The sequence below is a fragment of the Aquila chrysaetos genome, chromosome 2 (genome assembly GCF_900496995.4).
Source record: "Aquila chrysaetos chrysaetos chromosome 2, bAquChr1.4, whole genome shotgun sequence".
Lineage (NCBI taxonomy): Eukaryota > Metazoa > Chordata > Aves > Accipitriformes > Accipitridae > Aquila > Aquila chrysaetos.
The window spans coordinates 21,312,087-21,384,175 of NC_044005.1; the positions used below are offsets into that span (position 1 = coordinate 21,312,087).

At 38.7% G+C, this 72,089-nt stretch overlaps 1 long non-coding RNA gene across 1 annotated transcript; it reads right to left on the reverse strand.

Annotated features, from left to right (window-relative positions):
- Nucleotides 1-20,464: 20,464 nt before the first annotated feature.
- Nucleotides 20,465-35,162, reverse strand: LOC121232592. Its single transcript, XR_005931366.1, has 3 exons — nt 35,062-35,162; nt 32,322-32,323; nt 20,465-20,475 (listed from the first exon to the last, which is right to left on the reverse strand). It is a non-coding gene; the product is annotated as an uncharacterized LOC121232592 (long non-coding RNA).
- Between the last annotated feature and the right edge of the window lie 36,927 nt (nt 35,163-72,089).

The window sequence follows — 72,089 nt, forward strand, 5'->3', positions numbered from 1 at the left end:
ATTGCTGTGCTCTGCAGAGGTTTAAGGTAGCTGTAAAAAATTGTATAACCACGTTTAAGTTGGGTGAAACTTATGTGTACATACATAAAAATAAACAAACAAGCATATATATAAACACATGCTCCCCCCCCAATTTTCCCCCATTGAATCCCAACCCTAACTATGAAATGTCATGCTAGACCTTTTCTTTCTTCTGCTGCAGCACTATTTTTATCTCTTTCAAGACTCTCTAGCCTTAGAGCTGTCAATTCCTAGCTTCTGAAGCTGCTAGATTTCCTTTTTCCCTATCACGTCCCATATCCTGGCTGCGTTCTGTTGCCTTCTCTTCTTCCAGAACAGTAATCACAACTGTGTTACTGTTCCAGCTGAAATACAAAGAAATGAAGCTCTACAAATGAAAATTGTCTCACTTCTTTCTTTAGACATTGTTGCTGCATAGCAATTGTGAAACATTTGTCAGGTTACTATAGAGAGATCTGGTAGTGACTTTCTATAAATATAAGTGGATGACAAATATCCTTAGTGCTATCCATTATTTATCCTCTTTCAAATCTTACAATAGGCAAATGCCAGTTTTATTGTTACAACTTCAAAGGAGAGGTGGAGGGCAGTCATCTCCTTGTTACTCTCTTGATAGCTCCAAACCATAACATCACATCCTGCAAGCTATCTGTCAATCCTAAAACCTGAGTATGCAGAGGGTTTGATTAGTCCACCATTATCCTTTCTTAGGGGTTTAAATGATAATATTTTTTTACATTACTCCGATGTCATTCATTATGAATTCAGTGTGACTTATGTCAGTCATATATGTTTATTTTCATTAACTTGTTTAATATATGTTGATGGAAGAAGTAGACTTGGGAATATTCCATTAATATTTTATCTCTGGAGAAGTTATTTCAGAAACCAGTGTGACAGTGAAAATAATTACTAGCTTTTCTTCGGTATATCAAAAACTCTAGGTATTTGGTCGAAGAACACAAGCTTTGGCTGAATGTGTTGGGGAAGAGGAACATTTTCCTTTGAAATGTGATGCATTGGTGATTGTCAGTGCATGTGGTTTGATGAACTGTTCCTCCATAACTTCAGTGCTAATGTTCTTCAAACTTTGGAATGAGCCCTAAACAGAAATAGTAAGCATTTATAGGTAACGGTATCATCTTCCAGAGCATTTTGTGAAAATAATGTGCAGATTCACACTGGTTAACTTTATTGCCCTCATGTAGGAAGCCAATATAGCCTGTATTTATAGTCCCTGCCATCTGGACAGGTAAAATTGGGCAGGATAGATTTGCCAGAAGTACAAATAAACAGTTGTGGACTAAGTGAGCGGGTGCTGTGGTGTGTGTTTGAACAACAGTACTGGGGCATGGCAGTCCCCATGGATGAGCCCATGCTTTGGTACTCCTGCCCTTAGCCACTGTCAGGCTTTCCAGGCAGCACATGCAGCATCATCCAGCTCTGGGGTCTCACTGGTGACTGGATTTTTAAGAAGGTATGCTTTTGTAGCACCAGCTGTTACCCTGCCTATAGTAAATGAACTATCTGTATATATAAGTACATATACGTTCTAAAGTTTATCTGTGGTAGCAGAGAGACACAATTCAGCCCTTTGTGTGGTACTTTTCTAAAACAAATCTGTGGTGCAGTTTCTCAGAGTCATACTTCTGCATCTGGCACTGTGGAGTAAGTGACAGGTACTGGTCATCTTTGGCAGTGTTTTTTCTATAACTTTTTAGAAACTTCTGAGAAGTAGAGGCCATTGCAGGAACAGTTTGTACTGTTTACTTAGAAAACAGTGCAATCCCCCCAAATGACCAAAATCCCAGGCTACTCTGGCTAATTTACCCTGCTTCTTCATCAACAGCTAAAGAGATGTCTCAGTTCATACTGATACTGAGGTTATCTAAGTTAGATTTAAATGACCTAATTCAGCTGTAGGAAGAAGGGTAATTTAATGGATGGTGAACTGTGAACCCCATAATTCTGTAATTAGACTGCTACCAGTAACTGAGTTAGCTCAAGAGATTGTACAAAACATGGAAGTCTACATTATAATGTATATAATGAGTGTCTCAAAGACCACAGAGCTCTGGACTTTCAGTAAAGCCCATTTTTCCCTACTACACTATGCTGACCAGCTAGGTAGAAGTTTTGAATTGTGCATTCTTTGTTGCTTTTTTAGTTTATTTTTTTCATGGATATGTGACTTTTAGTGATTAAACTTCCTGTGTATGTGAATATGAACAGGCAAATCTGTTTCTCTTGAGTTACCAAATTTACGCTTTCAAAAATTATTGAACCCACTGAATAATTTCAGCAGAAGTTGGCAGAAGTAGGTGTCTCAAAAAAATTTATGTGTGCATACAAGGCTTGTGAAAATAGACAGCCAGGTAGAGAAGGCCGATCAAAAAAATGTGTGAGTGAAGTAGGTATTATAAGATGCCAAACAATCTATCCATGTAGATTTCTTGTATGCTCTGTGTTGGGAATGGCTTCAGCTGGAAATTATGTTTTCTTAAACACCAAAATCTATCAACCACAAGACTTTAGGAAACCACATGTAAGTAATTTTGTTGCTTACAGAAAAATGTGGGGTTTTGTAACACCTTTGAAGTCTGTGGGATTTAAAATCTTCTTATTGGTGTATTTAGATTTCTACAGTATTTGTTATTTCAGGATTTAAGAGCAAAATTTCACTAAACATTAAATGTATTAGTTTCAAGTCTTAAACTTTGACGTATATATTTATATACAAAGGTTAGAACATCCTCCTCATCAAAAGCTGGATAATGACCTGGTCAAAATGAAAAACTTGTACTGATATATGGTAGCAGAAGAGGCTATGGTTAAGTTTATGGTTATATGATCAGATCTTTAGGAATACCTGAAAGAATTATCTAAGGGTTTACACATTTCAGAAGTGCCTACAAGCCCTCTTTTTAAAGATGAGTGATGGACTAGTTGTGCTTTTGGGAGGTAATGTTATGTCATTAGTTGTTACATCCAAATATTGGAAGCATTTAAATCAGCTTTATTTTAACTCATTGCATACAATTTGGGTATGTGAATGAGGTCAAACACAAGTGACTATAAGTATTTGAAAAGACACAACTGTCAAGGAAGGAGAAATATAAGCTTGAAAATATAAATCTGTGGCTGAAATTTCACAAGGGAAAGTGCAGATGTGCTATTATGAAGCCATGAGTTGTAGTAGACAATGGGATGTCTGTCAAAGGGAGTGTAGTAAATCTTGTCATGGGCTACATATCAATCTGTGTTGCCTGAAGTGCTGATTGACACATTGCAGGGAACAAATTGGAACTATTCTGTGTTAAGAATTAATATAATTCTCTATGGGAATAGCATCAAGTAAAGAAAGTCTATGACAATATTTTAAATAAGTATTTATTAGTAATATTATATATATGGGGTAATATTTATATATATATATATATATATGTGGTAAAATAGATCTTGAGATATGCTAAGGCAAAAAACCCCCCCAAACCCCCTCAAAACCTAGGCAAGCTCTTGCCTGTCTCTGTGTGGTAAGCAGTTTTGGAGTGGGAAAGGATTTAGCACCTCTAAATTTCTGAAATAAGTAAATGATTCCTTGAGGTATTCTACTAAAGAAAGAAAAGAATGTTCTGTTCCTTTTAGAGACAAAGAAATACAAAATATACCTCTAGCCAGAACTGAAGGTAATTTCATAAGGTATGGCTTTCTTACCTAAGCTTAGATATAAGGTATCATTTTGCTTTGCTTAATGTTCCACAGGAAGATGAAATCTCTCAACTGCTCCTGTCCTTCCCAGGTGCTACACTCTCCAGATACTCTCCTAAGAGAGTGTCATGGAAATTGCTACAGCCCCTGGAACGATATCTTTAAACAGTAAAGTCTTGTTGCAGGTTTGAACTTGTTTGAGGTTTTGTTAGGTTTGCAGTTGAAAGGTTAGTAACAGTTCACCTAAGGTCTTCCAGCCGTATCCCCCATCAGTGCTACAATCAGTAGTATATTTAGTCATCTACCCCTTCTTAATGTTGATCAAAATCATCTGTAATTTAGGAGTAATTGATATCTGCACTGTTGCTTGAATAATAGTATTTGAGTTTTCCTGGTACTTTAAATACTTAAAAACTTTTCAAAATTTGAGTGTATGATACATACATATGGCCCACTGCTTCAAGGTTCAGAAAATGGACATGGAAAAAAAGCTCCTATTTGTACTTTTCTGGCCTCCTCAGGAAGTTTATTTTGTTTAGGTTGTTACATTTTGAGATTTTTTAGATGGTCAGAATTTTCTTTTGTTTTCTGAATGTGACACAAAGGTGTCTACAAATGTCCTGTGATATAAGTAGGTGAAAGAAGCAATGATTACGGTAACAATAGCTTGATTAAGGGTAGCAATGGAGAGGAGCAAATTTACTGGGGGAAGTGTATGAAAGGGAACTATTGAATAAGGAAAAAGATGTGGCTAAGTTATACCTACAATGTCTGTCAGAGTAGTTATGTCTCAGAACTTGGTCATAATTGCGATCTATTAGACCAATAATCCTGCAAGACTCAGCAAGGCAGTGTTATTAAAACACTGGCCCAGAGGACAGTGCTGTAGTGTTCCTATGAGAAGCTACAGGAGGCAGCTTAGTAAAGCTACCCCCTGTGGGGTATATAAAAATTTGGTTTCTGTAAATGGCCATGTCTAATTGGATTTAAAATTAAAATGCTGCTGCTTCACTGGACTTGAAACTGTGCCTAGGGATCAGGAAAAATGTGGACAGAAAGAAAAGCTTGGCTGCTTGCTTACTTTCTATAGTCTGCTTTTCTCTTCTGTATGTTCCAAAGTACTGTGTGATCTCTCACCTGAATTATGGTGATTGACGTCCATCTGAAGTGCAGATGGACCATCCTGCCAATCCTGAAATCTTTGAAATATGAAATTGCAGATTAAGTTTTTCCCAAATCAGTGTTGCATCTCGACATAACTGTTTCTTAACTCAAAGGGTAGTGCAAAGTTTGAGGCTTTCCTTTTGACATATCTTAGAAACCCTTGGTAGCCTTGGTGCAAATGAACTTGATTTGATTTTCGTTACATACAAAAGGACTGGATACCAAATGCCTGTGTCTTCATGCCCTGGAGGGGTCAGCTGCAACAAAACAGAAAACAGTTATGACTGAAAATGGGAACGGCAATTGGTAAATGTTCATTTTACTAAATGCCCAAAAAGCCACAGCAGAGTGTGAGTCACACTGATTAGAAAGTGACTCTGAGGGGACATGACGTTATTATGAATAATAAATGTATATAACAAATGGATGAAAGAGGAATTTAATAATGTAAATAAAAAACTGGAAATTGCAGAGAACTGATAAGGGAAGGAGAGAAGGTGAATTTTATAGTCAGCAGAATTAAGGAAAATACAAGGATTAAATATACAAAGAACAAGATAAATACTGACAATTTTATCAGTATGTTGCTGGATGGCAATAGTGGAATTGATCATATGAATGCAGAAAAGGCAGACATGTTCAATAAATATTTGTATTTGGGGAAGAGGGGGGAAGGAACTAGATGATGTAATAAGTTTTGCTTTCCAGCAGTAATTAAGGAGATTAAGTAACAGCTACTAAAGTAGACATTCTTAAATCAGCAGGTCCCAATAACTTCCTTATTACAACCTGGCAGAACTGCACTCTCTGGCAGTTTGACAATTAAGCCCTTTTTTCCAGTCACTTGATACTTTTTCATCTTTTCATGCACTATTGCAGATACTGAGTAACCACTCAGCAGTTCTCTAGACATTGTACATAGCCGATTTAAATCTCCCATTAGTAATACAACATCATTCCTTCATATGTTGTTTAGCACATCTCATACTGAGCTGTAAAATTCACCTTTCTCCTCATCCATCACACTTTCTTTGAGCTATAAAATTGTATGATAGTAGTCTTTGCATCTGGGGTAGAAAAATGTGCAACTGTTTGTTTGTTTTTTTTTCATTTACTGTGTTTAATTGTACTACTATTTTTGCTGAGACCTCTACTAAGAATAACGTCTGAGAATGAAAGGGAGATCCAGTAGTTATCATCTTGCTGTCCACCTGGCTTTATGGTCTACTAATGTTTCGGGTCTGTATTTATCATGGCAGTCAGCTACAAGTTTGTAGAAATTTTGCTCAACCTATTTATGCTCCAAAATAAAAGGCAAGATTTATTGCTAAGAAAATAGAGTTTTGGTGTCAGTATTGTTGCTGCTATGAATGTTATCCTTCATAGTCTCTACGTACAACTTTGAGCATTGTTATTTCTTTCTCCCTAACAGGTTAATGGTAGTACATTATTATGATATTAAGACATCTAGTGTAATATTGTTACCTGTGCCCTCAGTGTAGTCAGGGCTCAGGCATATTTCTGACTACCGTGGAACTTGTTTGGGACTCTTCCTGGCAAGTATCAACCACTGGAAGCCCCTCTTTAGATAAGATTTCTTTGTTTGTTCAAAATAGCCTGTTAAGCCAAGCATAACATGCCATATTAGCTTTTCAAAATCAGAAGGAAGAACACTTGATTGCTAGATCCTGGAAAATCTTACAATACCTCAAAGAAATGGCATTTGCTGTTTAACAATACCTTGAAAGTATTCTTAACATAAGTCTGCCTTTGGGTATTGTAAATAACTGGCAACAAAGTTATTACAAAGTTTATGGAAACAGATGAGTAGAAGTGAAAGGAAAATTAAAATAATTTCTCACACTCCTTGCGGTCAAGCTGAGAAGCTATTAGCTTGATCATAGCAAGCTGGTTTGTGTAGTTCTTGTGCAACTGTATTTCTGCATCCTGGATTCACTGAAAAGTGGATCTAGTAGCTTCTGCTTCCTTTTCATATCCCAAACATAAATATGTTCTTAGAAATATTTCAGATGGAAATGATTTTTCTTCCTCGTTTTTTTCTCCATCTCTCTGACTTTCCCTCTCCTGTCCCCTGCTGCCCCATTTTCTTAATCATTAATTCCTCCAGAAGGAAGTTTTGGGCTTATTTCCACCAGACCTCCGGCTGCTCTCTACTGTTTAAATATCCATGTACCTTGTATATGATCTCTCTCCTGCTGAGGTGATAAAACAGAATCAGACGATGACTTCTGCAATACATCCCTAAACTCTAGACTGACTTGTAGTCACTGAGAGGCATAGTGCTTTTTTGGGCCAGGCTGTGAAATATGAAATCATAGTCACATATTTGAGATTAATTTCTGCTGCACGTTACTGACTGTTGCTGAGATTAGATGTGGAGGTAGTCAGTTTAGAGGAGGAGAGGAAGGTGAATTATCCATAAGCTCTATTGTATAACCCTTACAACAGCCTTTACTATGCTTCTCTAGTTATCAGTGTGGTGGAAGGTATGTAATTTTTTAATAGGGTTTTGTGACTGGCTGTTCTCTCACCTATTCATTTACTCTGGTTTAGGGCTGTCACCTAGAGTAAGATGATACTGTGACAGTATTAGTGATAGAGTTAGTTACCTAATAAAGAGAAAATCAATAACAAAGTATAACAGTGTAAACCAGAAGTACTAGAGCTAGAACTTGGACAAATTCAGTTTGGAAATAAGACAGAGGGTGGGTAGGTTAGTTACCTACTGAAAAAGTGTAGTTCCATAATTTTAAAAAATTCTTTTTTTTAAGTAGTGTTTTAATTCAGAGAGGAATTAACTCTGGCCTGTGCTTGAGTGGAGGTCAGACTAGATGATATTCATGTTCAGCCTCACCTATGAAAACACTTCAGGGTCTCTATTTCCTTGAATGATGCTGCTTACTAGGTTGTTTTCATGAACAGATTCCTTCTGCTTGCTAGAGAGACAAGCATCTTGCATGTTTTCTGCAGCCTTTAAATTTTTAAATGACTTTCATCTGCTTCAGCTAAATGTTGGTATGCATGAAGTATTGCCTCCAAACAATGTATGTATTTTCCTTTATGCTAGCTACTGTGGATAACAGGACTTCAGTCAGATATATTCAAATAAAAGTGGCATCTTGTTCTGTGTCTAATGAAGTATCTGTTCCCTTCATCTCTGTCTGGATGCTTTTTCCCCCTTCCCTATCCTGTTTTTTTCCTTCTGTCACATGAAAATGTTTCTCAAAATAGTCCTTCCTGTCTTCCTGGAAACTAGACTTGCATTCTTGGTGGGATGCAGATAAACAGATTTGCATTGGTCTTTTTTTAAACAGTATTGCCACAATGAGACCAGGAATTCTGAAATTGTTTAGCAGTAGAATGAGAAAATACAAGCATTAAATATATCCACTTTTTGTTAATGCAAATACCTCTCCAGTATTTATTCACATAGTGAATCCTTCCTCCTTTATAGAATGAATAGAGAAGGACTTTTTGCTTTTGTTTGCACTGCAGATCTGTTGTGCAAATGAGATCTGTCATGCGCTCTGTATTAGTTCTGTGTACATGATACCCACTGTTGCAGAAAGCTTATTAGCAGGAAGGGCAAAAGAATACAAACCATGCTTTAAATCATACGTGTGGAGTGAGGAGCACCAGAAATAATAGTTTTATCCATGCTGTAAACTTTATTTTAAATATCCAGTGTTTTCTAAGGATAATACAGGATATGCCACAGAACCCATTTTTGTCACATTAGATTCTAGAGATGATGTTAAAGAGATATCATAGTCCACTTGGTATCACAGCTGCTTTAAAGATGGATTCAGTAACATAATTTAGATTCAGACAGCTCTAGGTGAGAATATTTTATCTCTCTGCATTGGTAGTATCTTGAATGGAATTTGGTTTTTTATATCAGGCATTTTATATGGTAATATTTAGTATGTTAAGTGTGTTTCAACTGTGTCTTAAGAAGCGCAGCTGACGTTTACTGCATGTTCTCTTATTTTTGGTGTTTTAGAGTGAAGGAATGGCCTAAAGCTCTTAGTGCCATCTGTGGTGCTAAAGAGATGGGTTTCAGATTTCTGTTATTGAGACAAGGGGAGTCAAAAGAATCTCAGTAGATATAATAAAGGGGGATGAAAGATGATGTTTAGCATCTACATTGTTGAAATTAGCTGAGGCAGAGACAGTCCTTGATAAGAAGAGCTGGCCCCAAGAACCAGCCAATGAGGCAGAGACAGTTCCTGATAAGAAGCAGGAGCTGGCCCCAAGAGCCAGCCAAGACTGCTCTTGCAGCTTGGGTGAATACCAAGAAACCACTGAGCCTGCGCAAGAAAAGAGATTACTAGCGGTGATGAAGAGGAGTCGTCTATCTTCATCTCTGAGACCACCAGACAACCACCATAAGGACGCACTGCACAAGCGCAGTTGAGAGGAGACTATGGAAATGACCTCTCGGAGCTAATTTTAATATGAAGCGGGGATAGGTCATGCATATGTATAGGCGTATTGTGAATATGTAACACTTGATTGTATAAATTTAAAGCAAGCTGCCGAGTCAGGCGCGCATGACTTTGGTGGGACTACCCCCCCCGTGCTGCCCAGTGCTGAATGAACATACCTACTTTACAATCTCACTGATTGTGGAGTCTGTTTCTGCACGTCATTATGGTTGTGATTTCTACATACCCCATTTTGTAGACATGGATAGTTCAACATAATCTCTAATATGTTGTGATTATTGAATCACAAGGTGGTTAAGTTACAAATAACCGGTGACCTGTCTTTTTCTGCCAGTATGGGATTGAAATGGTAAAAGGTATTGCTACCAGACATAGGAGCAGGAGAGCTTACTGTCAGCAGGGATTCAAAGTGACTAATTATAGACATATGGTTTTAACCAAAGGAGACTGTAGTGTGAGTGCCCTTCCAAAGGCTTTCCTCTGCTCACTAAGGTTGTCTCTGTCTTGCTTGATTTCAGCTATTCATTTATGAATTAATTCCATCAAGACACTGGTAGCTGTGTGGGTTGTTGAACCTGTGTTGATGAATACATGAAACTGTGCATCATCACTTGCACTTGAACCTTCAATGTCTAACAGATTCACCCAGTTTAACTTAAATTGCCTGGTCAGAAAGTGGAATCAAGGTTAGTGTGCTCTCTCATCCATCTTTTCATGTCCATATTGCTCTTAATAATCTGGCTATAACAGCTGCTGGCATCCACAGCGAACTTGGAACATCTACACATCCTTTCTGTTCTTGCTGTGGATTATGTTGAGACATTTCTAGTAAAGGGCCATTCATAAGGGATGATGCTATAGGGCAGATGGACTACAAAGAAACAACTATGCTCTTGGGCACATACTAAGCTTTCTTCTAAGGTCATCTCAAGATGGTGCTTGAATGCAGGATTGCATCTGTACACTGTGCATACAAGACAAGTTTAGCTTTGGTTGCAAAGGCTAAAATTGATCTTTTTCCTTTTTGAGAGGCACTTTAATGAAAAAAAAAATCCATTCAGACAGCCATTAGAGAAGGAATTAGGGCATCAAGACATACTCTTGGGACACAGAGAGACTCACTCTGGAAGATTAGATGTGCTTCATGGACTTTTTGTCAGGCTGTGTGGCTGTGTCATCAGACCCACATTTATATGCAGGACTCTAGTTCAATCTGGCCAATTATATCAGCTGGATCTGGACTTTGGGGGAAAGAAAGGAAGGAGGATGTTGCATCCCTCTTCCACCCTTTATCTCTGCTTTACTCTCACTCCTGTGTTGCCTGCAGTATGCCTTGCTTCTCAACAATGAATCTGACTGTGACACCAGTTGATGCAGGTTATTAGAGGGTTGAAATTTTGGAGGACCCATATGCCTGGAACAGCATTTGAAAGTACTGTCCAAATGCACATTTGCAATTTTCCACCATTTTTGTAGCTTTGCCCACTCATGTGCACACGGCAAAACAAAAAGATTAATGCTGTTGGATTACCCTGGTATTATTATTTATTCCTTAAAGAATAGTTTTAATTTTAGAAATAATTGTATGAGAAGAAAGAAAATGTATGGAAAATTGGGTAAAAAAGAAATTATAAATAAGTCCTCTTTTGGAATAACCTGGAGAAGAGGTGCTACATTATTATTGTAGTTCTGCTTTTGTATCCTCCAGGACACAAAAGAAAAAGCATCTCTTATGGACAAAGAACACTCTGCACTCAATATATTTAGCAAGTATTTTTCTGAAGTGGAAAACCTGAGCTTTGTGCAAGTAAAGCTAGTAGAAACCCTATGTAACTGCAGCCTAATATACATATTTTAAATTGTCACTACAGAATGTAAATGTGAGCTGGGCACCATTTTATGGTATTAACATTTCAGCTTCTGATATTTTAAAAAACTTTTTTTTTTTCCTGGCTAATTTTAACTTTTGTTAAACTTTAACTATTTAGATTGAAAGTTGGTGTGCTGAATTTTTGCCTCAGCCTTTTTTATTCCCCCCCCCTCCAAACCACAAAAAAACCCAAACCCCCCAAACTTTAATCAAACCAATTTTGATGTTTGAGAAAATGAACTTAAAGAATAATACTTTGTCTATATTAGAAGATTTCTGACCTATAAAAAGCTCCTGTACCTCCTCACTTGAGCTCAGTATTACCACAGTTATACTACAGTGGGAGTTTGTGCTCCCCCCTCTTCATGGCACTAGCATGTATTTCCCATGGCTCTGCCAAGTAGACTCAGATGTGTCTTGGAGGCTCTTTATTTTAGTTCAGTGTGCCATGTCAAGGTGTGCATGTTGGGTTACACTGTCTCCCGTGATGGTTAACTATCTTTGCATTTCATGTTTCAGCAGCTGAAGCCATGGGAGCTGAGTTAGTATTTACTGTGCAAGGGAAGTTTTTTTGGAACATGCTTGTCCATGGCAATAGAAATGATGTATTGGGTCTGGCTGAGATGGAGTTAATAGTCCCCATAGCAGCCCTCATAGAACTGTGCTCTGCATTAGTAGCTAGAGAGGTGTTGATAACACACCAGTGTTTTGGCTACTGCTGAGCAGCGCTGGCACAGCATCAAGGCTGTCTCCCCAACATTTTTGCCCCCTCCCTCAATGGCAGGCTGGGGCAGGGCAAGATCTTGGGAGGGGACATAACCAGGACAGCTGACGTAAACTAACCAAACAGATATTCCGTACCATATGACGTCAGCTCAGATATAAAAGCTAAGTAAAGGGAGGCGGAAGGGAAGGCATTTTTGTCTTCCGGAGCAACCACCACGCGTACTGAAGCCCTGCTTCCCAGGAAGTGGCCAGACATCGCCTGCTGATGGGAAGTAGAGAATAATATCATTTGTTTTTCTTTGCTTTCGCGCGCGACCTTTGCTTTCATTTTATTAAACTGTCCTCATCTTGACCCACGAGCCTTTTGTTATATTTTCTCCCCTCTGTCCAGCTAAGAAGGGGGAGTGATAGAGCGGCTTTGGTGGGCACCTGGCACCCAGCCAGGGTCAACCCACCACAGTGAGAATGGGGTTTTCACAGAATCCTGACTCAACCGAAGACTTTTTTTTGACAGAATAACATTTATCTGGTGTCCTGCATGATGCGTTGGTGGGAAAGCCACGAACCTAGGAAGGTCAGCCTGCAGGCTTTGTGACCTAGGCTATGGAGCTCACTTGCGGTAGCCTACCAGGCAAACCACTGAGGAGGTCCTGGGACAGTTCTGGTTACAAACCTCAGTCCTCTGGCTAGCTGCCTTGGCCAGGTCTGGCGGTTCACTTGTTTGTTAAGTTGCTCTGTGAGCCAGTTCCTGTGTTAGGCTGTGCCCACATCACTTGTTGATGTGGAATGATGGATGGGATCTGGAGAGCCAAACTGGTAGTGACGAGGGCCCGATGCCTCCTTTATATATTTCAGTGGTTTTGTGTTGGATTGTTCCTGCCTGGGTGCATTGTACCGAAAGCCCTTTAGCAGTTGGAGTGCATTAGCTATGCTGCTGGAAATTGTTTTTTGGGTTTACTGTCATCTCAAATGAGTACAGTTTGAGTGTCGGGACCTCTTCTTGATGCAAATAAAGGTGCTAACTACAGGGGATTCATTTCAGAAAGATAACTATGGATTTGAACAAAAAAGCTAATGCTTGTGTACCCTAGGACCGCCTAATGTACATTCCAGAAGGAAGTCTCCAATGCAATACTGTTTCACTAACAACATTCTCTAGAAGCTGAACCATGTTGGATTAAGTTCTCAAATTAAAGAAAAATAGCCTAAGGTAAAGAGAAAGCATGGGAAATATTGTGTCCAAACAACTTTGAAAAGTTATAAACAACTGCAAAGAAGGTCTTAAAATAGAAAGAATTAGACAGACCTCTCTGTTTTGCTAACAACAATACGTATCATGATGTCTGGTTTAATATTAAAAATATTTATAGGTGTCTGGTACAGAGGTTGGGTTTTTTTATGTTTTAAGCTCCTACTAAATGTGAGGAATTTTCTAAAATCCCGGTTTAGATTGGTAAAAGCCAATGACTGCCTGTTTCTCCTAACCTGCCACAATGTTCACTGCCATTCAGGAGCAGGCTTTCTGGCAGACATTTTTTGCTGTGCTATTATACATGCAACTCCTCTTTGTTTTGAACACTTTCAGCTCTGCCTACAAAGTGATATACTAAGAATGGCCAATTCTCAACAATTACAATTTCAGTGCCTTTTCTACTGCCACAAAGAAATCTTTCAGAAAGCCATTGTTTGGATGCCTGGTTCTTGATCTGAAACACTGCAATCATGTTTCCTCTCCTATTAGTACATCAAGTCTTTATATGTTTATTCTTAGAAAAATACTAGTATGTAATATCGTGTATATGTATCATTTTGTTATGCTTCATATTTGTTAGAGAAATAAAAATGGACTTCTAATGAAAATCCTTTTGTGGATATAAATAGAATTATTAAAAATTTTATTTTTAAGCAAGTCAATATTTCAAATCTCATCTTCCCCATCCCTTCACCTAATTTGCCACTTAGCCTGAAACTTTCACTCTGGTTGAAACAGGCAGGTTCTGATTTATATCTGGCAGGGAGCTGGCCCACTTCCAGCATCTTTATCTTTGTACAACATAAAGAAATCTTTGTCTCGTACTGCGACAAACCACTGATTTTCCTCAGGAGTGCCAAGGCGATCCCAGCAGCTTGCTTTATGCTTTCTCAAACTACTTATTCATGTATCTTTCTCCAGACCTGAAGACTCATAGTGCAGTGGAGAACAAAAGACAGGTGTTGCTGTACTTTATCCAGCCACAAACTTCTTCCCCCTGGCATTGTTCCTGTGCTGCTCTGTGCTCTGACTTTCAAACCAGGCGTGTTCAGTAGCACAATGCACAAGGCAAAGTAAATGTCTAATTTGATTTTGTAAGGAAGAGAGGTCTCTTTTTTGTATTGTCTTTGAACTAGGCCAACTGCAGTGTTCAGAAACTAGCAAACAAGGAGAGTCCTTTGTAGCGGTATTTTTTAAAAAGAGGTCATCGGCAGCCTGGCATCACTCCGTGCCTCTTACATATGGAAGTGCTAGTTCTACTTTGCTTTAAGAGAATGATGGCTCCCCCTGCCCAAATGCAGCAGCACTAATGCCTTGCTGGAGATCTTGGATGCTGCCTCTAACCCTGGAAAGTGTATGCAATCTTTTTTTGCTTGATTTGTTTTATGATTTATGTTCCAAGGCAGTATGTGATACCAAAACCAGAGATACCCAGAACTACTGGGCTGTATTTAAACAATCATATTTCTATACCAGTTCTAATAGTACCTACAGGTCTTAAGAAAATATCATATCACAGAAAGTATAGTCCAGACCCCAGTCTGGGCAGTTTCCCATTTGGACCATATGAAACAAGACGTGTTTCAGAAACAGAAAATATCTTATAAGAAGCAGGTCTCAGATGGACTAGAACATGAGCTGGATCATCTTTTTGTTACTAATTTGCAAGGTCGAGTTATCAGTGCTTGTTATAGTGGTTTTTAACTGCTTCCGTTGTGGTGTGTCATTTTCTTTTCTCCTTCAGGATTAAAACTACAGATATTGACACTTTTGAAGTGAAAGTAGGTACATAAGAGTGATCTTAAAATATAACTTGAATCTAGTAAATGATGTTTTTGAAAAGATTTCTGTTTTGTGGTGCAAGAAAAGAATATGCTCTAGTTACTCTAAGGCTGGACTAAGAACCTCGCTATTTACATTCATGCTAAGTTTAAAAACTGCCCTTTAGAAACTCCCACTCAGTTGATACTGGGGACAGCTAAACTTTCTCTCATCAACATAAAATTTTCCTAGGTGCCTAACCCTGTGCTGCTGGGCATACCCAGAGTAGTAAGTTCCTGGGTCCTACCGAAGCCTGACTGGGATTCAGAGATCAGATATTCTGCCTACGTTTTCTGGAGTACTTGATGTGGTAGAGTTCTCCATGTACCCTATGGCAAGCTTCAGGTCTGCATAGAAATCTGCTGAAATTACAAGGAAGGGAGATTGAAGAGGACCTGGGGATAGAAGAGGTCTAAATAGAGCTAGGTATGAATCGGGGCAATTGCAGATCTTGCCTTATAACTTAGACTAGGTGCATTATTGCGAAGCACAGAAGCATGCCCAGTCTAGCTTATGTCTTTGACACATTTTCCAATTTAACCTGTTACAGGGATACTATTTTTGCTGTCTGTGAGCCCAAAATTTCTATAGTGAAGAAATTATCAACTGTCTGACTTAAGCAGTTCTAAATACTGATGCTGCTGCTGTCTGGTGACTCTTGTGATTATGGTCCCTGTTCCCTTCCATCTTGTGCAACTGCAACGCAACAAGCCAATTGACTAATATCCTCCCTTCTTAATAGGAATCAATTCATATGCAACCATGCTTTGTTTATTGTCATTTTAGTCTGTGTAACTACAAATGATATTATTGGTCCTAAAATTCTCACTTCTCTATGCTAGTGCATCAATACTTAAATATTTTTTTTTCCTTGCTCATTTATTAGACAGTGGCAGAACATACTAAAATGCTCCATCAAAAAAAGGAAAGAATGACTATTAGCCTGCAGTTATGTTTCTAAATTCTCAATGTGAAACAAAGAAAATCAAAGAAAATTATTATTTGTTAATAAGAAAGTTATTAAAAACTTGACATAATTAGTTTGCCTTTCAGAATGTCTTGCTGTGTGTTGTCTTGTATGTTTCAGCAGCTTTTCATAAGTTAGAACCAACTCTCACTGCATGCAAGTATTAAAGAAGTTTTAATGGTCTGGATAATTTACAGAAGAAAATTAATTAAAGAAACCATTTTCCTGGTGGCTATCAATCTCATGGCTCTCCAAGCCCAAGCTATACTTTCCTTCTCCTTTCCAGCATACTAATGTGCTACCAATTTACAGGAGAGTAATTGCATTTTCATGCCCATGGCTTTTCAGGCATTCCGTTTTAGAAAGCTGAATAGCTATTTTTATTGATAAGGCAAGAAGTTAGAAGCATCTCAAAAAATCCTCCTGTTGACCTTTTCTTGTCCCCCCTTCTCCTAAACTGTCTAACTAAAGAGCTGCTAGAAGTGTATTTTCTAACAAATTAAGTACTGTGACATCATTAGGCCTTTGAGTTTAGTGGCCCTGAGTTTTAATTAAATGTCAAACAAATACCATTCAATTCTGCCAACAAAAACAGAGTGTTATTTGCAGAAAACCTTGGCATGTCACCACTTTACCTTGCTTGCTTTCTCTCTGCCTAGTGATACGCAGTGACATGCCACAAAATAATTCCACTGAGTATATTAAAACCAAAACAGTTATTGTGTTGTGCATCTTGATACCTTGTGGGTATCATAAGGTGACTCAGAAGCTTTTTATCCTGGTATTATTTAGTTAAAACTGATTTTTTAATGGTATCTACCATCATAACTCTTTGCTGCTGTATAATCTATCTCCTTTCAGGGAGATTTTTAATGTGGCTTCCAAGCCACATGACATATATAGAGCCTCCCAAATAAATGAATGGAAATGATTCCTGTCTTACCATGCTTTGAGCACCGTGTTAGATAGTTGCCCCTTGTAAAACTTGTTCTGTCCTGATGTAGCTGGTGTTGCCCGTTGCTGGACGTTATTACTTCTTGGACTGGAAGCACTTCTGATACGAGAGACTGTCAACTTGTGTGTTTATTATGTGGGTAGCAATCAGTGCAGGCACTCTCTAGGAGGAGATCTGAAACAGGTTTGTCCTGGCAATTGGAGAAGAGAAAACTGTGTTCAGGAAAACTTGATTTCCTGTCAAGTAATGAGCAGCTCTCATGGAGTCCCTGCTGTTCATTAACATGCAGTAGATCCAGAATCAGGCACTGACCTAACCTGACTGTTTAGATCTCCACTTTTCTTTCTTTCCTTTGTGTTCACTTTGGTAATGTTTTTTTTTTTTCTCATATGGAATAATACTGTGTTGCTTTTTGGCATCACCTGAGGACACTGTCTTTTACCTGTCTGGCTCAACAGTGTTGCATTAGAATCATGGCCTAATGGAAACCATATAAGCTTAGCAGAGCTTAAAAATTACTTGGGGTCAGTTATGTCTCACTTGATCAATTGTGCTAATTTCTGAAGGCCAGTTAACGGATATATTTGATTCCTGTATTTCATTGCTTGGTTAATCTGTACAAAATGAGATGCAGAAAAGGCAATTTTTTCCAATAATTATTGAAAGCATGCTTCAGCTCTCAGTCGCTCTGGTATACTGATATTAATTTTAGTGCATTTACTCCCAAATTATGCCAGTCTAATTAAGATTTATGTTATATTCTAATAGTACCTAGATTTCACGTATCCCTTCTCTTCTGTATATCTCTAAGCACATTAAAACAGATGAGCTTCCTTGTTCCCTAAATTTTGGTTTAAAATTCTAGTTTTCCAGGGCTTTTGCTATCAAAGGGTTAGCTGGGATCCTCCTCTCCCCTCCTGGATATAGGTACCATATCCATGTACCTCAACTCTGGGAATCTTCACTGTACAAAATCCTCTAAGAAGACAATGACAATGCTGAAGGGTAAAAGATTGGCTGCAGCAGGTAAATAAATAAACTAAGTCCCAAAAAGGAACTAGTTGAAAGGGAGAAGGAAATTAATGGCCAGTGGGGAAAATGACAGAGCTGCATCTACTGTGACTGGCAAAGATGCTAATCGCTTTGTCCTTTTGGGTTAAGTTTCTGCTTCCTTAGGAACCTGTTCCATTACTGTGAGAAGGATCTCTGAACTTCTGGAGTTCATTGGTCTAGTTCAACCATGTTTCTCAGAGGGGTAGGGATCTTAGTGCCATGAATTTCCAAGACTTGTTATAGCAGCAGGTGGCTGGGCAGAGAAGGAAGGCCATACTCATACATTCGTATCACAGGCTTTCCTATTTTCTCACTTTTTTCTTGGTGGTGCTGTTCCTTTCACCATTGACACTGTAGAGGCTGTGCAGGCTGGGTGGCTGGTCCACTTACCCACTCAGCCAAAGTACTTTGTGCAGTAGTTCCGTTGGTTTTATTTGGGTTTTGCTTTTTTTTCATCTCCCTTTTATTGGCTGGAAGTCTTCTGAGAAGAGGGTTGGAGGTTTTGGTTTTGTTTGTGTTTTTTTGTTTGGTTTGTTTTTGGTTTTGTTTTTGGTTTTGTGATGGTCCATAGAGACTGTAGTTTGGGGAAACTGTAAATGAAGATCATCACCTTTTTCTACAGACAGGGGAGAGGAGGCCCAGTGAAAGGAAGCCCAAGATACAGATGTATGTTACAGAGACATTTCCCCAAAGCCACTTCTGGCAATAGCCATTCTCCTAAAGGAGTGTTGTACAGGACTGGAAGGTCATAGCTCCAGGCTTCATCTTCTGGCCTGTACACGCAACCAGGTGGCCCTGCACTGCAAAATATGTGCTACAGGATAGGAAAGGAAGTATCTTGCCCTCTTGTTTTAATCTCTGTAAACATGGTGGATTTCATGACTGAAAAGCTGTATCTGAGCACAACGTAATTAACTCTCAAAAGAAGGGCTAATAAGCTGAATAAATGCATGCTTTCTTGGTCTGGGGCACAAAACAAGCACCGTTGGTATCAAATTACTATTAAAAAAACCAACACCCTACCAAAACATTACTCTGTCAGGTTTGAAGTACTGTTTCATTATTTTGGGCACTTTGAAGTGGAAATGACCAAAAAAGTAATTGTCTCAGAGGCCCAGAGGAGAATTGGAGCAAACATTGTGCAGTTGCTCTACTTCAGAGTGCATGAGTTCTGGGGAGTTGGACATGAGCCAGCTCACACCAGCTGGCCTACAGCCAGCCTTCTCCTGCTGCTGCCATTCAAACAGTGTGAATAGACATGGACTGCCTCTCTCCTGCATGGATTAATCCCAAAGGGACACAGAGTACTGATTGCGTATGAATTTACTAACTTTGTTTTGGAAAGCATTGACTACCATATTTATAAATACGTGTGTGTATAGGCATATCCGGGATTTAAAGAGATGCTTATGTGACTGCACAGTGTCCTTTCCCCAGTGGCTACTCTTCCATATAATAGGTGGGACAAGCTCAAAAGGTAAATCACATTTTCAACAAGCTTCTCAAAGACCTGCATCGTCTTGATTCTCATTATAATTCACTTACCACAGACGGGCTGAATTGGAAAACTCGTAACAAAACATATTGACATTTCAAGCCTTTTTCACCCATGTTATTTACAGTTTCTTGCCTTGCTGAGTTTTATTGAAACTCTTATTTTGCTCTTTTGTTGAGCATCTGAAAACTACTGGGCTGAAAAATACGCTATCTTTGCTCTCTGTAATTAGCTCCTAAATGATTTCAATTCCCAATGAAATATTTTTTACATATGGAAAAAAAAATTATTAAAAATTTAATAGAAGCTTTGTAAGTACATTCCCCTTTGCAAAATCAGGAAGAGAATTATGCATAAAAGCTTTGAAATATAGTTTTCCCCTTAAAAATGAAGGATAAACCTTATATAAAGAGTAACTACAACCTGTTCATTTGATACAGTTTTCTATGGCTAACACAATTACAAGTCACAAATGTTAGATAATAAATGTTTAATGGAGGGCTGGCAAGAATGGTTCATTTGGTGGACTGGAAATATATGTGCTACTGGTTTTTGCTATGTTCCACTTTAATCTAGCTCAATCTGAACCAATTCGATACTGAATATTGCTCCCGTTTTAGGGCCAGGGTTACAGGCTGGTTTCAGTTTGCTATCTAGCAGACAGCTTTATGTGTTTACAAAGCCACCACTACACTTTGCACAATTGTTAGCAATGTTGGTAGAAAAACAGAAGGAGAAAAAGACTGTAAATAGTCCTTTAAGCCTGGTATTTCTTCCAGTTTAGGTCTGACACAGGCTCTGAAAAAGATTGTATGTTGGCACTGTCAGTATTAAACATGGGGGATGAATAGAAGTTTTTTCTCTCTGAAATCCAACATAGTTAACTCTGAGAGTAATGTAAGTATGATGATAAAATTTGTGACTAAATAGAAGGAGCCAAATAATAATTCAATACAACGTTCCTGAGATTAACCCTGAGACAAGTCAAAATAATACATGCATTAAAAAAAATAACCCCCCAAACTACTGATGTAGCTGCAGTTTAAATAACTTTCCTCTAATTTAAGGACCCTTGCTATAGAAACAAAATGTCAACCAAACCATGTGGCTGTAATTTTAAGCAGTTTTTATGTAGCACCATATTTTTCTTACATGTCCATGTTTACTCTTTACTGTCCCAAGCTGTTATCTGCAAAATGTCATAGTGGATAGAGATAAATGATAAGTAACTTTGTTTTCTGAGAGATTTATAGCATTTTTATAGTGCCAGTAATCATAAATTGCACTGAAGTTAACAGCTAACACTTGTTCAGACTGACGTTAATACAAACGTGGAGACTGTGCTACTGTACAAAAAAGTCTACTTTGAAAATGGTATTGAAAAGCCGTTAGATGTGAGAAAGAATCCGGTTGACTAATAATAGCTTGGGCTGTGATGCAGTGTTGACTGAATTTGCCTAGGAAGGGTTCCTCAGTGATGTGACTGTTGGGCTAGATGCAAGATTAGTGCCTTCCTAGGAACTTGGTCCTTAAGCGGGGTCCTGAGTCTGAGTGCTGAGCAGAGCTTGGATCCTGACTTAGAATTCCAGGGCTCAGGGTCCTCTCTAGCAATAATTTGTTATTTATGTCAGAGTAATGCCCGGAGCATTGCAAACTTAATGTTGGGCCCAACACCGCCTGTCAGTGTACAAGCGTATAATAAAACAAATTGATGCATGCTCATGAAAGGTTTAAAAAAAGTCCCTTGCACCTGGAATTGCAAATGAAAGGGAACATACTCACAGGAATATTGCATTTGCATTTGAGTGGTAGTTCACTGAAGCCCTAAGTGAAAGCCGGCCATCAAACAGGTCATTTTAAGTCTTGCTGTTGGCTTTATGGGGCCTGCGACTTCACTGCAGAATTTTTTCAGGAGTACGATGCTAAATATAGATTTTTCACAGATGAAACCTTGAGAGAGCTTTTGGGGTTTTTATTTCTTTTTCTTTGGGGAGCAGGCTTGGGGGTTGGTTTAATTGATGAAAAATGTTGGTAGTAAAATGGAAGATTTTACCTGTGGAAATATTTCATGACCTATCAGCAGATGATAGTCCACAATGCTTTCTGCAAGCTAGTCTCAAATAAGTTATACCTGTCCAAATAATAGCCCTTTTTAAGGGTGTTTTTTTCATCGTGTTGAATATGAATTCTCCCTTCTGTAACTCTCACAAACCACTTAATGTTTTGTGGGTTTGTTTTTTTGAACAAGTGAAGAACTTTCAGCACCTTTTTTTTTTTGTTGCCTCTCACTACATTTCATAATCCCTTTCTTTAACAAAAGAAAGATAAAGTCCCCAAATGACCAGTAAGTAGCAAGTCACTTGCAGAACTGTTTGAATTACAAATTACTGTGATAGTTAACCATTGAGCAGGGTTTTTTAAGCAGCAGCTATGTATTTTGTCACTGGCAGCCATTTTCACTTCAACACATGGATTGTATAATTTCTTAGCTGAGATAATCTGCCAGACTTTTATTTATTACATTATTTGATAGATAGGATGGTGTTCTGGTTAAGCTACTAGTTTGGCATGAAGAAGGTTGAAGTTCAATCCTAAATTTGCCATATAGTGTATGACCTGGGCAGACCACTTAATTTTGATGCCCATTAGATTCCTTGTTCCTGAGTGTTCTCTAAGCACAGGGTTTTTTTGTCTGCTGTGTGCATAAACTTCCACAGCAGAAAGGAATCCTCACCAAAAATAATTTTAGTGTATGAGTGTGTAAGCTCAGTAACAAAATACTTTGAACTACTATTTTGGTAGGCATGGCACAAAAGGGAAGATGTGTGTGTAAGCTGGCTAGGCTAACTGATATCCCTCCACTGTATAATAATATTTTCTTTGCATTGCTCCAAGAGGTGGGTTTTTTTCTGTAATAAAAAATACCTTTCTAGCATTAGGGTGAAGTCTTACCTAATGCTAGTAAATTTATTATTTATGTTTTTATTTTATAATTTATTTTTCTGTGGACAAGATTTTATCAGCTTCTACTGATTTTGTTTTAGATCTTAACAGATGGATTTTCAAACTCCCATTTTAAGGGTTTAAGCTCTAGCTGAAGTATCTTTCTTGTAAGATGTTAAGAGCTGGAGGCCCTGTCAATGTATCTATCCACTTTGTACTAAACTGTAAGTGCCTTCCTCATTTTCCATGGCTATCCATGCATTTGGGTGCTTTGTTCAAGACTAAAGTAAACAATAAAATTGTGTGCTGCTGACTTGTGATGTTTTTAGCTCCTTCATAGCAGTAGGAAAATGCTTCCATTCTGCTTTTGCAGACTACGTGTTTTCCCCAGTAAGTAGTTTATTGATCTCTAAAGGTGTTTGTTTTGCTGTATATTTTAAACACGTGCTTTTATGCAAGGATTTGTTGCTTGTCCATTACTGTTGCTGGGAATCTGAATGCAGGTTGTGTTCTCTTGCACTTTTTAGTGGTAATATGCAATGTTTTTATATGGCTGCATGTTAATCCAGTCAACTCAACTGTGCAGATGAATTGTAGCTTGATGCTGGTACTCTGACAGCCGTTTGAAAAACCTTCACTGCTGCCTTTGTGCTGGGGATAGTGATTTGTAAATGATGATTAAATATCTAAAGTCACATCCTATGGTGTCTGGGGGTTCACTAGTCTACCAAGCACAGATTTCATTGCTGTTTCTTTCTAGAAAGTTGAAAAGTAAACAGTAACTTAGAAATATACCTCTGCCTCCCAGTGAGCTAGATCTGAGTCAAACTGCTTCTGTCAATGCTGGCTGCTTTAGTAGGCTGCAGTGATTGCTTCAGATACTATTTCCTCTCATTCCACGACTGTTCTTTCAGTGTAAGGGGGAGTGATCCTTTCCTTTCTGATACTACCTTGTGTTATACTTCAGGTCTGAGTGGACACTGGTCTGAGTGGACACCCGAGTGTGTGGACACGTGGTGCACAGTGACAGACTGTCATACAGTTCTCAGCCATGATCGTTTCCAGAAGAACTCTTTCCATCTCTTGCTGGGATCATTAGGCTGAGGTGAGACCATGTCTTCCACTGGCACAGTCAGAAATACTTGCGTTTTCATTTGAGGAAATAGTTGCACTTTTGCTAGCGGCATACCTCATAACATCCATAGCATTGTTCCTTTAATTTATATTAGTATTACTTGAGAGTGATTCTGCTGTGCTCAGCTGCTCATTTTCCTAGAAAAGAAGGGTGAAATTAACAGCTTTGTTTATATCACGTCAGATGATTAAAATTTTTTCTGCAGTATGGGTACTTAAGAGTGTCAAAGGGTCTTTATGTTTGAGTTACTGTCCAGTATTTGTTGCATCTGCTTAATCTTGGCAGATCTCCCTCAAAATCTATGTTGAGTCTTGAGTAAATGAAATGTGGAAAAGTCATCTCAATAACAAAGTGTATGTAAAAATACTTGGAATTGCATGCTAGGGGCAGCAGGAATACTATCTGAAATGAACATGATATAATGGACACATTGCATTGGTTCAGTATGTATGGTATGTCATTCATCCTCAGGCTCTTAGAAGTGATAAAAAAAAGTCTCTTAGATGCTCTGGACAAGATTCAAAGGTAGTGAGCTAAATTGACTAAATTCTTTGTAAACTTCTGCCTTCACTAGCTTGAACTTTGTCACAGGTTCTTATGTACTCTACAACAATGTTTAAGAGTCAGATATTGTTTAATTTATACACATCAGCGCTGAAAGAAGAAAAATCATTTTAGTCTAAAAATGTTAGTTCAAGTGTTAGGAGTTATTGAGAAAGGAATAAAGAAAGAAAAATGTATTGGTCTGCAGTCCTCCTATGTTTTCAGAAATGTGTATAGTATTCATCTCCTTATTTGAAGAAAAAAGAAATGAGAAAGTTATGGAGAAGGGAAACAAGAATGATCAAAGACGTTAAATGATCTCTGTTTAAGGATCAATTAAATAAACTAGTGTGCCTCAGGCTCAGAAGGAAATGATTGAGGGGACATAAAGGCTTATAAAATCCAGAGCAACTGGGAATGATTGTTCTCTCTCTCTTCCAGTACAAATATCTATTATTATCAGTTGAAACTAGCAGACAGTAGGGTTAAAAAAAAAAAAAAAAAGAAAAAAAAGTGTAAGATAATATGCAGTTCCTGCTACATGGAGAGGTAATTATTTGCCAGCAGGGACTATGGATGCTAAAATATGACGTACATCTAAAAGTGACTGGGCAGATTTGTGGAAGAAAAAGCTGTTAAGGTCTGTTTAGGAAAAGGAAGGCAGCTCTACCTCGAGAAATCCTTGTGCTACATATCTCTAGAACTGAAAAGTATTCTGAGGAAGGATGACATAATGCTTGGTTTGTTGCCTGTGTGTCTGTTACTGGTCAACTTTTTCCTTTAGGGACATTTACCCAGCTTTTCAGTTTGTTAAATCACACTTTTGTCCCATGTGGAAGCATGGAAGTAAGGAACACAAAGTACATCTGTGTATGTTGGAGGAAAAAAAAAGACTCTGAAAGTACTTTTTTCTATGCTTTATTTCATTACTGGCAAAATGCATATATATTTTCCATAATAATCTCAACAGCTGACCACAACTATCTGTGACTTGTCCTTTTCTAACAGGTAGCGGATCACTTTCTGTGTGCAAACATAGAGCTTATTAATCTTTGTGTACAACTTTCTTTCAGCAGATGTTAAATCAGCAATACTGTTGTTCAGTATAAGCACAGACAGAATATATGCTGATACTCAGCAAAAGTTACTTTCACATTGGACTGGGTATTTGCTTTATGGCACATCAAATTTAGAGGGGTATTCTACTTGGCATCAGTCAGGCACTGTGGAAATGCTAACTAGTGTATTAATGCAGTAAGGTGGCCATTTTTCAGAAGGAAGAAATGTCCTAATACAGAAAGATGTACATAACACTAGAGATATAGGTGATCACAGCTCTACCTATCTACTTGTATTTAAGCACATGCTTTGTGGTTGGCTGACTAACAAATGAATTCAGCTGAAACTGCAGGAAAACTTCAGGTAGGCAGAATATAATTTAGCCCTTTGTCTATCCACAAAGCAGCTCTGGATCTTCAATGACCGCAAGTGTTCAGGGTTTTGATTTGACATCTCATATGGATATTTAGTTTATCATTAACCACATGATCTGTCTAATATTCAAACATAATTAATTAGCATGATAAATAGAGTGGTGATTTTTAATTTCTTTGGCCTGCTGAATGTGTGACTTGTTCAAATGCACTAAGGAAAAAAAATATCCCATAGTGCATAATAGAGAAGCAATTAAGCATATTAAAGCAAAAGAGACTTGTTTATATTCTCTATGGAGTGGCTCTCATCCTAGTGGTAAGAATTTTTTTGTCTACTTGTAAAGTAAAAGTAGCAGTTAGAGCAATATTCTGGTGCTGGTTTCACAAAACTTGTGTTTTTTAAATCAGTGCTAATCTGTTCTGATTGATTTGCCCAACTGGACTGACTGCCACAGAAATATTGTACCTTTTTTAATGGTGAAAAAAACAAAAAAACCTTTTTCCAGGTAAAATAAACTGCAATTAAAAAATACCTGCTGTCACAATATTTTACTTATAATCAAATTTATTACTATATATCTCCTAGTGGAAAACCTTCCAAAACTTAGAGAAGCAAACAACAAGGAAAACATACAGAAGCCTTTCACAACACCTGTCATCCTAATGAGAGGTGCTGTGAACTTTTAGTAAATTAAACATTTTTTATTTTTTTTTAACGTAAGGAGAGAGTGCAAGCTGCCAAAGCTCTGATAGGTTTCACAAATATCTTTTGATATGTGTTGACATCTCACCAGCAGGGTGAATTGGGAAAAAAAAAATCATTAAACAATGGGGTTAAGGCAACCAAAATGACACACAATTACAAGAAGGTAAATGCTAGCTGAGATCAATCAGGTTGCAGGCTATCCTCAGTGCAGCTGACACAGCCTTGTGTTTCATGGGCAAAGTGATTATTGTCGAATGGCCTTTCTGACTACAAGGGTTTGGCTTCCTTCATCAAGTGCTCCTTCAAAAAGGGAAGGACCTTCTGTGCTAGGAAGTGCAATTTGTTGGCATCACAATAATGATGGCTTTTGTACCTGCAGGATGAAATTAGGTGGGAAATATAGGAATCTGTGCTGCTTTTTTTCTTCTGATCTACTTTACGGGAAAAAAAAAAAAAAAAAAAAAAAAGGAGCATTTTTCTGCTGATAGGATCTACCTGGTCATTTCAGTCAGCTTGAGGTACAAAGTTTTGGGTGCCAGCTCCCTCCCCTCTGTGCTATACAATTGTTTTCCGTTATTTTTAGACCTGTTTTCATACCAAGTCAGAGCCAGTATTTGATTAATGGAAGGCTTAATAAAGAGCTAGGTTCAGGGTCCCTTGCTTTTCCCATGTACAAACTTGATGGAGACTCATGCTGTTAATAAACTTTATGTATTGGAACCTCTCTTCTGTAGCCTTGAGATGGGATATTTCTTATGGATGTTTCTTCTCCAAAATCTCTCATAATAGTAGACCCCTGCTCTATAGACCCTATTACATCTAAATTTTTGTGAATTTCCTCTCTAGGATTATGTGCAACCATCTTTCCTGGCTCTTTTCAGGCATCCCTCTTTGAAGGACCTTTTGGAAGTATCCCTCTTATCTTTCCCTATCACTACTCTCAGGGAAAGGAGTGAACTGTTATTTCTTCCTAGATCTCAAAAGGAAAGACATAAGGAGCTTTAGACTGTAGAAAATGCAGCTACTCATAAAGAAATGGAAGTTCAGTTCAGGATAGGTTTTTCTTACCAGTATGAACTCTCTCAATCTTTTGTATACCTGCTGTGAATGCCTATTGTTTTGAATATTATGATAATTCACAGCCATTATGAGGTTTAACCCTTTGGATTGTAGATATTCATAAGCACAAGCTGAGTGTTTCAACATGTGTAACAACATAGTTTAGAAGAAATTGAATTTGTCTTTTACCATGCCTTTATCTTTGACCATTGCAAAGAGAACACTTAAAAAAAAAAAAGGTAACATTTAGAAATACAAATCTGATGATAAAGCAGTAAAAAAGATAACAAGAATGTACTGAATTACATATAAATCAGTGGATATATCTTATATATGTCTGGGTCACTTTAGACGATGATTTTTAATCTTTCTATTCATAAGAATTCTTGTTCACACTTCTATTATTTTTTTTCCTTTCACATATTCCTTCCTTATTTAATTATTCTTTTCTGGCAGAATAGCTCCTGAGACCATGTCTGTCTGATATTTTCTTAAACCTTGGCACTCAAAAGTGACCTCTCAGATTTCAGTCACTTACAGTGAGCAACACAAAATGAAAAAAGAAACCCTATGAAAAAAAGAAACCCTGAATTTGTTTCTGAGAGCTCTGTGGATATCATGTATCAGAGGTTGATGCAATCTGAAATGTCCCAGGGACCATGGAAAGTTGGGATTTCTGAGAGAAACACCAATTCAATCTGAACTTGAATATTGGTAATGACTCCCTTCTAATAAAGCTTTTACTGTAATAGAATGATATTCAGGGTTAGAATAATACAAAAATACCTTTAATGTTGAACACAGTTGAGTCTGGCAGCTAAAAAATAAATCTAGTGTTTTAGAGTCTGATTCTGTTTTCATCTAATGTTAGTGTAATCAGCAACTAAAGCTGTGTGAGGAAAGATGCAAATCCAAATATGTGTCTTTGTTCTCTGCAGACTTCAGGAAAATTTATTTTTTCCAAGGGATTTCCAGTTTTCCTATGTATCTTCGGCTTCTTCATTGTACATTTTGCACTGTCTTCCTTGGCTTTAGTCATTCTGATGCCCTAAGCTTCTGAGGGCTGAGAACTGTCTCTCACAAATGGGTTCTTATGTCTGCTAGTATTAGAGGTGGGAAACAGGCAAGGGAGAGACATATGCAACTTCTGTTGCACTTTATTTGGGCTCTTACCAAGAAAATAAATGTCATTTCTCTCCTCTCCTGAACTGTCAAGTATCTTCTCCATGTGGAAGTTCCCATGTATAGCGCTCAGCCTCCAGTCAATCAACAGATTAGCTTGTGGAACCTATTTTCAAATTTTTGGGTCATGTTTTGGGTCTCCCTTTTGCTTTTTCATCCTCCTTAGTGTCTGGACATCCTAGCTAGGTAGCAACTAGGTTCTATCAGACAGTTCTATCAAGTTCACATTCTTGTGAATTCCTAGGAGAGGGATTTAGCTAGGCAACTCCCAGATAAAGAGGAGATATGCTAGATATCTCCTGATGTGCTGAATATCTACTACTAGGTATGCCTGCTAGATATGCCACAGTGTTGAGACTGTGAAGGTTGAGTGTGAGAATTGGAGGCATGGACAGTAAGTAGTTGGAGAGGTGTAGAGCATCTTGTAGACCTGCACTTAAAACACTGTCTGCAGGATTTCAGTGTTGCATTACTCCTGATTGGTGATTTGGAGCCTATCAAGAGGATATAGGTGTCATTATTCATGATGCAGATGTCTCTCAATTGCTATTAAGATTGCTATCACTGGTGAGAAGGTCATGCTTGTGTGTCCCCTCTTCAAATAGTCTAGAGTTGTGAAAAAAGAAAGGTATCCAATGGTTTATTGATAAACCGAATTCAGTGATTCAAGATGTTCTATATAATGGAGGAATTCCTTTCTTTGTTGATATAGGCAGGGGTCCTCAAAGATGGGCATTGAAGGGAATATGAATTTACAGCCACCACAGAACTAGACAGTGGGTCATGCAAACTTGCTGAGGGCATGGGAATTGTCTGTGGTACTTATCACTTTGGGATACTTACTGTTCAGAATAATGATAATAATTACCTCATTTTCAACCTGATCTTCTAGTGGTGTGTAAGAACTGGGAGCAGCCAATGATGTCCACTTGAGGAAATGCCTTGTAGCAAGAGTGCTTCTGCTGGAAGAAGAGTACCAGATTGTAGTGCATGTTTTGAAAGATATATTCTTTATTCAGAGAACACTTTCACTCTCTATTTCTTATCCCAGATCTGGACACTAAAATGGCTCAACAATAGCTTCTAATCTACTTTCTCCAGAACAGTACCTTCCATAAAAGAAGATTTGGTGGATCTTATGTTGGATGCTGCAACCTAGTTGGATATCCACAGGAATTCAGGATGGCTGTAATTTCCTCCATTGTTGAAGATGGATTTTGAGTTGCTCAGACCACTTCCTTCTAGTTCATCTAATCCTTTCTCAGGAGTGCATATGCCCAAATGAAATTCCTCACTGAACTTGTCCCACAAGTGGGGTCATTTACCTGGTGTGCAAAATGCCAATATACACACAGAGCAGAGGTATTTTATTCCAATTCATGTTTGCACAAAGATGGGGGCTAGGTGGTAATCCACAAAGCTAGCACACCTCATGCCTAAATGGGCAAGCAATTTATACAGTTCAGTTATACATATTCAATTTCCAAAGTTCTTCCCCAAAACTATTACTGGTAGTCACTTACCTAGCACAGTTTCTATTGGGTTAAAGTTTCCCCGCTTCAGATTAAAGGTACAGTGTTCTTTTATTCTACAGCGCATGCTCAAGGGCAGGGGGGTAAGTGTTTTGGTCTTGAATTGAGTCGGTGGTCGTGATCTCCCCCTGCCGCCTTTATCTTTCTTCCAGTTATCAAAGATTTTTCCTGACTTCATGCCTATTAGCAATTTTTCAACTTCTCCTTGCCACCTGGGGTAGGATGTTCCCTTCTTATCCATCTTTTAGTAGCAAGGCATGCCTTGTGTACACAAAGCATATCCTATTTCACAAGACCTTTGTGGTCTTCTTAAGTAAATCACTCCTTAAGTACATCAATCCTTAAGTACATCACTTCTCAAGTACATCTTTTCTTAAGTATATCAAACTCAGTAGCAACAACAGAAAGTAGCATGATTGGGAATACGTATGCAAGAAGGTGGGGCACAGGGGTATGTGAGTTAGCTAGAGTGATGTAGTATGCTCCTGCAAAAAAACCCCCCAAAAACTAAGAAGGAATAAGGGTGGACAAACTTGTGTGCAATTTGTGATATGCACATTTCAGTAGAAACACAGGTATTCACGTGGTACAGATATAGCCTGTAAGGTTTTCTTTCATCAATATCTTCCCATTAACAGGTTCTCAAAATCTGTCAGTGAGTTGGTATTTAATCCATTTTAATAGATATTCTGTTAACTCCACATAACATAAGTTTTAAAAATCAAGATTCTTGTGATGTTAAATCAAATGGCTTGCAGAAATCTGCCTATCAACAAAGTGGATATTAACAATCAAATCAGTAATCCTGATTCAGTAATTCTTTGTTCAGTAATCCTTAAAAGCCACCAGTGTTTGATTTGGTTTATTTCTATGAGGCAACACTAACTGATATTCATTGCTTACTAATATTCTTACACCTTTTAAGAATGGCACTCCTCCAGTTCTCTGGAACTGCCTCAGTTTTCCAGGATTCCTTAAAATAAAATGTTGCTGATATACAAAACTCCTTACCTACAACCATTATATCTACTGGTGAGAAATTATTCAAAACTCTTGATTTTTGCATTCTTTCTGAAAAAAAAATCCTTATTTTTATGTTTAAAATGCTTCCTATCAAGTACAGTTACAGATAATAACCTTTTTGTCCTGTCCATGACAGCATATGAGCTGGATACAGACTCCTACTTTGCTCCAAATACAAAAGGCAACTAGCTAACGCACACACTTTGGCTGTTCCTGAATTTTTGAAATTGTTACCTTTTACACCAAGCAGTTGACCTACACATGGCCAAGATAGACTTTTTTGTTCTTAATTGTTTAAAAAATGTCTTTTGATATTTCAGATTTGTTGAGGACTGCTAATTCAATGATTTCTTTGACCTCCTTTATTAGTCACATGGGTTTATTTTTATCTGTATTGTCCATCATTAACCCGTTTTTCCTGATTCTCTGTGAAGTAACTTTTTTTTTTTTTTTGATTCTTTGCTTCTCTATCTGGTTTTGCTCAGCAAAGCTGCTTGGCTGCAATAACTTCTTCTGTTTGTTTGAAAGACATGATTTCACAGTTTTTCCAGGAATGGCTTCAGATGGTAGTCTCCAGGTTTCATTAACAATTCCCTTCATAGCTTCCTTACCAGTTATGTTGACAATTGATTTAAGCTAAAGGGGACAAAATCAAATTGTGAAATATCAAAATCCTCCATAAAATGCATTTCTCTTTCTCAACAAAGGTCTAGCATGAAAACAAGATTTTATTGGAAAACAGATGCATCATAATCTTAGGCACAATCTTGGAGATAAGTTAAAGAGTAATGGAGCTGTTGTAGTTCATTCCCAGTTCAGTCTCTTACAACAATGCTTAACTTTCAAATGAGTGGCTTTCTTCAGAAGTCTGTGCTTCTAAGTAATTTGTGTTTTCAGAAATCCTAGCATGGCACATAGTGATGTCTTGATACTGGGAATCTGAATTTCTAACTTGAGTAACAGGGAATTATTGTTTTATAGGATTAGTTCTTCAGGGAATTTTATTTAGTGTTGTAGAAACAGAAATATCTTTCCTTCATGATTCATTATGAAAGCTGTAAATAAGGTAGCTAACATCATGTCAAAAGCAGCTGATTATCTCTCTTACTAATTATTATTGTCTTAAAAATATGCATATTCTATAGCACCTGCTTAAATTAGGTTGTAGAAGAATACTTGTCATTTTTATGGATCCAGAAGCAGGGTTCAGCAGTTTTCTTGTTAAATTACAAAGGGCACATCAGCTTTCTTGGTCCCTAGATACAACTGAAATAAGGAATTCAAAGAAAGGCTTGACAAAATAAAAAGTAAAAAATAAGTATGATAATGTAGTGTTAGATACAATATGCTGTATTTCTAGATAATCAAGTAAATAGAATATAAACAAACTAATAACAGAAACCACAAATGTTACAGTTTAAAGAAGGTGGTGTCACTCTGCTGCTGGAATTTCCTGTGACTGTTTCACAAAGAGCAATCAGTTGAATATTGTTGCTTCTGTTACAGGCTGTCTCTCCCATACTACTGGAGAGACGAAGAGGTGCATGTGAGAGACTGAAAGAGTTAATGTCTCAAACACTGTGGTGGGGCAAATTCTGTTTAATGACTAACTCTGCGTAACAAGGAACTCTCCCTAGCAAGGAACCCCAGGTGAAAAGAAGCCCATCAGCAACAGGAGGGGAGGGCGGGCAGAGGGTGCACAGCTCCCAGTTCTGATAATGCCGCTCTGATATGCTGAGCAGGACAGCTCACCATGCAGGGAAGGGGCAGTTACTCCCCAGATGACCCCCAAGCCCAAAGGCTCACAAAGCCCTCATAACACCTAATTAGCCTAATGCCCACCCGAAGGAGGGGCAAGGATGATAAAAGGACACAAACTGAAGCCCCAGGTGCACAAGCCCACTGGAACTGGGCCCCTCCGCTGGCTGAACCAGTGCTGGACCCAGGACCAGTGAAATCTTTCTCTTTTCTCTCTCTCTCTCTCTTTCTCTTTTTTCCTGTAATCCCTACACCTCATGCCTTTAGACATAAACCGTTGACCAAGTCTGGGACTAAGAGCGGATCCAGCCACCCCATGCCCCTCTCTGAGAAGGAGTCTAGAAAGCAAGGGGGTCTGCTCTGAACCTCGTGACCCGATGGGAGGGCTCTCCTTATTGTCTTCCCTCAATTGATTCCCAGATAAGCAAGGCCTGTAGTATACGTTTGGTGGTGTATGGTTAGCACATGTTACACCATTTACTGACACAGTGTCATGCCAATTTTTGTTGAGCACACCAATTTTTGTGGTGAGCATGCCAATTCTTGTTGTGAGCAAATAAAAATTGAGTTTTGTGAGTTAAAGGATCCCTGGTGTCATTTCACCTTAATCCTGACCCTGGAATGGGCAAACCTGAGTCATCATCCTGAGAAATTGGGACATGACAGTGGGAGAAGTGTGTATGGAACTCTCTTTTCTATGGCTAGAGGGGAAATGTTACAATGCAAAAGAGCCAGGCTTGTCAGAAGATGGTCTGAAATATTTGTGTACAAAATAATAACTTCTAGTCCTTTTATGTTCAGAAAATTCTACTTCTCAGAGAGGGCAGAAATTATGTATGCCATCCAGACTCCCTGAACTGGTGTCTCCTCTTTGACTCCTCCTTTTTCTGTATACACTCCACTTGCAAGCAATGTTCAATCACACCTCTCTTCCTTTTCCTTCCCCTAATGACATACCTGATTGTTTCAAACTTTCTGCTTCCACAGTCTCCTTTTGTAGCTTAGACAGTTAACAGTAGAAATGCTTGATTCCAGAAATTATTTTTATATTCCATTTTGAAGGTGATGAAGCAATGTTCTTCAAACTTCATCCTATTTCTCAAAGAAACCTAGTCTCTCTGCATCTGAGAGCATAACTTTCCCTATGGCATTAGGATTTGTTAGAAGTTTTCTGTGTGAAGGGAATACTCCTAGTGTAGAATGAACACCAAGACTTTGAGTTTAGCCTGGGAAAATGGTAAAAACTAGCATAATGCACAGTGTGATGACCTGGTCTAACCAGCAGGTAGCAATAAAAGAGCAGGCATTATGAGTTAATGAAAGCTGCTCCTTGTAAAAGTGCTTGTACCAAAGTTAACTGAGATGCAATAGTCTCCTAGCATCTGGTTGTAATATTTCATCTTTGTAGTCAAGGCCATCATCTCACAAACCTGTTCCTTTCAAGTTAAGAGTTCTTGTCTGGGCTTCCATCCTATCTGTTCTACTAGTGATTCTTTGGCATCCATTTACTGTCACCTTGCACTATATTTATGCTTTATCCTATGTTGTCCCATACACACTGACTATCTAGATTTACAAGCAACTGTTGAACTAGACTGGTCTTTTTTGTGTCTTTTGATGTTGCATCAGTAGCTGCACAAGGAACAGAACTGCATTGTATCATGATCTAGGACCAGCCCTTTTTAAAAAAGCAACTTACCTTTCCCTGTTAATGCCTTTGACTCTCTGAACTGTGGTCTTGTTACCGAAATCCGGACTAAAACTCCTTAACAACAATGAGAAGTTGAGAAGCAGGCACTCCTTTATTGCAGCGCTGGGCACACGGGGGATCGCTTCACCTATCATGTGCACCTGTCTAGTCTAACTGTGCAGGTTAAATACACACCTGTTATACATATTCACTAAATTTCTGGAAAATGTTATACATAATCATTAACTTTCTTATAAATCATTAGCATATGTAAATGTGTCTTCACGCAGGTGCAGTGAAGGTCTCTGGTGGTCTTCAGGAGCCCTCTGGTGGTCTTCAATGGTCTTCCATAGTCTTCCTCATTTGTCCGCTTCTTGACCTCTCTTAGGTGATTCTGTGCAGTACAATTCTCACCTTCATCTATATTAGTTTACATAAAAATGCATACTATGTCTATTCTTAAATTTAACCTTTCTAATAATCAGTCCTTCAGTCACACCATCTTACTAATATTCTTATTTTAAAACAATCATTGGTTAATCTCACTTAACTGTACTGATTGGAATCCTCGATAATTAGATTGAGGTGGGAAGGGTAAAGGGTTTCCAAGCAACAAACTGGTGTCCATAACGGTTTCCTTAGTTTCTTAAAACAAAACACTACAAATCAACAAATCTTTGTCAAAGTTTCTGTGGTTAACTGATTTTAGACAATACTTGAATTCTTATGGTTACACATAGTACATTTTCTAAAGTTCCTATGACTACATTTCAAACTTAACACTCCCATACCTATGCTTCACAATTTTCTACTTCTTAATCAAACCAAACTCTTTTATATAATCAAATTTTAACTTCTTTATCAAAATATTTGTAAGTCTTATCTGTCCTTCATAGAAAACTACATTTTTCCAATTTCAGACTTGCCTATTTATATTGATTTTTTTTTTTTTTGTGGTAATGCGTGTTTCTCCTGCTTACTACTTAGTTGCGCATCCAAAAATTTCAAAGTGCTTTGAAGAGTTATATAAATACAGTTGTGTTTTATACAGAGACAATAAGACTGATATTTGCAGACTTAAATATCTAATAAGGGGCACAAAATCTATGGGGTCCATACCAAACTTTTTAAATAGTTGATATAACTATCAAAGATTTTGCTGGGAATTTGCCTGAGGCGAGTTCTATGCGTAGGCCTTGACACAGTATAGTCACATAATGATGTTTTTCAGCCATGTGCATCATGTATTGTCTGCTGGCTGTTTTTAATTTGAGGTTTCAATTGTGTGATTTATGTTATGCAATACAAGGCTATCTCAGCATTCTGGTTGCTTTGCAGTATATGGTAGCATTTCAATGCTAACATAAAAAGAGGCAAAACCCAAAAATGTTCTCATCAGCTTTGCTGAAATGCAGCATTATGCCCATGTTTTCCCAAGTAATGAAACTTGAATTTTTGCTGGCAGGGAAATGCAGTAACTTACTATTTGTCCATGATTATCAAAATGAGATACCACTCAGAAAATGTAAATGCTTTTTTCATTTCTTACATAATAAATCACTTGTCCTATAGTCCTTCAGTGTGCTGCACAGCATTTCCTTCATCTTTGTGATGATAAGCTGCTTGATAGAACAGAAACCCAGACAGCGATGAGAAAATCACCTGGAGCATCCTGTCTGCTTCACTGTTTATTCTTACTTAGCATAAAAATTGTTTGCTGTCTATGGCTTTGGCACCCAGACGTGTTACAGCTGCTAATCCTAAGCAAGTTCACAGGAAAAACACTCAGCCACTGATGTTCCTATAGTGGCGTTAGTTCACAGCCTCGTGTTGGGGGCCATCTGCTACAGAACTGGAAGGTGAACATTGAGAGGTTGGCATGGGGCTTCTTAGAAGTTTCCAGAACTCATAGACAGAGGTGTCATGGGTATAGATCAAATAGCAGTGTGATTTCCTATAAAATCAGTTATTAAAACTGGTGGAGACTGTACGGGATGGGATGGTCATGGGATCTATTGCTCATAATATTAGTATTAATCATTATTGCAGGGACAAACTGGAGAAGAGAAAGTTCTTCCAGTTCTCTACTTGCTGTATTTCTGGCTGAGGTGGTTCTTCACAAGACAAGAAAGTTAACAATTTAAGGCTTTTGCTGAACAACCAGTCAAGAGAACTCAGCTGCCAGAAATTCCATTCATCCCCTGCTCCCCCAGCTCAGACAAACAAAATCTGGGTTGTGTGAACCTGCATAGCTAGGAATTACTTCTCTTATAAATCTTGAATGGGATTTTGATTCTTTCCTGAGAATGACCTGTTTTCTGCCCAGGAAGGTCCTGACTGTGCAATGCATGGCAAGAGTGTGCCACAAACAAATGAACTCCGGGCACACAGAAAGAGACATCTTGTACGGCCAGGGTTTATTTTTAAAGCTGAAAGAGTAACATAGTGTAAAAAAATCTTTATCTTTTCCAAAAAGCATCTTCCTTGTTCAAAGCAAAATAACCGTCATTAATGAGCTGGAAGGCACCTAGTCAGGAAAAAATCAGGAAAGAACTCAGAAGTCAGTATTACCTTCCTATGAGGTGGCAGAAAAACAAGCTTCTGTGAGCGTGCAGAGCAAGCTAAACCACAAGGCTGTTACAGTACATGGTAGTGAAGATAAATTATCTAATAGCCTCTTGGACTACTTTATTTATAGGGACATAATATCTGTTATCTATGCTTCTTATCCTTCATGCATGGAAATGAACAAACAGTTTTGTTTTAGTTAGATGTTTACTTCAGGAAAGAAACCAAAACATAAATCAATAATGGGCCAAAGGAGATCATGACTGCATCAGTTTCTTCTTCATTTGCATGATATTTTTCTGCTGTATGGCATTTCAGGGGGAGGATTTTTTACTGGATCAGGAGTCCCACTGCAATCTGTAAGTTATTGCTTAGTGTCTGTGGCACAATCTAATCCTCCCTGCTTATGAGGTTTTGTTTTAGGAAATACACATGAAATTCTTTTTCAGCAAAACTTAACATCTGAAGCAGAAACATCAGTGGTATCACTTAATCGTTGAAAAACTTACACAGGTTTCTAAATTTTAAATGTATGGTAGTCTCAATTACCTTAAAGTCAGTAAGCCTGATGACTTCATTAGGACTGCTCCCATATTCCTATATTTAAGAATGGACATAAATCTCTATGGGATTAGGGCCTATTTTTGTTCCTGTATTCTGTATGTGTAGTGTTTAATTGCATTATGAAATAAATGAATGTTTTAGCCATCAGTAAGGTTTTTGTTTCTTAACTAAGGTAGCTGTTGCTGTGCAGAGAAGATAATTGTTACAAGAAAAAAACCCAATCTATTTTAAACATGTTAAAGAAAAGAAAGATTCTGTAATATTTTTTGAATATTAGAGGAGGATGAAAAATATCTCCCCCCAAAATTGGTTATGTAGGTGGATGTTTACCATAGTGCTCAATTAGTGCTCTTGCTATTTTTTCTTCTATTTTATTCCCTTTTTCTTCTTTTTAGCCAGTTTTGTTCTGGATTTTTCATAATTAGATATTGTACTGAACAAAATACTGGATTAACTCACCTTGCATCTTTGAGAGATGTTTGAGATAACCATACACACTGAGTTTCTATCATGAACTCTTTTCTGTAGACTGAACCGCTCATCCAAAAACTGGGAATTTCAAAATCTTACATTAGAACCAAATGTTTTCCCAAGCTCAGTTGCCAAATCAATTGCAGATTGTATTGTCCATGTGCTGCATAGGCTGTGAATAGGGGATGGAGGGGATTGAAAAATACCCCAGATTCAGGTGTTAAGTCAAGCAGTTATTCCTGAAAAAGATCACAGGTTTTGAGAGACAAAATATCATATGCAAGAAGCATAAGCAATTTAATGGAATAGCTCAGTAGTCATGGGCAAGACATTTAAAAAAGTAAAAAAGAAATTAAGAATGTAAAATGTAAGAAACAGTCTTGTAGAGAGACAAATAATAGGTGTTGCATGTTTGCATAACAGGCAACACAACTTCCCCAAAAAATAGAATAAAATGAAAGTAACACCCCCACCCCCCAAGTTAGTAGGTGAAGCTGATATTACAAGTTTGGTTTGCTGGAAAGGCAGACATTGCAAACAGAAATATCTATCTTCCAACTTAATTGATAAGGAAATGATATTCTCATATAATTTTGGAGATGTATCATTTTGGAACATGTCATAGCTACTGAATAAATTGTTAATAGCATAAGCTAGATAAAGCAAAGCAACACATCCCCTCTTCTTGGGAAGGAAGTGAAAGAAAGAGATAAATGGAAATATTATAAAGGAGTAATTGTATGTAATGTTAATTCAGAGCTTATATTTATTTAAGAGGAATTTCTCATATGGTCTCATGCTGTGAACTTTTAATGCAGCTTTTCTTTCTCAAGATAAAAAAAAAAAAAAGCTGTATGATTCATAGTTCATTTTGTGAACGTAAGGTTTCCATAAATTGTTTTGTTGATTGACATGTCAGCATGAGATGTACAGGTGTATACTTTAATGTTGCTGCTGAATTAGTGTTGAGTGACTGGCTGGTTTAGGCTGTCTGTGTTGGAAATATCTAAGCAGCCTAGTCTTTCTGCAGGTGTCAGGGATCAAAATTCCTGTAAGCTGCCTGACATATCTCACAAGTTTTTCATCTGCAAAAGACCATGTCAGAAGTTCAGATATGGTCTCATATTCCACATTTTAGGAGAAGAGAAAGAGTAGGCGTTCTTAAAATGTGCCTACAGATACTGAGTATCTTAAATGCTAAGTTTATTAAGGATTTTCTCCAAACTGACTCTAGTTAAGGATGACATGCCTCAGACTTTAGCAAGTCATGCCTGAGGGTTCAAAAGCAGGTCTTTCACTTGGTTTTTCTCTGAAGAATTTTGAGATAGTTGACCAACTTGCAAACACAAGATATGAGGGATAAGGCTAAGATGTCTTTTTGTCACACCAAAATACATATTTGAGTTTATCAGATTAATATGGGCAAGTCATTCTGCTATCCAATAAATACATTTTTTTTTTAACATTGTCTTTCTACTTTAAAAGAGCTTTCCAGTACTTTACTGGAAGACAACTGATTACCTGACAGTTCCTCATCCAACTTGGTAAGCATCAAAAGGTCCAGGTTCAACTTGGTACTTGGGATCAGTCATGCTTGCTGGCTCAAGTCTGGAGTGAGCCACTAGAATGAAGCACTGAATTGGTGTTTGAGGTGGGACAGTTTGAATGTAGATGCTGTGGGCAGCATGGAAATGTGAAACTTGTGTTGGGCTGATCATGGTCTAGCTGAGTTCTCCAGAGATATTCGCAGAAGCTTGGCTACCTCAGCCATACTCCAAATTCTTATGCAGTGCACTTGCATAGTTTCTTCTTGCAGGCTTCTGCAACCTCCCAGGAAACTGAAGCCCTTTCATTTCTTGTGGGCGACTTATGACAATATGTTGGTCCAGAGGAGAGCTATTTAAGATATGCATGGCACTAATTTGCTCATTTGACTTGGAAATCACATGCCTTGCAGTAATTTTTGGTGAGCCATCCCAGCCATAACTGAGGGCCAGAGGGGCAGGAAACCATGTAAATGCAAACTAAATACACATAAAATGTGAAGCAAAATTCAGCAGCCAGGCCTCTCAAATTGTGAGACACATCTTCCCCTTCCACAGAGACTTTCAGCAGGTTCTTGGCTAAGAAAGCATAACAGTAGATCCCTTCCCTTGACAAAGCACTGTCTTCATGTACAGCTGTCAATTCCATTGTGTCAAACACTTCATATTGTAAAAAAAAAAAATGAGAATTTTTGGAGTTGACCAGGTTTTTACGTTGAATTTGGACTTCTAAATTACTTGTGTTTTCAAAAGTTCTTGGTCCATGTTGCCTCCCAAATAATTAGGGCTTTCGATATCGTGGGTGTCAAGGTCTGTGTACGCCTATGAGCAAAATCACATGGAATGACTGGCATGCTGAATTCACCTGTGCCAGAGTGTAGCGCAGATGCAACTGGAGAGAGCTCTTGACAGTATAACTCCAAAGATTTAGATGCTACATATTACCTTGTTCTGAGGTAAAAAAATATTTGATCTGTCTCAAGTCCTGGATTTCACTGAGTTTGGTACAACATCTTCTTTAGGTTGTATGACCAACCAGATGGCCATCTTTTTAGAGCTGTTTATGAAATCCCAATGGTATTTATTTTTTCACATTAATTTAATGATTTAACTAATTTAAAGATGAAGTTTTATTTCAGTTATTCAAATTTCATCTCATTTTCACAGCTGTGTTGCTTCTTCTCAATCAAATGCTTAAATGTAATTCAGATTTGATAACGTTTTCTTTTTGCATGTTGGAATAATGTTTATAAAACTGGTAAATGTGATGCATTATTTCAGTAAATGGGAGGAATGGACTGAATATTTGCCACTTATGCAAAATGCCTAACCAGATTTCTGTAATTACCTTTGGTTCCCAAAACATAAGATTTTTTTTATATCATAAAAAGTTAGCCTTTGTGAATACTAACCAGTGGTGCATGAGCTTGTTTAACTTCACTGCATGCTTCAAGTTTGTATTTATATTTGAGGTCAAATATGTGAATCCTTCTGAATGTAGTGTAAGGTTCCCCAACATCTGGGAATAGATCTGTGAATTTCTGTGTCTACCTGGTTGCTGCCAAGTTTTCCTGCATTATTTCCTTTTGTACTGCTCAAGTACAGTGGTAACATTTTATTTAGGCAAAGTATCTAGCAGGGAGTAAATTTCTGTCACAGACAATTATTGCTCCCACTGTAAAATTTTCTTTGATTGATCTAACATTTATATGTTTCTGATTAATGAAGTTTCTGTTCTAAATTATAAAGCAATTTAAGAAGCCTTTTGACTTCACTGAATTGTATCAAAGACTTTATTAGTATTATGTTTTAATACCTGTCCATTAACAGTCTTTAAGCAGAATTTTAACGTGTAAGGCTTGCAAGAATCTATAGAGGCAGATATTAAAATGTCCAAAAATAAATCATGTAGATCTAGGAGTAAGTGCAGTATGTTCTTAAAACCTGATTATGTCTTGCATATTAGTGGATTAGACCTTAGTGGTCTACCAAAAAAGGAAAAGACACTGTGATTAGCAGCAGTGATATGGAATATAGTAAGTAACAATGGCACATTTTCCATGCCACAACTCCTCAGAAGATGTTTGTCATTTCCCAACAATGGGAAATCAGGATCAGATGGGACAATCTAGACAGTTTGAATATCTCCACGAAGACAAAGAGAAGGTAATGTTTTTTCCTAAGCACCTGGACTTCAGAAATTACTTTGCTACATTCTCCCAACTTGATTTTCTGAAAAGAGTTATTGTTTTGCATTCTTTTTTTTTGGACAAGGCAGAAGTGTGGTGTCAGAAAATGTTGTTTCTTTTTTCTCCTATCTCATAATCCTACATGAATCCTTAGGTGCGGATTTTACACTCCCAATATTCTTTCAAACAAAGTCTTCTGAAGGGTCATTTCATTGTATAGACGTTTCAGGGAGAAAAACCCAGTTCTGATTGTGAAAACTGTAGTCTTAAACATTCCGGAGCTACTTCTCTTTACTGAAAAAAAATAGTTTATCATAATTGAAATTAATGGAATCATATTGAGAAGAAGATATTTTAAAATCTTAAAATAGCAGTATGAAGTTTTGAAGCACTACATTTGGATATTTTATTTTTTTATATTAAATAGCCCAATAAACATCTCTGCTCAATGAACTTCAGGATACAAATAGCAGTGAACGATGCCTCTGAAGTTAAAAGAACTGTCCAAACTGCCTGGGAAAATCTGGTAACACTATAGGTGCGATTATGTGTTATTGAAAATAGTGACACTAGTCCCCGCTTTTTGACATTCACATTCACTGTATTCACAGTCAGATATTTCTCCAAAATAATTGCCAGCTAAATCTCCCTGAGGGCTGGTTTTTTTTTTCCTTTTTAAAATGTAAGGACTAATGGGTTGCTCAACGTTGGTGACAAATGCAAAATTGTATTGATCTTCCTAAATACATACATATGTCTTGTATAATGTGTTTTAATAAAAATGTAAAGACAGACTGCTCTTTGCACACTTTTAAAGGTTTATGCACTTTTAAAGGAAACAGGGAGAGTACAGACAGGCAGGAAACTGTAGGCAAGCTGTAAGATTTGCTTCACTCTCAGATTGAGTTTCCAACTGAAGATGGATATTGCCTTGACTCTGTACAAAGTTAACTACATCAGCTATGGGGATATGTTGAAGATACTGGGCTGCTTTGTTAGCTGCATTGCTCCAAGGCTTTCTTTTTCTCTAGTTCTCCATATAGCAAGAACTATTGAAAATTTCACTTTTTATGCAGGTTCCTTAATGCATAGTTGACCAATAAGAACACTGATGCAGTCTCAGGCTATGATGTTTTTCCAGTGAAGCTATACAAGTATAGCCGAAGCATAATGTCCTACAGCTTTCAGTCAGTCTTATCATTTTGACTTCTGCATTTTTCTTTTGCCTTCAGGCAGTCCATTATCCATGGCCATTATCTGTGTAGCTCTTGGACTCCTGATATCTAGGCACAGTGATGTACAAAGGAACAGCATTAATTTGTGCTTGTCAGGTCTCTTCTGTGTTCCTATGTAGAGGGCACAAGCTAGCACAGTACTAATTCCAGCTTAATTTTTATAATGAAATTTCATTCTCAGGACTTAACATAGTTATCCCAGACTAACAAAAAGCTGGGGTTAATAAACATCACTACTTCACAGGTTTCAGATTTATTACATTGGAATCAATATGCTTCAGCAGACCTTGTGAGCCAGTTACTACAAGTACTACTCCAGCAAAATGCTGCAATTGAGAAGTGTATGTATGAAACCTGTTCTCAGTGAACACGATGGTGACACTTATGGTGGGCTGTAATATGTAGATATCCTTCAAACACACTTCAGTGAAATGTAGATCTTGGGAGCTGCCGGGGCTTTATGAGGATGATCTTGGCATATGCCTATGAGATCATTAGTCACACCAAAATTTTCATGAGAGGAAGCTCTATGATTATACAACATTCTTACCTTAGATGAGCGCAGAATTTGAGAAAACTGTTGATTCATTCCCATACCAAGGAGGCAGGGAAAGGGGACATCAATCTTTGCTTTTTGCAATATTTTCTATGGCAAGAAGTAGGCAAAAAAAGCCAGCTTATGGCACAGCAAGAAATAAGAGATTTAGTCACTACTTGATAATCATGGGGTTTGGCACTGTATTACACTAGTCCCATGCTTCTGGGCTTCTGTTGATCATCCAGAGTAGTACGAAAATAATTACTTTTTCCTCCTTGAAGCTTGATTAGAAAAATGTTGCCAAACTGGTTTTCAAACTTCCAGAAGTTTTGGGAGAGAAGGCTCGGGCATTTGGAAGACTGCAAATTAAATATTAGCACAAATTCCTGGTACACAAACAAGGGACACAGACCACACAAAGATTCATTCAGAGTGCTGCAGCTTTTCTGAATACACTTGCTCATCCTTAAGAGTGAGTTTTTGAAAATTTTAGGTGGAACTGAGCTAAAAACACAGCTCTTGCATCTCCAAATAGCTCTTTGATGAGATTTTAACTTGGTTCTTTGTCCCTGCAATGAATGGAAGGAAAATACAGATAAAATCAACAGGATATTTGGGATGTTGTAAATTCAGACCCACATGTTGGGACCTAGCTGTAGGAGTTGCTAAGGAGTCTTAAATCCTTACCCTGTGAATGGCTGAGATGACATTCAACAAAGTGGTCTTCATATTTGGGGTAGCTGAAAAACAATCCATACGGTTTTAAAAAAATATGAGCAGCTCCAGGTGAACAATGGAAAATATTTTTGAGTTATCTTGAAGGTTGTGTAAGGGACTCTATAAATCTGACCATGCCCTCCAGTAATCACTCCTAGGACTCCCCACCTCCCCGTTATCCCCCAGGGCGGGGAAGCCTCTGTCTGAAGGGATGCTCGGCACAAGCAGAAGCAGTGTCTCTGCCATTCCAGGTAACTGTGGTTTAGAAAATTCCACCTGTAATTTCTCTTTCAAAAACAGAGCCCTCTCTGATCGAGAGATGAAATGAACTCCTAAGCACTATCTAAGATTCTGCACGGTGTATTATATCTGGCTGTCATTACTGATGATTTTTGGCATAGTAATTAGTGTCTCACAGAGCTGTATAGTTAACTTGGGCTCTGAGGAAGACAGAATACTGTACTTAGGGTAATTCTGTGCACATTTAAACGCCTGAAAGCAAGAAAGCCTTTGTTTCTTGTTTTTCTGCAAATATTAGCCTAAGGGAAAGTGTCCCTTCAACCACCTTCCATATATCAAATGAGGTTTTGGACACCAGAGGCTGTTCACTACACCTATTTAGTATAGCTAAAATATTTTTTTTTTGCAGAATTCCACAAACTTATTTTTGTGAAAGTGATGACACTGAAGGTCATCTTCCTCTTTGGTCATGCAGTCTTGCTTACTTTAATTCTTCCTTGGATAACTACATTAGTACTGTATTGATCATCAGAATAGCTTTCCACATTTTATGATGTGCTTTTTTAAAAATGAAATTCCTTTACAAATAACAAACCAAGTTTACACTGAGGGAGAAAAATACCAGAGAGACATGCAGTGAGGTAAGTAGGCACTGAGATCAAGTACAAGCATGCAAATACATGATGCTTCCAAATAGATTAATGTGGTGAGGCTGAAAGATGCTTGTATTGTCCTTAGCAGAAGTTGAAACATTTTAGGCTGGGGTAATGGTTTATGAATAAGGAGTAAAGAGGAGAATAAAGGAAGGAAAAATAAAGCATAAAATTAGCAATCCAAACTAATTCAGAAAGTTTGCTTTTTAGGCAGTCAATTACAGGAGTAACTGCAATGTGAAGGCTGAAAGGGGGAAAAAAACCCAACTTCAGCAATCTGTTGGACTTCAAACCAAATGAAACAGTGCTGCTACATTCACCTCCAGTCATCTTATACTAGGTTTATACAATTCTTTCTACCTTTTCTCAACTGAGCTTGGTCAGTGAAGCTGCTACCTTAATATCAGGAATTAAGTGGCTGGGACTTGGTGTTCCACCTACACCCAATGTTTAGTGAGTTTAGAACTGCTTATAATTTGTGAAATGGATAATTTGAAACCTGCTTGTTGTTCTACAACCCTAGGGCATTTACTGTTAGCCCAGGGGACTTTGCTTCACTTCCCTGAACTTTTTTCACTGGAAAAAAAGGAAAATTTTTGAGGAGTGGCAAGCACTCAAGTTAGCAAGTCCATGTGTGATTACATGCTTCTTTCAATGGTGATTAAAGTTCCCTGAAATAGCATCCTGCTGTCATAAATGCTAAATAAGGGTCTAAATATGCCTGTTTTCTCCTTGTGCTGCTTTCCTTCTTCCGTAGCGTAACAACTATGGAGGCTAGCCTTTGTCTTTTGCTTTTGTGTTTTGCTTTGTACGGCAGCATGTTCAGCTGCCTGCTGTCCATTTGGTTTTATCATCCAGCTGTATCCTGCGTGGTTTGCTTCTTGATGTGCTGCTCACTCTCAGGCCAAAGAGCACAGTCTTTAGAAAGTGGACATTCTCTATTTGGCAGGTACATCCAAACAGATGGAGATCCCTTCAATTTCTTCTGGCAGTGCAAGCCTCTTTTGCATCAATTCTGTCTCTAGATCATTTTGGTTTTGATGGGGTCTCATCAGTTAACTTCAGGCAACTGTTGGTAGCAACTATGTGTGTTTCTGCCTTTTTGAAGGTCCAGAGCAGGACTGAGAACCCTGAAGGATTACTTCTCTGGCAAAATATTCATTGGTTCATAATGTGCAAGCGTATATGAAGTTAAGAATTTCTGTGGGTTTGGTAATTTAGTGCAACATGCACAATCCATTTGTGCCTTGATATTCACTTGAGATCAGGACTCGGCTGTATTAGGATATTACCACAACATAAGCAAAAGTTTTTGTACCAGATGGATTAAGTAAATAAGGTAAGAAAGGGAAACAGAGGTTCTGTGACTTGCTCAAAGCATATAGCAATAGCAAAGCTATGAAATCCTACCTTAACTGATACCACAGAAAGTTTTGCTATTGATTCACTGGGGTTAGATATTCACTCTGGGTACTCACCTCTGATTCTTAGTTCAGTGGCCCTCAATGTCGCAATGGCAATCTGCCTGGAATGAAATGCAGCAGCTGTTTAACACTGCCCAGTTTAACTCTGCATGTGGTTCATATTAGAAAGAAGGAAAGAAAAATGTCTCAGCCAACTGAAACTGGAGGGAGAATTTTAGCTAAAAAGAATGTAATTATCTAAATTAGAACTCTGGCCAGGATAACGAGACAAAGACTGTCATGGCAAGTGTGACAACCAGAACTGGTCACAGCCTTGGTCTCACATTTTCACTGTGCCACTGCTTCTGATCTCACCTAAATTCTTTCTAGTTTTATTTTCTTTAAACCATGTAAAATGTTCTAATTTTACAAAGACTGAGGTAATTGAAAGCTTCCATTGCTCATTGCTTTCTCAGACAAACAGGGCAGGCATCCTGCTGGTGTTATCATAACATCCTGTGAAGCAGAACAAATACTGGAGACTCATTTTCTAGGGGAGAAATGTCTTGTAGCTGCATCTAGAAAAGTGCTAGTGCTGCTTTCTCAGTAAGACATTATACATTTCATTGCTCCAGGCTCTCTTTTGTGTATATTTATGTTTCTTTTCTGAGGGTTATTTTTTCCCATAAGACACATGTTTAAAAATCACCATCTTGCTAGTAGTTTTGAAATTGATGGGTATGAAACTAACAGTTCTTCTAAGGGAGAAGTGCTGTTTAGTGAAGAAAGCACAGGTCTAGGGAGCTTTTATTATTCTATGACCACTGGGTGGCAATGTCTATGGAAGTTCATCTTTCTCTGCCTTGTTCCTCTATCTTCAGAATGACCGTAAAGATAATGATCCTTGTAACATACTTTGAGAAAACATTAATATTAAAGCACTGTATAGGAACAAGTTACTATAATTGAAGTCTAGATCTTTCATTAGCAGAAGTAATGTAATATTTTGTTAAGAGCAACATATATGGAATTCTGTATTTCTTCTGTAAGGATCAGACCTCAGTTCAAATAGAAAAAAAATATTATTTCCTCCACTCCCTATCTTAAGAAGGGTAGACTGGTGATTACAATGGTAGTACACTATTTTTTAGCATTAGCAATTTGGCTGCATCTATTGACTGAATATTGTTCTTTTCTGTTACAGAAGTCAGTACATACGAGTACATGATACCTATTTCTTACTGTATTTATCTGTTATAGAATGCACTTTCAACATAATGTATGTACCTTTCTAGCCACATGCCTCAACATCAGATGCATTTTCTTATCCAATGTTAAACATCTCGTTTTAACACAAGATGAATAAATAAGAGGTTTTCATACCAGAAATTGAGGAAAAAAACCTGTCTGTGTGTAACTGTTGGACACACATCAAGTTCCCTAAAGATGTTCATGTATTACTGTTGACTCTGAGGGCCTGATCATCTAATGAGAGCCAATATATATTTGTCCCAGTTTTTTATGTATGTATGTTCACTTTAATAGATACGTGTGTGTGTATACGTGTACACATGTATCTATTAAAGTAAACATACATATATAAAAAATTGCGACAAATATATATTGGCTCTCATTAGATGATCAAGCCCTCAGTCAACATATCTGTACATATATACACACACATACTTTAACTCAACAGAGCTATTTGTCATTGTGAATTTATCAAATAATGAAAGAGGCAGGTAGGGAGATTTAAATTTTTTATCACCATTTTCTATGATCTTAGCTTTCATCTTCAACTTTATATTCATAATCTGTTCTTTATTTTTTAATGAAAAGGTTACAGAATACTCCAAAAATCACTTTTAACATCTTAAGTCAGAAAAGGGGATCTGCATAAGTGAGAGAGCTGAGAAAAATAATGTTAATATTGCAAAATAAGTACATTGTTTAGCTGTTGTCCAGAAAACTGCCCTCCTCCCAAACCAGTGTCATGTGAATAATTCTGTGTATTTTTGAAGAATACATACAGTTTCTTTTTACTGATAGAAATATGCAGACACATCAAACATAATATATTGATACACATGAAGATTACTTCATCTCAGAAAATTCATATAGTCCTCTCAGTTTTTTCTGTGATTAATAAGACAATTTGGTCACTGATTCTGTTTGTTCAAACACTGTATGTTTAAACAAAAGTGTGGTTAAGGCTGCTTCTAGTCTGCTTTCAAACAGCAAAGAACAGTAAAAGCGTACTGTTGCTGTGTATATGGGAAACAAAGACGCTTAATGTAATATAAGGGTTAGAGAACAAATATATTTGAATTTCAGTGCTATATTTCTTGGCAGGGACAGTATCCAGCTGAAAATTCAGGAGCAAAGCTGAGCTTCTGAAAGATTATCATAGAAATAGATGTATACATAAAAGCAGATTTGAGAACAGGCTTTCTGGATTCTGCCTCTGTCCAAGCTCAATAAGTGTTCTTCTGCAGAGTTCTCCCCTCTCATGATCCTGCCTCACAGCATCTGTCTACTTGTATTTACCTGCCCAACTTTATCTGATGTTCTCTTTATAGAGTTCTTCTACTTGTACAAAGGTCTTTGGCATTCATTGATAGTTGTCATGGTGTTGCACAGTATTGCAGTCAGAACTGTTTATGCTTTCAATAAAAATTAGTACAAAAGGTCAAAGATTCCAGACTTTCAGCTGTTGTAAAATTCTTTATATTAAAGAAAAAAACCCCAAACCAACAAACCAACATGAATGATACCTGTTTAACCACTCAAATAACTGTCTGGGTATCCCTCATTCTCTTTTCCAAAGTTGTTTAGTTTCCTTTTCCATTTAGCAAGTCTTCCTTCCTGAAAATAGAATTAGCTCCATCTGTGTGCCAAGTTTTCATTCAGCTGATTTTGGTATGATCAGAAATTCAGTTCAGACTTTCAGTGAGAGGTCTGACTGAGCAGAACACTTTTGATCTGCACTGAACTGTGTGAAGTCTGAGTTGGTGACATAATAACAGGTTATTCCTCCATCATCTCTTTGTGAACACCTGAAATCACTGACTCATTATGCAGAGGCCAGCTTTCAGTTGTTGGTGACCTATAATGGACATGACCTAGCAACCAAGCGGGGAAAGTTTTATCCAATTAAAAATACCCTGAGTCATCCAGTCTCTTTAAAATGCAGAATCTAAATAATAGATTGCATGAAGATAGATGACATTCTCAGCATCTACTTTGTTTCGTTCTTCAACACAAAGAGAGAAGAGAAAGAAGATAAGAGTCAGCTAAGTGAGATAAATGTGAATAAGGGTCTGGGAATATGAGGAAACAGACTTAATAAGAAGCAAGTAAAAGAATGCTTCAATAATTTAAAGTATCTATACATCAGTGAGGGTCCAGTGACATTTAACCAACAGTTCATAAGGAACAGCAACAAGAACTGTGATGATCCGTCAACTGTATTGGAAGATGGATAGAGTACAAGTGAGCCATCAAGAAGGAGTGAAGCAAATGGCAAGTATGCAGTAAGATTTTTTTTTTAAATGCAGGAGGCAAAAAGCTCCCCAAATTATAAGGCATTTGCCTCACACTAAGAAATACTGTATTTTGCATATGTGTGAAACTTCAGTCGCTATGTCAATTACAGAAACAAGCTCTAAGCATGTCTTAATACAGCCTAAAAGTTTTCTTATGTATAACCTTAAGCTTTTGTGGTAATTGTTGGGATGTCTTTCTTGGAGGAGTGACAAATATGCTCATGTAATTTTTTAGTGTCACTTCTACGTGCAGCAAGTTGCATCTGTTTGGTTTTAATCTGCCTCTGCTTTCCTGCTAGAATTTATATGTCTGCATGCAGGTACATCATCTCCCTCTTCTCACTAGAAAATCTTTAGCCGAGTTCTTATTTGGTTTGTTGAATGATTAGGAAGAATAGTTTCCTTCTCCAGGCAGAATATCCATTGCTCAGTCAATTTGCTTGTATCTGAACAAGCAGCCTTTGAAGGAAGCAAAATTACAAACTGGGGAGAGAATTTCAGAATGATAGGATATTGGCTTATATACAGGTTATTGGGTGGATGATAGATGGTGTTTTTGCACAGTTCAGCCGTAAAGGACTTCATATCCCAGAATTAGCTGTCCTGTCTGCAGAAGAACAAAGTATTTCTGACATAGTGGAAAGTGACATATGAGTCAAATAAATAAAATATTTGAAGTACTGGAGTAGCTGAGATTTTTGGCCAATAATTTTAGTGGATAAGGTTTTGAATGTGGTAGGGATTTTCTTTTCATAATCCCCGTGTATCATGGCACAGATGAAATGAATGGAGCAGTTGGAGTTGGATTTCTCTCTGAGTATGGGAAAAGAGAGTAGGGCCATCCCCATATGGGTCTGTTGTCCCTGGAAATCATTCCTCTTTTAACAGGAAAGAGCCTAAATGTGATGACCTTAATGGCATACTGCAGAAGTCCACTACAGGATGGGGTTTCTGGGAAGAGTTTAGGACCTTCACTGAAATAACTTGATGCTATTCTACTTCTATTAGATTAAAAGCTACTTCTGTTAGATTAAATTGAATAGTAATTGCAATTATTTATCTTCAAATGTAATTGATGTTAGGATTTCTAGAATAGTGTCTTAAGTCTGTGAATGTATTCTACGAATGAGAAACTGAAATAAGTTTGAGATGTTGAAGTAAATATATATATATGAAAATACATATTTCATAAGGAGATAAAAAAATATTGTTCTGGGAATTAGATGGAAATCTGGAGTGCCATTTTAGGGACTTCTCAGAGAAACACTAACCATGAAAAATTTCAAAAGATTAGAGCTATATGTCTCTGAGTCCTACTAATTGTAATCATGATAATTATCATGTGCATTAACTATATTGCTATTCTGAGTTATGTAGTTATAGCAGGACTATAACGGAAAGAAAAGTGAATATATTTAATTTCTAAATGATCTGGTATGCTTTAGTGCAAGTGCTCAAGCTCTTAAATAGCTAAGTCTGTTTTTAAAAATGTAAATATGTATCTTTGAACCTGAAAGGAAGAATTTCTTTTAGATCTTTATATATCTCATAAATATGCACATAACCCCTCTGTGAAGGGATAGAAGACAAAATGGACTTAGGCTGGATTCAGACAAAGAAACAGAATGGGACAAAGCGGATTCAGGCTTGTGTTCTGCTGAATTGGGAGATACTGGGGTGCATATTCAAAATTAAGCTGGATTCCAGTGCTTTGCTGAATTTGATCTTGATACATGGTCTGAGGTGCTGAACTATGTGTAAAGGGGTGGATGTACGAAATGCTTGTCCAGCGTTTGGGACAATGGGCTCCTAATTCTTGACTGAGCCCATTATACTCTTAGTTTTTTGATGGTAATGAGTAACAGGTAGGGATAGACTCCTTGCTGTCACTTTTATGAAAAGCTTTTAAAGGTTCTTATTTGTTTCACAGTAAAATCCTGTTTCAGATAAATATATTTATTTCTATTGCATAAATCTTAGATATATTCCACTAATGAAACGAAGTCTCAGTCAATTTCTTTCTTTTCTTAAAGTCCATTGCAGTTCTCATTTAAACATTGTGGCAAATGATTCATAATTACTTCAGTTTCAGGAGTATTCATTCTTTATCTTGCCTAGAATTACAATGAAACCTTTGGGTTTTTTCTATTAAGGATAAATTAATTTCCCCCTGGATCAGGTGCATTAAATTTTAAATCATTTATTATAGTTGCTTTAGCAAATTTAGACATAGCTTCCATGATTTAATTTCTTAGACAAGGCCAATGATTGTAGTATTAATTCATTCTACATATGGTATTTGCCCTAATAAAATTCTCTTATTTGGTCTTTTGATCAAAAGTGACAAATTAGAGAAGGATAGATTTTGATTTATTTCTTTATTCATATTTGCTATAGGACAAAAGGCTGTAAAGCCTTTATATTTGTGGCTCACTACCAATTTAACAGGACAGTGAACTATTTAACAGGGTTAAAATTCCTCCTTAAGCAGTCAATATGTAATAATGAGCACTGAATTATAAATGGAAATTTGAAGACCTGCAAACCTCTACCTGGCAGGTGATTCCCTTTTTGCTTAAGAAAAAGAAAGGAAAAAAAAGGCATTTTTGCAGATTGTTAGGATCCCAAATTGTACTCCTCATCTACTTTTGCATGGACTTTTCAACATGGCTGCAGCTTCTGTCTGGATCTTGTTGCTCTCTGAGCAGTAACAGCTTAAGGTATCCACAAAAGTGGCTTTGATGTGGTTCTTGTATTTCCCAGTCCATGACTGCTCCTCTTAACATTTCCATGAACTATGTGGTATTCCCTGCAGCACTGAAATGCAAGGACCAAATAGAGCATATTTGTAAGCTTGTATTAATCATTACTTCAAACTTCAACCAAGACAGGAAAATGTAGAGAAATGTTCCATGCTGAAAGACATGTAGCATGGAACTGACAGCAAAATTATTTTGCCCAAGTGTGGGCTGAAGCTATCCAGGTGATCTTAAAAACATCGCAATGACAGCAGCCTCATTGGGCAAGATTGGATCTCACCGGTGCTGTCACATCAAGTTTGTCAGATTCCCCTCTACTCCTCACTTCACTTCTTGCCATAGGAACATTTTCCATCCAGGGAGAATACCCTTAGAAAGCAAACTTACAGCTGCATCTGCAATACCTGTAATGTAAAAACATTCTCTGCTTAACAACTTTTAAACTATTCTGTCTCTTTTTGTAATTTAAAAAGTGCAGATCTGAGGATATAGAACTTCATTGCAGGTCATTCTCCTTCTATTTCCCTATTCCTCACTGGGAGAGAGTCTGCTTTAGTTCCTCTATTTTCTTACTTCTCTTCCTTGCTCTGATTTAGGCTAACTGGAATAGGAATCCCCTTGCTGTAGACCTAACCAGACTGTACTGAGGTGTCCTGTGTGCACAGGGCTGGAGTGCCTCCACTCTACCTAACGATCCACCACACTTACTGTTTGCCTCATACTCTGGCTCTGTTCTCAGAGCTGACTGGCTCTCCAGTCTGGGAAACTGCAGAAGGATGTGCCTTAGCTCAGACTCAAGATTTCCCCACAAGGCAATAGGAATGCATCAGGGTTGATTCTTCGAGCTGAAGCCTCAAGCCAAGCTGACCTAGGGAGGATGCAGGTTAAATATAGTCTTAGAGTCCCTTTTGTGACTTAAACACAGATAGACAAATACAGAAGGACTAGAGAATGTGTGCATATACACAGGAAAGAGCGTGAAGTTAATGTAGATGGTAGAATAATGATTTTTGAGTACTTGTAAGCAGAGTGGACTTGCTTCCTGCATGACCATGACCTCAACATCCAAGATGTCCTATTCATTTCATTAGGGCTGATGGAATGAGGACATGACTTCAAGTGGATAATGACTGATTATTTGAATCTTTCAAGTCAGATTGAATTTGGCTTTGAATCTCCTCTGGCAAGCACCCTTCAGCAACTAGTATATTTCTGTTCTCCTGAATCTTTCATTTTTAAGAATTATTCTTCCAGGTGGGTATACTTCACCCATCATGTTAATTATTTATTGCTCCCTAAGAACCAAGAGTATGCCTGAAGCTGTTTAAGTCCCTCCCTCTGCAGTTCTCTGTAGAGAGACCAGTCTTCTGCATCTCACAGTGTGAAACCAGCTTGGTGAAGACATGATTTGCTGAGGGAAATAGAAGTGCTCTCTTACATGTTTTAATTAGAGTCAGTACAGGCAGTCATATTTGCGTTTATGGTTGCTGTGGTGGGTTGACCCTGGCTGGATGCCAGGTGCCCACTGAAGCTGCTCTGTCACTCCCCTCCTCGGCTGGACAGGGGAGAGAAAATATAATAAAAGGATCATGGGTTGAGATAAGGACAGGGAGAGATCACTCAACCAATTACTGTCACGGGCAAAACAGACTTGATTTGGGGAAAATTAGTTTTATTTATTACCAATCCAATCAGAGTAGGGTAATGAGAAATAAAACCAAATCTTAAAACACCTTCCCCCCACCCCTCCCTTCTTCCTGGGCACATCTTTATTCCTGAATTCTCTACCTTCTCCCCCCCTCAGCAGCACAGGGGGACAGGGAATGGGGGTTGCGGTCAGTTCATCACACGTTGTTTCTGCCTTTCCTTCCTCCTCAGGGGCAGGACTCCTCACACTCTTCCCCTGCTCCAGTGTGGGGTCCCTGTCACAGGATACAGTCCTCCACGAACTTCTCCAATGCAAGTCCTTCCCACAGGCTGCAGTTCTTCACGAGCTGCTCTGGCATGGGTCCTTTCTGTGGGCTGCAGTTGTTCAGGCACAGACTGCTCCAGCGTGGGTCCCCCGCGGGGTCACAAGTCCTGCCAGAAAACCTGCTCCAGTGCGGGCTCCTCTCTCCAGGGGTCCACAGGTCCTGCCAGGAGCCTGCTCCAGCGTGGGCTTCCTACAGGGTCACAGCCTCCTTCAGGCACATCCACCTGCTCCAGTGTGGGGTCCTCCACAGGCTGCAGGTGGATATCTGCTCCACTGTGGACCTCCACAGGCTGCAGGGGGACAGCCTGCCTCACCGTGGTCTTCCCCACAGGCTGCAGAGGAATCTCTGCTCCGGTGCCTGGAATACCTCCTCCCCCGTCTTCTTCACTGACCTTGGGGTCTGCAGGGTTCTTTGTCTCACATGTTCTCACTCTTCTCTCCAGGTGCAGTTTCTGTTGCACAGCAACTTTCTCCCCTTCTTCAATACATTATCCCAGAGGTGCTACTGCCATTGCTGATGGGTTCAGCCTTGGCCAGCAGTGGGTCCGTCTTGGAGCCGGCTGGCATTGGCTCTGTCGGACATGGGGGAAGCTTCTAGCAGCTTCCCACAGAAGCCACCCCTGTGCCCCCCCCCCCCCCAACCTTGCCACGCAAACCCAATACAGTTGCCCAGCAGATAAAGCTACGTTTATAGAAACTTCTAATTCTTTTAACTGAGGTGTCCTGTGTGCACAGGCCTGGAGTGCCTCCACTCTACCTAACGATCCACCACACTTACTGTTCGCCTCATACTCTGTCTCTGTTCTCAGAGCTGACTGGCTCTCCAGTCAGATATAGTGATTTGCTGCTCTTTCTGAATTTTGGAGAAATAAGCTTCCAAGAGGGGTAGGAATTCATGCCTTTTTCATACATTTTAAGGGGTATTTTTCTTTCAGATACTCTTGGTCTGATTGTCATAGGTGGTCATTGACACAGAGCTAGATACTCACAACACCTTGCATTCCCTAGTGACAGTAGTGACTTCTCAGCTAGCAAAGTGGCAGGGCTAAAAGAATAGATATTTCTGTATCAATTGTAACTTTGGTTCCCAGATCTGTAAGTACAATGGAAACTCACAAATAAAAGCAAAAAGAACACACAGAGCTTTGACCCCCTGCAAGATTTCTTCTTTGGGTAGAATGTAGGTAGAATACTGAACTTATAAATTCATATAAACAATACAGACATCCCAACATCTTGGAATGAGGTGCTGTACATGGCACTCGAGTGTACTAGAAATCCCTGAAATGGCATTTGCTGTGGGATTTAGGCAATTGTAGTGATAAGAAGTCCGGTGCACCCTGGTATACTGTAATAATGATCAGCATATAGTATCTAATCAACAGAATGATTGATATTGGAAGGGACCTCTGGAGGTCTGTGAGAGACCGAAAGAGTTAATGTCTTAAACATTGTGGTGGGGCAAGTTCTGCTTAAAGACAAACCCTGCACAGCAAGGAACCAAGGTGAAAAGCCCATCAGCTCAGACATCAGCAACATGATGGGGGGAGGAGGGGGAGGGCATGCTAGAAGGTGCCCAGCTCCCTGTTCTGATAAGCTGTTCTGATACAAAGATCAAACAATGGCTGTGTCTGCAGGGAAGGAGAAGTTACTCCGCAAATGACCCCCCAAGCCCAAAGGCTCACAAACTGCTCATTGACCTGATGAGTTTGGGTGCCTGCCCGAAGGAGGGGCAAGGATGATAAAAGGACACAAACTGAAGCCCTGGGTGCACAAGCCCACCAGGACTGGACCCCTCGGCTGACTGGACACCTCAGCTGACTGAACCAACGCTGGACCCAGGACCGGTGAAATCTTTGTCTTTTCCTTTTTCTCTCTCTGTCTTCTTTTCTCTTTCCTTTTCCTTTTCCACAATCCCTACACCTCATCCGTTTCAAGATACAAACCAAGTATCAGACCAAGTCTGAGACTAAGAGTAGATTCAGCCGGCCCTGGGCCCTTCTCTGAGGAGGAGTCTAGAAAGCAAGGGGGTCTGCTCTGAACCTTGTGACTCAACGGGAGGGATCTCCTTATTCCCTGAATCAATGTATATGGTTACACGGTTTACAGAAGTAGTCTTATGCCAATTCCTGTTGTGAGAAACCCTGCCACCTACTACCACGCCTCTCCAGTTCAGTTTGCTTCTGTCATGAATAAAATCGTTAACTGATCATTTGGTGTCATTTCACCTTAATTTAGCCCGAGGGAATTTCGAATTAAACAGGACTCCCTGGTCTGTCCAGTCTGGGTCGTGACAAGGTTGTCTGGTCCAACCCTCCTGAACAAGCAGGGCCACCTAGAGCTAATTGATTGCCCAGGACTGTGTCCAGGTGGTTTTTGAGTATCTCCAAGGAGGGAGACTTCACAGCCTCCCTGGGCAACTTGTGCCTGAGTCACCCTCACAGTAAAAAAAGTGTTCCTTAATGTTCAGATGGGACCTCCTGTGTTTCAGGTTGTGCTCATTGCCTCTGGTCCTGTCACTGGGCACCACTGGAAAGAGCCTGGCTCAGTCCTCTTTGCAGTCTCCCTTTGGATATTTGTACACGTTGATGAGATCCCTGCTAAGACTTCTCTTCTCCAGGCTGAAGGAGTCCTAGCTCTTTCAGCCTTTTCTTACAGGAGAGATGGTCCAGTCCCTTCATGTTTGTGGCCCTTTGCTGGACCCTCTCCAGTATCATAGAACCATAGAATATCTCGAGTTGGGACTTGTAAGGACCATTGAGTCCAACTCCTAGTAGCTCAACCTCTCTTTTGTACTGGGGAGCCCAGAACTGGACCCAGTACTCCAGGTGTGGCCTTACTAGTGCTCAGTAGATGGGAAGGATTACCCCCCCAGCCTGCTGGTGGCACTCCTCCTAATGCAGCCCGGGACACTCTTAGCCTTTTCTGCCACAAAGGCACATTGCTGGCTCCTGTTCAACTTGGTGTCCACCAGGAACCCCAGGTCATTTTCTGCAAAGCTGCTTTACAGCTGAGTGGCCCCCAGCATGTACTGGTGCATGGGGTTGTTCCTTCCCAGGTGCAGGACTTTCCACTTCTCCTTGTTGAATTTCATGAGGTACCTGTTAGCCCATTTCTCCAGCTTGTTGAGATCCCTCTGGATGGTGGCACAACCCACTGGTGTATCAACTGCTTCTTCCAGTTTTGTATCATCAGCAAACTTTCTGACGGTACAGTCTGCCTCATCATCCATATATTAATGAAGATGTTTAATGGGGTCAGACCCAGTATTGACCCATGGGGTACACTGCTAGTTACTGGACTCCAACTAGAATTCAAGCCACTGATCACCATGCTCTGGGCCCAGTCATTCAGCCAGTTTTCACTTCACCTCACTCAGTATGGCCTCATCTAGCCCATACTTCATCAGCTTCTGTGTGAGGATGTAATGGGAGATAGTGTCAGAAGCCTTACTGAAGCAGAGGTAGATAATATCCACTGCTCTCCCTTTATCTACCAAGCCAGTCATTGCAGTAGAAGGTTATCAGATTGGTCAAGCATGAATGGGTGTTATTGCATTTCCAGCAAGCAGAATTATCGTCGGCATGTATGAGAATAGATTTAGGGAACTGTGACAAAAGGCCGAGACAAGATGTGACTTGGGGCCTTCTGTCTTTGAATAAAGTTAAGTGGAATGAGTGCCATTTCCCCCATATTAATGGTCATGTATTTTTTTCTTGATGTCAATAACACTTAGATCAAGATAGTCCTTTCTTGAAAAAAATTGAAAGGAGAAAATACCTTTCTTCTATCTAACTAGAACATTCGCTTGTGTTGTAGGATGCCATAATTAACATTTTTGGCTCATTTGCAACAGAGGGATTAAGCATTTGATTTCTTAAACTGTTGTAGCTTTTGGGCCATGAGAGCTTTAGGAGCAGGGTCGTTCAGCCCTTCTTGTTGGGGTTATTCTGCTTTGGATAAACAGTCAGCTACTTACTCGCCTGAAGAGATAATAGTTCTGTAGGTGGTGATAAGGGCACTCAAGATACTTGGATACTCATCCCAGTTCAAATGAATATTTAAGGATTTTATACAAAGTAGGCAAGCCCCAACAAGAGAGAGGAGATCCTTAAATATTCATCAGAATAGGGATTAGGGCTTGGGTCTCTGGTGAATGCCCTAACAACCAGTTTGCAGAATTCTCCTTTTGATTTCTTTATTGCTGCCTGAGTAGCTAAATGTTTCTTACAAAACAAAACAGCTTCATAGGTAGACCATGAGAGAGCTTTCTGTCAGTGCACCATGCAGACTCATGATTAAGCACAGACTTCAGTTCAGACTTCTGCCAAGGTCAAGCAGAAAAAGGACACATCCACCTCCTACATGCCAGGTGAAGATAATTAGATTTCTGGATGTGAAAGGAGGCATGTCTTTCTCAGGTGCTTCGTGTGGGTTTGAACCATGATACTCTTCTAGAAAAGTCTAGACTGTGCATCCCATAGGGCCTGAGGACTTACTAAGTACTAGGTACTACTCTGTGGCTGAAGCAGTGACAATACTGGGACTTTAAAAAGGAGACAGTAGACTTTCAAAAGTCATGTTTCCTAAATGATGGCTTTTAGCACCCAAAGTGGGTTTTAACCCTTATGCCCTTCTTGGAAATCTGTCCCTAACGTGTCAGGTCTCTTTAATGAAAGGCATTCTTAAAATATAAGTACAGTGTCAGATCACTTTCATCTTTTGGGAAAAAAAAAAAATCAAAGGAAATAAAGACTTTTTTCCCCATTAGTGACATGTTTATCATATTTCTAGTAGAACTTTTGTGTCATGATTACTCATTAAAAACGGTGTCTAGGACACAGAGCCCTTCCTGGAGTTGTAAGGTTTCTCTCTTTTTTCAGGTTTGTAGCTAATCATTATGAGTGTCTGAAGCAGAGTGATAAGCAGGAACTATCTGGATAGTGATGCTGTAAAAAGAGAGTGGTGACACTGAGTAGAAAATGAAATGTCAAATTGACCCAGCTCTTCTTTTCATGAGATGGAGCTTCTTACAGTCACATTAGTCAAGATACCATTGATTACAAGAGTCCTTATTAAAATTTGTTAAAAGCTCACACTCAGCAGACAATTTTGTTGAAGATTGCTGGCACAAAAGCACAAATCCTTCTCACTATCAGCAAGCAGATTTCCATTAAGCTTTAAAAAAAAAAAAAAAAAAAAAAAGGAAAGAAAAAGTAAAGGAAAATAGCAACATTTAAAATGGTATGTTTTACATAGCTACTCTTTGGCAGGGAGGTGGAAATCAGCAGCTTTAAGTCATTCATATAGCAAATCTTATACCTGTAATTACAATTTCTCTCCCTTCATAAGCTTTTGGGACATTTATCTTCATTCATATTGTCTTTAGTTAGATTGCAAGCTGTGTGGATCAGAGGCCATGTCTCATATTTGTCTGTGAAGTATACAGCAGAATTTGGCTATTATGTAAATTGACTTGAATTATAGGGTGCCCCTTATAGGTAATGTCTTTCATCCAGGAAAAAACATTGAAACCTGTCCTTGGCTTTTACGTAGCCTGGTTAAGCAAAACTTCTCATATCCATGAAAGTTTCACATGAGTAAAGGTGAAATGAAGATTTGATAAATACAATTATCCTTCTGTGTTCTGGAACTACATCCATTTCCTTCTTATACTGATGTGCCCAGGAATATATGATGAAAGCAGTGGTAAAATTAAGTGCTCCTTATATTATTGTAGTAAATCCCACATACACCTATGTTTGTGTTTGAGGGAAAAGAAAAAAGTCTGTCAAGCAGTAATACTACCTTTGTCTGTGTGTTTTATTTCCGTTGTTAAAAAAATGCTATTGTACAGAGAGATTTATGAAAACAGTGTTCTGGAGAGGAAAAAAAAAAGGTGGAGAATTTCTTTTTTTCATATAGAGCAACTGTCTCCTCATGCTCAGGAGAAGATAGACAGCTTAACACCATTCTGCTTTGTACAACTTTTTTTTTTTTTTTTTTTTTTTGAACAGATTATACTCTGTATGAATGATAAAGCAGTATTTGGTTTATACTAAAAAAACCCCCAACCTTTTTGTATTGGTGCAGCATGTGAAACTTGAAAATGTGGGTGTAATGAACCAAAATGCTAAACCAAGGGCAAAAGAAAAACATGTTTCTGCGTAGACATTACAGTGCTTCCACATCCTCTGAAAAATTTGGACCATGTGGTTCCTTGGCACACCTATTTTTGCATGTTGCTTGGGATCAAAGCTATATTTTTTGCTGCAGGTCTCCTGATTGCCTCTGCTTACTGTGCTTTTGTAATCATTGTAGGGTGGCCTTGGACTCTTGCTCTCTGTACCTTCTCACCCATCCTGTCTGTCAGTGCAGGGACTGTGTTCACAGCCAAGATGATGTGGCCAGGACATCCTTGTGTCTTGCAACCTTGAGTTGAACTGGGACCTCTGAATACAGGAGAGTACAGTACTGTATGCTGCCTACTAACCTGGGAGCCCAGAGGATTTAGAGCTACTTTAGGACCTGTACATCACTATGCAGCACTAGTTGCAGCCAAGCATCTGGGTGAAATCTGGTTTAAGCAGCAAAATACCAAAGAGACTTTCTACAGTCCCTGGATTACTGCTTACTATGTTTTGACTGTTTTTAATATCATGTGTTACTAATCCATTGGTTCCATTGTCACAAAAAAACATGAAAGGTTTTACCTATGGCAATTTGTTTACATATAGTATGAAGAAATGGAATTGACCCTCCTTTGCTGGGACAGCTTGTTATTCTAAATATTTCTTCACTCTTTCCAAAATATCAGCAAAATAATTTTAAGTAATCTGTTGAAAATAATAATAAAAAACATTTAACTGTTAAAGTATAAACAAATCAAACACATTACAGACTCTCTTGTTATGGTTCTAAAATCATTTGGGCTTGAAATTAAGATTGGCAAGCCATGACTGCATTTAGTAAAGAGAAAATGAAGTATTAATTGTTCTACTTTTCAGTATCCAGTCTGCAATTTGAATATATAATCGGTTTCTTCTGTAACCTCTAACTGATATAAGACTTTGCTGCCTTGGAATTGTTCACACAGACTTCCAAACATGCTCTAGTTTTTATTTAATTTTTTTTTTTGCATTGACATTGAATATTCCAGCTCGCTTTTCAGCTTTGCTGCTCCTGTCATTGCCAGTGAAACGATATCAATAATCTGAAACTTTTAGTATTTCACTTCCTTTGAAGTTGTGAATAACTGATATTTTGAGGGAAGCTGCTGTTCAGGGACTTTGTAAAAAGAAAAGTACTAAGACACAAATAAGGTTTTGACTTGGCTGGCCTACTTCTGAGATCTAGGGCCTGATTCTGCTCATTGAGTAAGCAATAAGAGAGCTAAAATTGATGGTATTCCAGTGGTAGACATTTACAGTGTTCCTTCTGATAAAGTATATTCTGTCTGCTTAAAACTTTATTTACTACTTGTGAAATTATGAATTTAAAAGTAAAAAGTATATTGTGGCCCTTGTAACTGCATCATTGTAACTGCTGTCTAACCGGATGCCTCAGACTTTTTCAGACTGAATGGAAATAAATTAAAAGCAATAAAATCAATACTGATCTATTTTATGCATACTCAGTGAATGAAAAAGTAGGCATTCCTAGTGAATAGATCAGACATTTGCACCACTGAGTACTTAAATGTAAACCTATTATCCATAGTAATTCATTAATTAATGATCTGCCCAAGTAGACACAAGGGGGAAGAAAACAGAGGTAGAACTCTTGGAAATGTAATTAATACTCAAATACTAACAACATAGTTTTCAAGAGGGCAATCAAGTGAATCAAAAGAATAATGAAGTGTGTCTTAAAATTGCATAGGAACTGATGGACCTGTGGATAAGTGCATCAGGTCAGTATGGAAATGAAAGGATGCCTGTATGGGAGGGAAGGGAAAGGGAATACAAGGAGTATTCACTACATGTTATTACCCTTTTCCTCTATTTTCATATCTTCACATACACAGTATTGGTAAGACATAATGTGATGCCAACTAATCTAGTGAAAACATGTGTTTTGAGACATACCTTGCTCAAAATATGTGGTAACCCAACTAGAAGAAATGACAGCCTGAAGCAGTAATGGAGAGAAGGGATGTTCTTGTCATTAAAGCACCAGCAAAGGGGTCTTGGGAGATCTGGGTTCACCTCTCAAAGCTGTTGAGAGCTCCATGTGATGTTGGGCAAGTCACTCAAGCATAGGCTCTTTCCGCAGCCTCTGGAGTTCCTTAGCCTCTTGGGTACTTTTGAAAATGACTTTTCATAAACTGTCAGCAGCACTTTGCTTTAATCACAGTTTTAACCTATGTTTTTAAATTTCAGCTCTATCTTAACAGAGATTGATGTCTCCTGGTTGTGTTGTAGAGCACTTAGTGAACTGAAGCCCTTCATGTGAGTTTCTAAGCACTCTGTGATGGTGAATGTGTATTTCCACATCCTGGAATATCCAATTCTTAAACAATGATAAGCTGAACTTAAACTGTGCTGTGGCCTCTTATATTAGAAAAGTAATACCTATACTTATGCTACTAATTCAGATTGAATAGTTCTTATTATGCTATTCCTTGAATGAACATTGCTACCAGTCTTGTGTTGAGGCTTGAGTGTTATACAGCAATATTCTGGACAGGTGAATGCAGTGTGTTTTCTGGAATGGACTTGCAGAGCTGTAGAGTTTTCCAGTCTTGTACTGAGTTATTTCAATGTTTTATAAGCATCTACTGGTGAAACTTATACCTGAAACCCATAGGAAACACTCCTGAGACTTGAATCAACTTTATGTAATATGAATTCAGATGATGCTTCCTCCAAGAAGCACTCCAAGTGTTCTCTAAGTGGTAGAAATTGCATTCTCAAGACTACTGTATTACTATTATATTGTACTGTCAGAAGCAAAACTTGGAGACCTTTAGAACAAGTGAAGAAATTGATCTTCTAAGGTAAACAAATATTTTGAATCTTAGGGCTTGTGTAAAGACAGTGTGAGATTTCTGAAAAAGAGTAGAAACTAAAATGTGGTATAAAACCCGAAGTATCTAACTTTAAGACTCCTGGGTGCCTAATGGGATTGAAAGCTTGACTTGGGACCTCACTCCCTACAGGATGCATGGAGAGAGGCACCAAAGATAAGAATTAGTGTAATAAGTGTAACCCTTATGGCTCTAGACATTTTGAGTGCACTTCAACTGTGTGCAGCAATGGGCTGCTGCAGGACAGGTTATCTGGTTGACAGTGATCTAGAGAAGGTGCTTCTTTTATATATCTCTTAAGGTGCAGAACTGTGCACCTATGTGAGGGTGCATCCTACAATTTTTTTGAAACCTTACAGAAGTGGATTGGGATACTGAAAATCTAGGAATGCCTAGCATCCTGCTCTTAAGGGTTTCCACAGCTGCAGGGTTTGGATATTGCTATATTGGTTATCCTGAAATCTTCCTCGCCACAAAGAAGGCTAAGAGTTTATTTATGAAAGTCAGAAGTAGGCAACACTATTAGAGACACATGTGCCAGAAAGGAAACACACACCCTGTATCAGAAGTAAAAGGTCTTTCTGTTCTGTTGCTCTTTGATAAGCATGTTTTTAGGACTTAGGATGCATTTACACAAGATGCATTTTTATTTGGAGAGGTATATTGGTTTCAATCATACCATAAACATAATTGGGGCTCATTCAGACTTAAGTCTTAGTTCTAAATTCCAGAAAGAGGTAATTTCTGTTGATTCCTTTACCTTGGCTTTTGACAAACCCTTATGATTCAGTCTATTAGGTTTGAGTGTACTTTCAGCAAATTGTTATACCAGCTTGAAAGACAGATCACTCTTTCCTTCCCCAGGAAGTCATTCACAAATCGTGATGTCTTGATGTTTATTGGCTTATACAGGGATATGTATGCTTATGCAAGTGCTTGTAAATGACATGAGGCTTTTGCCTGAGATCCAGTATGCTGTATGTTACAGTGCACTATGTAGAAAGGGCCAATAGGGTACTTAACACAAATTATTTTGAGTAATATGGCAGTAAAAATAGATCTGTGCAGAAAATCAGTAAGTTATGCTGATGTACTATATGTGTGGGGGTGTGTATATATATATATATATATTTATATGTGGTACAGCATTGGTGGATAAGGGAAGAGTGGCTGACATCATCTACCCGGACTTGTGCAAAGCATTTGATACTGTCCCACACAACATCCTTGTCTCTAAAATGGAGAGACATGGATTTGATGGGTGGACAACTCATTGGGTAAGGAATAGGCTGGATGGTCACACTCAAAGTTGCAGTCAATGTCTTGATATCTGGGTGGAAACCAGTCATGAGTGGTGTCGCTCAGGCGTCTGTATTGGGGCCAGTATTATTTAACATCTTTATCAGGGACAAGGACAGTGGGATTGAGTGTACCCTCAACAAGGTTGCGGATGACACCAAGCTGAGTGGTGTGGTTGATAGTCTAGAGGGGAGGGATGCCATCCAGAGGGACCTTGACAGGCTTGAGTGGTGAGCCCATGCCCAACCTCATGAAGGCCAAGTGCCAGGTCCAGGTGTCAGGTCCAAACGCAAGGCTGAGTGCAAGATCCTGCACATGGCTCGGGGCAATCTCAAACATGGTTACAACCTGGGGGATGCAGGGATTGAAAGCAGCCCTGCGGAGAAGGACTTAAGGGTATTGGTGGATGAAAAACTGAATATGAGCTGGCAATGTGCGCTTGCAGCCCAGAAAGCCAATTGCATCCTGGGCTGCATCAAAAGAAGTGTGACCAGCAGGTTGAGGGAGGTGATTCTGCCGCTCTGCTCTGCTCTTGTGAGACCCCACCTGGAGTACTGTGCCCAGCTCTGGGGCCCCCAACATAAGAAGGACATGGACCTGTTGGAGCAGGCCCAGAGGAGGGCTATGAAGATGATTGGAGGGCTGGAGCACCTCCCCTGCGAGGACAGGCTGAGAGAGTTGGGGTTGTTCAGCCTAGAGAAGAGAGGGCTCCAGGGACACCTGATAGCAGCCTTCCAGTACTTAAAGGGGGCCTACAGGAAAGATGGGGAAGGACTCTTTATTAGGGAGTTTAGTGATAGGATGAGGGGTAATGGCTTTAATCTGAACGAGGGTAGATTTAGATTAGGAAGAAATTCTTTACTGTGAGGGTAGTGAGACACTGGCACAGGTTGCCCAGAGAAGCTGTGGATACCCCATCCCTGGCAGTGTTCAAGGCCAGGTTGGATGGGGCTCTGAGCAACCTGGTCTAGTGGAAGGTGTCCCTGCCCATGGCAGGGGGTTGGAACTAGATGATCTTTAAGGTCCCTTCCAGCCCAAACCATTCTATGACTCTGTAACAGTCTTGCTACTCTCTGGAGCTTTTGTTCTTAAATCTGCCTGTAAGGAGGTATATGTGTTTGTATAGAAGTATGAAATGATTGTCACCAAAGCATGGTGTGAGTTGTTTGAGGAAAAGTTTTCATGTGAACTTCACTCTGTGAAGCTGGTTTAGCGTCATGTGATGATTCTGGCTAAAGGGTCTCACTTCTCATGCCTACTGCTCAATTCTGCCTGACACCAGCATTTAGTCTGTCACTTGGTTTGGGAAAACCCTGCATAGAGCCAAGTCTTCCACTGGAAACTGATCTGGTTAATAATAAACCACCCTTAAAGACAGATGTCTACAGAAGGCATAGCTGAATTTTAAGTGGGTGTATAATAAACCAGTACTACCCCTAGACATATTGTAGTATGCAGGCTGGAATTAGAGGATTTAAAACTTTTTACAGGTATTAACATGTTTTTTGAGGATCTAATTGTACAAATTGGATGTCTGCATTTCTGAGAGACTGGTCTACAGGTCTTTCATACTACTTCCTGAACCTCATCCCACCCTCTTGGTTAATAAACGTAGATTTTTGTATATATGGAATGCTAAGGACAAATCATAAAGGCTGTCTCTATGACCTCATTTTATGTAATCTAGATAATTCAAATGGACAAATCTGTTGTCAGAATCATAAAGTTGTGTTTCTGACACCACGATCAAGTAGCAGAGGAATGATTATGTTGTGAAAAGATTGACTCTATATTTCCTATGATCAAATACCGAGAGTAAAGGCTGGACTATGAGAGAAAGAAGTCAATTTTATTTAAACATGCACTTGTATAATGGGACCATAACTGTTTAATAGGACTATAAAAAAAAAAAAAAAAAGGGTCAAACCTTTACTGTTGGAAGCTAAGACATAAAATGAAAATAGAATTTCAGATTTGATTGGTTTGGTTGGATTGGTTTAGTATTCAGGCTTACCTGATCATTCTTGTGGAATTGTCTTTATTTTCTTGATAAAGTAGGATATCATATCACTTTTCTTATGTTCTCCCTCTTTTAATCCACGGGAGAAAAAAGTAAAAGAAATAAATTGGTATTGCAATATCTTGCTGACTATTATTCTGAAATTTTATGAAGAAGTGGAAAGTCAGCGATAATGATTCTTTTCACATTCTCTTGCCCCTTCTCCCAGTAGAGTAAAATAAAAAAATCATATCTTCAAAGTCTAATATTCTCATGAAAAAGTTAAATTAACTAAACTTAAATCTATTTTTGCTCTGTAGGGAAAAAAGCTGAAATGGCTTCTCAGCAAATTATAGCTCTCTAGAGCTGGTTCTCTATCCCCTTTTTGTCAGTTTAGTAAGAAAAAAAAAAAGAGGAGAGGAAGACAACAATAAATACCCTAATCAAATGCAACGTAAGAAAAGTGTTACAATTACTCATGATGGAATAGTTTCAGATGCTGATTTGTGACCATCAGTGCAGTTACTCATCTTTGCCCTGCATCTGTGTGTGAGTACTAGATTTTTTGAATGTGTGAAAACTCAAGGATGGATAGGGAAGATGGGCATACAGTGTAGTATCATTTGCAGCAATAGTGACTTTAATATCTGGAAAGGGAGAACCCTCCATCTGACTTTGGTAGTCTGCTGTGGGGATGCCCCTGAGCAGGTTGGAGCCCTATTTAACCTATTGTGGTAGGTTGACCCTGGCTGGGTGCCAGGCACCCACCGCTCTATCACTCCCCCTCCTCAGCTGGACAGCGGGGAGAAAATATAACAAAAGGCTCGTGGGTCAAGATAAGGACAGTTTAATAAAGTGAAAGCAAAGGTCACGCGTGAAAGCAAAGAAAAACAAATGATGTTATCCTCTACTTCCCATCAGCAGGCGATGTCTGGCCACTTCCTGGGAAGCAGGGCTTCAGTACGTGTAGTGGTTGCTCCGGCAGACAAAAATGCCTTCCCTTCCGTCTCCCTTTACTTAGCTTTTATATCTGAGCTGACGTCATATGGTATGGAATATCTGTTTGGTTACTTTAGGTCAGCTGTCCTGATTATGTCCCCTCCCAAGATCTTGCCCTGCCCCAGCCTGCCATTGAGGGGGGGCAAAAATGTTGGGGAGACAGCCTTGATGCTGTGCCAGCACTGCTCAGCAGTAGCCAAAACACTGGTGTGTTATCAACACCTTTCTAGCTACTGATGCAGAGCACAGCACTACGAGGGCTGCTATGGGGAGAATTAACTCCATCTCAGCCAGACCCAATACACCTATTCACAATTGATGGATCTTTTGAAGTTCCCCAACAACTGTGATTATATAGAAATACCTTAAACCAGTTCACCAGACAGTGAAGGATATTGGATTTTTTTCCCCTGTATTTTTTGTGGGTATTTGGGAACTGGGAAGATCACAGGGTCTGTGCATTGCTTAAAGCATCTTACCAAAATAGAGTTTAAATAAATGGATACAGATGTGTTAGATGTATCACAAAAGTCTGAGAGAAACTGTGATGCAACCATTTTGCCAGACTTTTTTCTACTTTATATTCTTGTATCTCCCATGATTTGTGAACCCTTACAACAAAGATCAAAAATACTCTTTCATTCTATAATTTTGATGCTTTAATTTACAGTGCAATTTCTCGAAGCTGACCTGGTGGCCAGATCTCTGCAATGTCTTCCCATAGGCAACATACTGGATCTTCTTTCTCGTAGCAACTTTTGCGAGTTAGGAATGTAGGTGTATCCTTTGCACAGCTATTTGTCAGGGTGCCCATTGTCACTGAATCTGTATGGGTACCTTTTTTACTCCCCCAAAGTACTCTTGACTCTCACATTATTTTCTGGCCTGCTTTAGCATAGAGAACCATGTTGTAGAAGCCAGGGCTTTTGCCTGGTTGTGCAACTTTAGTAGAGGTGCAAGGAAACAGCCTTTTCTGAGTCAAAAGACAAATATCATCCTAGTTGTCCTGCTCTTCGAGGATAACTTTTAAAGATTTAATTAAACATCTCTGAACTGGAATGGGGAGAAGGGATTTCTCAAAAACCAGTAGGTTTGTGAAATGCAAGGCATTTTAACAAAAGAGTGAGCATTGGATGAGGATAATGAAAGTCATAAAACCTCATTAACCATACTGTGACTACTTGCACCTTTTAGGAGAAACCATATTACAAATCCTTGACATTCCACTGTGGTCTGTAGTATTAATAAAAAAGCCTTGCCTGATTCTATTTCTAATTTACAAAGATTAGTCTCTAGGACATGCAAAAAATGTGTAAGGCTGTTCAGTATAATTTTACTTTTGGAGCAAAAAGAAATGTGTTTAAGAAGTAAGATGTATTGGAGACTGCTTTTTCTGCAACTTGCTGAACAGTTAAGATTCTTTAAGAGAAGGAGAGAGAAAGCTAGAAAAAATATTTATCTAAACCTACTGTTAAGAAATACAGTAATCAGTTATCAGAGCAATATAAGTGAGATTAACTTTCCTTTTTCCCCAAGAGAACTGTGCTGTGATCCATGATTCTTGTATAACCCCTGTTTACGTTTCACTGCCTCCAGGTATTAAATGTAGGCTTAATAGAGCTTGTGGCAGGCAGAATGACTAATTACTTGAGCTTCTGACCCTGTTCTACTCTGGAAAGATTGAGTATCTATTGACATGGGTGCACCCACCCCTGTGTTTTCACTATTGATCATCCTTTGACATCCTTCCACCAGCTGGTGCAAGCACTACTGTAATTGTAAAAATTATGTAATTGTGCATGCTGAAATTATGCACCAATGAAGAACTGAACTAAAAGCTTACCTTTCAGAGTCTTGGGATGCAAATTTGCCCTTCATTTGGACTACATGTGGCTGTACACTAATATTTCCCAAATCAGTCTTCTCCGTTTGTCATACCACCAGGACAGGCTCTGCTGCACTTGTCCCCCCCCCTTAGATTTCTCTTCTTTATTAATGGTGGGGTTTGTGTTTTGTCATGAGTCTCCCCATCCATCTGAGATTCCAGAAAATGGAACGAAATGAACACCATCAGTGCATATTTCACCATTTTTACAAGAACAACCCTTGTGTTTTCTCTCACTGCTTTCTATGAAAAATAGCCCCATCAAGCTTAAAAATGAAATCTTTCTCTACGTTAAAAAAAAAAAAGGCATGTCTTAATTTCTTTTTAATACTTCATTTCTGTCAACATCATAGAACTGGCCATGCCAGGTTGTTGTTGTAGGGTTGCCCATGACTAGAAGATTGTGTGAACCAGTGTATTACAGGTATTTTTCAAAGTTCTAATTAGTTTACAAAGAAGTATTTCATTGTTTCAGTGCAAAAAATATTCAATGGGATGCATAATTTTACTCCTATGTCTGTCTCCTTAACTCCTGACTTTTTGTCAGAAAATGGTTATTTGAAAAGAGGAAAACTTCATATCATGTAAGACATATCTGTTTTGGATGAAATTATGCTGTCTCTTTTACAGTATGTGAAGGATTGTCTTTGACATTGTGTTCAATAAGGGATTGCTACAATTCCCCAAGTAGTTACTGAATAGGCCATGTATGCTTCCAGAACGTTACCAGACTCTTCAACTAGAAAGGCAGGAGGCAAAAGTTTTGCAAAACCTCTTCTAATGAAGTCAGAGACAAATGGAGCAATATTTGTCCCTTTGTGAGCCATGAAGGAGGATTCCACAGAATAAATGGATCATCAGCACCATGTGTCATCCTTTTATTTTTTTTTTTCTGTTGAAGAACTTTCACACGTTTTGGATAGCACTTGTATGACAAATACTGGGTATAGTCCTTCTGTAGTCACTGCCAGTGACTGTATTCTATATTCTAGAGGGCAGGGCTGCCATCTGGAGAGAGCCAGACAGGCTGGAAGAATGGGCTATCAGGAACCTTGTGAAATTCATCAAGGACAAAGGTAAAATCCTGTATCTGGGAAGAAACAACCCCTTGCACCAACACAGGCTAGAGACTGGCTTAGGAGCAGCTGAAAAGGACCTGAGAGTCTTGGTAAACAGTAAGCTGAACAGCTTGGTGGGGGATGAGAGACACAGCTTATGGGCGGACAAGATTTCAGTGCATATATTGAAACAAGGGAGATTCTGACAGGATATAAAGAAAACCTTTTTTAATATGAAGAGAATGAAACATTGGAGGAAGTTGCCCAGAGACACTGTATTCTCTCCATCCTTGGAGGTTTTCAAGATCAAACTGGATAAAGCCTGGAACAACCTGGTCTAATCACATAGCTGACCCTGCTCTGAGCAGAAAGTTGGACTTGAGACTTCCAGAGGTCTCTTCCAAGCTGAATTATCCTATGATCCTATTTTAAATATTGGTAAGTTCCTGGATGCTAGTGCATTGTGTAATATACCCTTTGTTTTCACTTCTGTTATTATTTCCTTGTTCTGTTAGATAAAATGTATTGCAATAACAATACTGTCACTGGCATGTCTAGTGTCTAGCAGTTACTAAAGATAGGCAGTGATCAGTGCTGAGGGACCTTATGGTCTCTGAATAATTTTGCAAAGCTTTGTATATTCTTATCTGCAAGAAGAATAAAAGTTGTTAAAACTCTCTACCTTTCATTGATATTTTAAGAACTTAGATGTGTTTCAATTTTCTTGAAGACATGAAGCTGAAGATCTGTTGCCTGTTTTATAGAAGTCTTTACAAGACTTTACGGATGCATTTCACACTGTGAAAAATACAAGTAAGAAAGCATGACTTGCAAGAAGTAATTTAAAATGAACAGAATAAAACAGAAGACTGGTCTTTTCTGTAATCCAACATTTATGCACAGATTTCAAATAAGGAG